Source organism: Eschrichtius robustus, chromosome 9 (genome assembly GCF_028021215.1).
Source record: "Eschrichtius robustus isolate mEscRob2 chromosome 9, mEscRob2.pri, whole genome shotgun sequence".
Lineage (NCBI taxonomy): Eukaryota > Metazoa > Chordata > Mammalia > Artiodactyla > Eschrichtiidae > Eschrichtius > Eschrichtius robustus.
Genome location: NC_090832.1, coordinates 40618252 through 40690340, shown reverse-complemented (window position 1 = coordinate 40690340; position 72089 = coordinate 40618252). Strand labels below are relative to the sequence as shown.

At 36.9% G+C, this 72089-nt stretch overlaps 1 protein-coding gene and 1 non-coding gene across 2 annotated transcripts; one reads left to right on the top strand and one right to left on the bottom strand.

Annotated features, from left to right (window-relative positions):
- Positions 1 to 15218: 15218 nt before the first annotated feature.
- Positions 15219 to 15325, bottom strand: LOC137769738 (U6 spliceosomal RNA). The gene has a single exon (XR_011075055.1). It is a non-coding gene; the product is annotated as a U6 spliceosomal RNA (small nuclear RNA).
- A 12437-nt stretch (positions 15326 to 27762) lies between these two features.
- GJA1 (gap junction protein alpha 1) lies at positions 27763 to 40707 on the top strand. Its single transcript, XM_068551123.1, has 2 exons — positions 27763 to 27966; positions 37801 to 40707. Exon 2 carries the CDS (start codon positions 37817 to 37819, stop codon positions 38963 to 38965), a length of 1149 nt encoding a protein of 382 aa, XP_068407224.1. The 5' UTR covers positions 27763 to 27966; positions 37801 to 37816; the 3' UTR covers positions 38966 to 40707.
- The last annotated feature ends 31382 nt before the right edge of the window (positions 40708 to 72089 follow it).

Sequence of the window (72089 nt, the reverse complement as noted above, 5' to 3'; positions counted from 1 at the left end):
TTATGTCTAAGAGCGTTCTTCCTATGTTTTCCTCTAAGAGTTTTATAGTGTCCGGCCTTACATTTAGGTCTTTAACACATTTCGAGTTTATTTTTGTGTATGGTGTTAGGAAGTGTTCTAATTTCATTCTTTTACATGTAGCTGTCCAGTTTTCCCAGCACCATTATTGAAGAGACTGTCTTTTCTCCACTGTATATCCTTGCCTCCTTTGTCATAGATTAGTTGACCATAGGTGCATGGGTTTATCTCAGGGCTTTCTATCCTGTTCCATTGATCTATATTTCTGTTTTTGTGCCAGTACCATATTGTCTTGATTACTGTAGCTTTGTAGTATACTCTGAAGTCAGCGAGCCTGTTTCCTCCAGCTCTGTTTTTTTCCCTCAAGACTGCTTTGGCTATTCAGGGTCTTTTGTGTCTCCATACAAATTTTAAGATCTTTTCTTCTAGTTCTGTAAAAAATGCCATTGGTAATTTGATAGGGATTGCATTGAATCTGTAGATTACTTTGGATAGTACAGTCATTTTCACAATATTGAGTCTTCCAATCCAAGAACATGGTATATCTCTCCATCTGTTGTGTCATCTTTGATTTCTTTCATCAGTGTCTTATAGTTTTCTGAGTACAGGTCTTTTACCTCCTTAGGTGGGTTTATTCCAAGGTACTTTATTCTTTTTTGTTGCAATGGTAAATAGGATTGTTTCCTTAATTTCTCTTTCTGATCTTTCATTGTTAGTGTATAGGAATGCAAGAGATTTCTGTTCATTAATTTTGTATCCTGCAACTTTACCAAATTCATTGCTTAGCTCTAGTAGTTTTCTGGTGGCATCTTTAGTATTCTCTATGTATAGTATCAGGTCTTCAGCAGACAGTGACAGTTTTACTTCTTCTTTTCCAATTTGTGTTCCTTTTATTTCTTTTTCTTCTTTGACTGCCATGGCTAGGACTTCCAAAACTATGTTGAATAATAGTGGTGAACATCCTTGTCTTGTTCCTGATCTTAGAGGAAATGCTTTCAGTTTTTCAACATTGAGAATGATGTTTGCTGTGGGTTTGTTGTATATGGCCTTTATTATGTTGAGGTAGGTTCCCTTTATTCCCATTTTGTGGAGAGTTTTAATCAAACATTGGTGTTGAATATTGTCAGAAGCTTTTTCTAGATCTATTGAGATGATCATATGGTTTTTATTCTTCAATTTGTTAATATGGTGTATCACATTGATTGATTTGCATATACTGAAGAATTCTTGCATCCCTGGGGTAAATCCCACTTGATCATGGTGTGTGATGCTTTTAATGTGTTGCTGGATTCTGTTTGCTAGTATTTTGCTGAGGAAATTTGCATCTATATTCATCAGTGATATTGGTCTGTAATTTTCTTTATTTGTAGTATCTTTGTCTGGTTTTGGTATCAGGGTGATGGTGGCCTCATAGAATGAGTTTGGGAGTGTTCCTCCCTCTGTTATATTTTGGAAGAGTTTGAGAAGGATGGGTGTTAGCTCTTCTCTAAATGTTTGATAGAATTCGCCTGTGAAGCCCTCTGGTCCTGGACTTTTGTTTGTTGGGAGATATTTAATTACAGTTTCAATTTCATTACTTGTGATTGGTCTGTTCATATTTTCTATTTCTTCCTGGCTCAGTCTTGGAAGGTTTTACCTTTCTAAGAATTTGTCTGTTTCTTCCAGGTTGTCCATTTTATTGGCATAGAGTTGCTTGTAGTAGTCTCTGATGATACTTTGTATTTCTGTCGTGTCTGTCGTAACTTCTGCATTTTCATTTCTAATTTTATTAATATGAGTCCTCTCCATCTTTTTCTTGATGAATCTGGCTCAAGGTTTATCAATTTTGTTTATCTTCTCAAAGAACAAGCTTTTAGTTTTATTGATCTTTGCTATTGTTTTCTTTCTTTCTATTTCATTTATTTCTGCTCTGGTCTTTATGTTTTCTTTCCTTCTACTAACTTTGGGTTTTGTTTGTTCTTCTTTCTCTAGTTCCTTTAGTTGTAAGGTTAGATTGTTTATTTGAGATTTTTCTTGTTTCTTGAGGTAGGATTGTATTGCTATAAACTTCCCTGTTAGAACTGCTTTTGCTGCATCCCATAGGTTTTGGATTGTCGTGGTTTTGTTGTCATTTGCCTTTAGGTATTTTTTGATTTCCTCTTTGACTTCTTCAGTGATCTCTTGGTTATTTAGTAATGTGTTGTTTAGCCTCTATGTGTTTGTGTTTTTAACATTTTTTCCCTGGGAATTGATTTCTGATCTCATAGCGTGTGGTTGGAGAGGATGCTTAATAAGATTTCAATTTTCTTAAATTTATCAAGGCTTGATTTGTGACCCAGGATGTGATCTCCCCTGGAGAATGTTCAGTGTGCACTTCAGAAGAAAGTGTAATCTGCCAGTTTTGGAGGGAAAGTCCTATAAATATCAAGTTAATCTATCTGGTCTATTGTGTCATTTAAAGCTTCTGTTTCCTTATTTATTTTCATTTTGGATGATCTGTCCATTGGTGTAAGTGAGGTGTTAAAGTCCCCCACTATTATTGTGTTACTGTCAATTATCTCTTTTATAGCTGTTAGCATTTGCCTTATGTATTGAGGTGCTCCTATTTTGGGTGTATATATATTTACAATTGTTATATCTTCTTCTTGGTTTGATCCCTTGATCATTATGTAGTGTCCTTCCTTGTCTCTTGTAACATTCTTTATTTTAAAGTCTATTTTTTCTGATATGAGTATTGCTACTTCAGTTTTCTTTTGATTTCCATTTGCATGGAATATCTTTTTCCATCCCCTCAATTTCCATCTGCATATGCCCCTAGGTCTGAAGTGGGTGTCTTGTAGACAGCATATATATGGGTCTTGTTTTTGTATCCATTCAGCGAGCCTGTGTCTTTTGGTTGGGCCATTTAATCCATTCATGTTTAAGGTAATTATCGATATGTATGTTCCTATGACCATTTTTTAGTTGTTATGGGTTTGTTTTTGTAGGTCTTTTTCTTCTCTTGTGTTTCCCACTTAGAGAAGTTCCTTTAGCATTTGTTGTAGAGCTGGTTTGGTGGTGCTGAATTCTCTTAGCCTTTGCTTGTCTGTAAACCTTCTGATTTCCCCGTTGAATCTCAACGAGATCCTTGCCGGGTAGAGTAATCTTGGTTGTAGTTTCTTCCCTTTTATCACTTTAAATATATTGCGCCACTCCCTTCTGGCTTGTAGCGTTTCTGCTCAGAAATTAGCTGTTAACCCTATGGGAGTTCCCTTGTATGTTATTTGTCGTTTTTCCCTTGTTGCTTTCATTTATTTTTCTTTGTCTTTAATTTTTGTCAATTTGATTACTATGTGTATAGGTGTGTTTCTGCTTGGGTTTATCCTGTATGGGACCCGCTGTGCTTCCTGGACTTGTGTGGCTGTTTCCTTTCCCATGTTAGGCAAGTTTTCGACTATAATCTCTTCAAATATTTTCTCGGGTGCTTTCTCTCTCTCTTCTCCTTCTGGGACTCCTATAATGCAAATGTTGTTGTGTTTAATGTTGTCCCAGAGGTCTCTTAGGCTGTCTTCTTTTCTTTTCATTCCCTTTTCTTTATTCTGTTCTGCAGCAGTGAATTCCACCATTCTGTCTTCCAGGTCACTTATCCGTTTTTCTGCCTCATTTATTCTGCTATTGATTCCTTCTAGTGTAGTTTTCATTTCAGTTATTGTATTGTTCATCTCTGTTTGTTTGTTCTTTAATTCTTCTAGTGCTTTGTTAAACATTTCTTGCATCTTCTCGGTCTTTGCCTCCTTTCTTTTTCCGAGGTCCTGGAACATCTTCACTATCATTATTCTGAATTCTTTTTCTGGAAGGTTGCCTATCTCCACTTCATTTAGTTGCTTTTCTGGGGTTTTATCTTGTTCCTTCATCTGGTACAAAGTCCTCTGCCTTTTTGTTTTGTCTGGGGTTTTTCTGCGAATGTGGTTTTCGTTCCACAGGCTGCAGAATTGTAGTTCTTCTTCCTTCTGCTGTCTGCCCTCTGTGGATGAGGCTATCTAAGACACTTGTGCAAGCTTCCTGATGGAGGGACTGGGGATGGGTAGAGCTGGGTGTTGCTCTGGTGGGCAGAGCTCAGTAAAATTTTAATCCACTTGTCTGTTGACGGGTGGGGCTGGTTTCCCTCCCTCTTGGTTGTTTAGACTGAGGAGACCCTGCCCTGGAGTCTGCAGGCTCTTTGGTGGGGCTAATGGCAGACGCTGGGAGCGGTCACACCAAGGAGTACTTTCCAGAACTTCTGCTACCAGTGTCCTTGTCCCCACAGTGAGCCACAGCCACTCCCTGCCTCTTCAGGAGACCCTCCAACACTTGCCGGTAGGTCTGGTTCAGTCTCCTATGGTGTCACTGCTCTTTCCCCTGTGTCCCGATGTGCACACTACTTTGTGTGTGCCCTCCAAGAATGGTGTCTCTGTTTCCCCCAGCCCTGTTGAAGTCCTGCAATCAAATCCCACCAGCCTCCAAAGTCTGATTCTCTAGGAATTCTTCCTCCTGTTGCCGGACCCCCAGGTTGGGAAGGCTGATGTGGGGCTCAGAACCTTCACTCCAGTGGGTGGACTTCTGTGGTATAAGTGTTCTCCAGTTTGTGAGTCACCCACCCAGCACTTATGGGATTTGATTTTATTGTGATTGTGCCCCTCCTACCATCTCATTACGGCTTCTCCTTTGTCTTTGAATGTGGGGTATCCTTTTTGGTGAGTTCCAGTGTTTTCCGGTTGATAATTGTTCATCAGTTAGTTGTGATTCCGGTGCTCTCACAAGAGGGAGTGAGGGCATGTCCTTCTACTCCGCCATCTTGAACTAATCTGCTTCTTTTTTTTTTTTATACATTTGTTTTTAAATTTATTTATTTATTTTTGGCTGCACTGGATGTTTGTTGCTGCACACAGGCTTTCTCTAGTTGTGGTGAATGGGGGCTACTCTTTGTTGTAGTGCGCAGGCTTCTCATTGTGGTGGCTTCTTTTGTTGCAGAGCATGGGGTCTAGGCACGCGGGCTTCAGTAGTTGTGTCTTGCGGGTTCTAGAGCACAGGCTCTGTAGTTGTGGCACATGGGCTTAGTTGCTCCGCGGCATGTGGGACCTTCCTGGACCAGGGCTCGAACCCACATTACCTGCATTGGCAGGCAGATTCTTAACCACTGTGCCACGAGGGAAGTCCAGGCTTTGCTTCTTGAGCCTGATAACTCCTTCTTGCCTAACATCATTCCTATCATCCCTTTGGGTTCAGTTCTTATTTTTTCTCCCTAATTGCAAAATTTCAACCTGTTTCTTGCTTCCTTAGCCACTTTCACTAGTGTTACAATATGTGTTGTTCTGTACCCATGCTTCATTTATGCACTGGGACTAACCTCATTTTTCCATGCATAGCATTGAATTGAGGAATTCCCCAGTCACCAGGGAGAGGAAATATTTTATATATCCTGGGGCTTCAAGTCTTCAGGAGATTTTGGATCTCTGAGACAGTGGTTCTCAATCAGGGGCAATTTTGCCCCTGGAGAGACATGTGGCAATGTCTGCAGGTATTTTTGATTTTCACAGTTGGAAAGAGAGTGCCACTGGTGCCTAGTAGGTAGAGGCCAGGGATGCTGCTAAGCCTCTTATGGTGCACAGGACAACCCCCAGGAACAAAGAATTAACTGGTCTAAAATGTCAATAGTGCTAAAGATCAAATCTAGTATACTAAGTATATTAGCGTCTCTCACTTCAAGCCTACACAACTTGGCTCTTCTCTTTACTGGGGTTGCAAAATCATCTCTTCCAGGTAACAAGAAGACATCTGTCTTTACTAACAAAGGGCTCCCCAGTTTCTGCTCAGACTACTTGCAGCTGCCAATGAATGAATTGACCAAGGAGTTCCTTAGTGGACTTGCTGCTCCTCTCCATGGTCTGATCCCTCCCTCTAGTGGTAAGCATTGCAAATGCAGCTGGAAGGACTGAATTCCCCATGCGCTGGCACCAATACAAGCAGGGTGGTATTGGGAATTGGATTATAATATTTAACAGGCTATCCCCCATGCCCGAAACTTCCAAGAACAAAGATATTTTAAAAGATGTGTTCTTTTTTCTTAAAAGAAAAAAAACACATCAGGTAAGCTTGAAAGAAATTTCATTTATTCAGTTTCAGTGTAAAAATTATGCATATTTTATGAAGATAAAAATGGGGGCTTCCCTGGTGGCGCGGTGGTTGAGAATCTGCCTGTCAATGCAGGGGACACGGGTTCGAGCCCTGGTCTGGGAAGATCCCACATGCCGCGGAGCAACTAGGCCCGTGAGCCACAATTACTGAGCCTGCGCGTCTGGAGCCTGTGCTCCGCAACAAGAGAGGCCGCGATAGTGAGAGGCCCGCGCACTGCGATGAAGAATGGCCCCCGCTCGCCGCAACTAGAGAAAGCCCTCGCACAGAAACGAAGACCCAACACAGCCATAAATAAATAAATTAATTAAAAAAAAAAATGGAAACCTACCACTATCAAGTATAACTCGTCTGTTTCCTTTCAGCATTTTAGAAACCAACCCTGGGATTCAGAGCATGAATTTGAGCTCAGGCATTTACTAACTGTGTGATCTTGGTCAAGTAACTTTTCAAAGCCTCATTTCCTTCATTTGTTAAAAAAAAGAAAAAAAGCTCCTTTATCTGTTTAATAGTACCCATCCTATAGGGTTTAGTGAGGAGTAAGTGAACTGTTGTGTGTGAATCACTAAGAATTAAGTTATCTGGACACGCTAAGCTCTGCGTTTAGACGGGCAGCATTTGTCACCTTCTTGCTTTGCGTTAGGTGGGGAAAATAATAAGCATGCAGTGCCTCTCCTCTGTCCTGCTCAAAAACTACCCCAGGTCATTGCAGCACAAAGCTGCCTGCTTTGTGACACTCTATAAAAACGTTCTCTCACAGTTACTATTGACAACCCCATCAGAGGTTTCAACCTGGAAACCTCTGCCTACATCTCTTTCTTGTGAGAGTTTGCTGCAGCAGTCTCCTTGGAGGTTTGGATGCACTGCCTCCCCAAATAATGTCCTCTCATGATCTGAAATTTCAGGGTGTGGCAGCCACAAACTCCCACCAGAAGATCCTTTGGTCAGAAAACTTTGTAACCTTTTATCCCGCTTGAGCCAGCAGATGGAATGAAAATTATTCATAAATAAATGTGTAGAAAATAAACTCTGAATATATTTAATGTGTATGTGTATATATATATATATACATACACATTAACTATATATTTAAACAATAATAGGAATTACAATAATTCCAAAATCTTGCAGAAAGACCATTTACATAATAAATGATTTTTATGATTGCAATCGAATGCTACTATACATGAATATAATCTCTTCACACACAATGGCTTTGACATAATTGCTGACATTCATGTAACTCTTCACTTACTTAAAGCAAAGAATAATTAACATATTCTAATCATAGCAAAAACCTGTTCACTGACCTATGATAATTTAAAAGCTTTCTTACCTTTCCAATTTTAGGAAATTTCTTTAGGGGTTATTTTTTAATCCCTTCAACAATTCATAGGTGGTGATTGGATGAATGAACAAATGAATCACTCTGTCAATCAACAGGTTTTATTTATGGCTCCTATAGAAGAAAAATACTCTCGTGAAGCAAATAGAGCTGACAACTGATTTCATAAGGGACACATTGAATGAGACAGTGTACCTGAAAGCACCTTAGAATGATGTTTGGAACATAGTAAGGATTTAAGTAAAGTTGTTAGAATTTCAGTCTAAATGTAAAGCACCTCTCAGTTGCTTATTGTAACATAGGTAAAAATATGGAAATTATAGAGACAACAATATTCTGAATAAAAATTCCTGCCATAAAATAAGCATTCTAAAAATATTTTTATGAATAAGTGAATTCCAACAGTTTTTAGAACTAATTATTATTTTAATAGGTTTTTCCTCATTTTTTCTGCACATTTTTTATAGAGGTGAGATCATACTCTATAAATTATCTCATATTCTGCTATTATGGCTTTCTATTTTAAAATGTTCTTTCCTCGTAAGCACTAAAAACCATTTGAAAATATTATTTTAATGACTCCCTAAAATACTTTATATTCCTTAATTTACAATTTCCCTGTTGTTGGACAATAAGATTGTTTACGCTTTCTTGTTTTCTGTTTTTTAGCATTAAAACTAAAGCTGTAATAAACACTGATGTAAATCTGCATCTATTATTTCTTAACATTGATTCATAGGAGTGTTATTAAAGGGTGAAATTATGTAGTAAGTATCTATTGATTTTTCCTGACTGGCCTTTTTTCCCCTTCTTTTGGTGGCAGCACCTCACTTTGTATCCCAAGATGTTTGAGTAAAGTCATCTCCATCCCTCCTGGCTGCAGTTACTCATTCAGGACTGAATGGGAGACCCAACACAGGCACCGAGATTCAGCCCTGGTTTTTCTAAGAACTACTGTGGAAGAGTCATTCCCTTTCATTAGGGATTGCTAATGTGATCTGATACAAGCCCAATTTTCTAGTGACACCGGAGAGAGCCTGCCTTGGTATGAAGCTAACACAGAAGAAAGGCAGAAGCTAGAGATTTAAAAAGACAGATTCCTAATAACAGAATTTCAGTAACAGATTCCATCCTAAAACTAGGATATAATAATTTCTTTTTTGACATAAGCAGGTGTAAGGTGAGAGTTTCTACAACTTGCAATCCTTAGAGACCAGACTAGTTAAAAGAGTGTAGCATGTTTAAGATTGATGCTTTATTGCTACTTTCAAGAAATTGTAATTTATATACACAGTACCATTTAATGAGGGTATCATCATATCTTATCAGTGTTTCATATTGCTATTTTTAAATCTCTACTAATTTTATAGGGGAAATGCTATTTTATTTTAATCTATATTTCTTAAACTAGTGGTGGTAATTTTTTAAATGTGTTAACCATTTTGATTTGTTTGTTAATCTACTTTTCCCATTTATATATGATGATTATTGATGGGGTTTTATGCAACCTCTATTAGTTTTATACAAAGTTTTCTAGCTTTTCTTTTCCATATGTGTTACATTTTAAAAAATCTATTGCTTAACTTTTAGATATGTGATATCTATTTTTTCCCCTAGTGAAATTTCTCCAATTCAAACTTGAGAAAGAGAGAGATTGGGTCAAGATTGCAGAGTAGAAGGACATGCACACATTCCCTCTTGCAAGAGCACCAGATTCACAACTAACTGCTGAAGAATCATCGACAGGGAGACACTGGAACTCACCAAAAAAGATACCCCACATCCAAAGACAAAGGAGAAGCTGCAATGAGATGTTAAGGGGGGCTCAATCACAGTAAAATCAAATCCCATAACTGCTGGGTGGGTGACTCATAAAGTGGGGAACACTTATACGACAGAGGTCCACCCACTGGAGTGAAGGTTCTGAGCCCCACGACAGGCTCCCCAACCTAGGGGTCTGTCAATGGGAGGAGGAATTCCCAGATAATCAGACTTTGAAGGCTAGTGGGATTGACTGCAGGACTTTGACAGCACTGGGGGAAAAAGAAACTCCAATTTTGAAGGGCACACACAGGGTACTGTGCGCATTGGGATCTGGGGGAAGGAGCAGTGACCCCATAGGAGACTGAACCAGACCTACCTGCTAGTGTTGGAGGGTCTCCTGCAGAGGTGGGGGTGGCTGTGGCTCACCACAGGGACAAGGACATTGGCAGTAGAAGTTCTGAGAAGTACTCCTTGGTGTGACCGCTCCCAGAGTCCACCATTAGCCCCACCAAAGAGACTGCAGGCTCCAGTGCTGGGTCGCCTCACAGACAACCAACAGGGAGGGAACTCAGCCCCACCCATCAGCAGACAAGAGGATTAAAATTTTACTGAGCTCTGCCCACCAGAGCAATACCCAGCTCTACCCACCACCAGTCCCTCCCATCAGGAAACCTGCACAAGCCTCTTAGATAGCCTCATCCACCAGAGGGCAGACATCAGAAGCAAGAAGAATTACAATCCTGCAGCCTGTGGAACAAAAACCACATTCACAGAAAGATAGACAAGATGAAAAGGCAGAGGGCTATGTACCAGATGAAGCAACAAGATAAAACCCCAGAAAAGCAACTAAATGAAGTGGAGATAGGCAACCTTCCAGAAAAAGAATTCAGAATAATGATAATGAAGATGATCCAGGACCTTGGAAAAAGAAAGGAGGCAAAGACCGAGAAGATGCAAGAAATGTTTAACAAAGCTCTAGAAGAATTAAAGAACAAACAAACAGAGATGAACAATACAATAACTGAAATGAAAACTACACTAGAAGGAATCAATAGCAGAATAAATGAGGCAGAAAAACGGATAAGTGACCTGGAAGACAGAATGGTGGAATTCACTGCTGCAGAACAGAATAAAGAAAAGGGAATGAAAAGAAAAGAAGACAGCCTAAGAGACCTCTGGGACAACATTAAACGCAACAACATTCATTATTATAGGGGTCCCAGAAGGAGAAGAGAGAGAAAAAAGACCAGAGAAAATATTTGAAGAGATGATAGTTGAAAACTTCCCTAACATGGGAAAGGAAATAGCCACCAGAGTCCAGGAACCACAGAGAGTCCCAGGCAGGATAAACCCAAGGAGCACCACGCCGAGACACATAGTAATCAAATTGACAAAAATTAAAGACAAAGAAAAATTATTGAAAACAACAAGGGAAAAACAGCAAATAACATACAGGGGAACGCCCATAAGGTTAACAGCTAATTTCTGAGCAGAAACTACAGGCCAGAAGGGAGTGCTGTGAATTTACCCATTTAAAGTGATGAAAAGGAAGAACCTATAGCCAAGATTACTCTGCCAGGCAAGGATCTCATTCAGATTCGATGGAGAAATCAAAAGCTTTACAGACAAGCAAAAGCTAAGAGAATTCAGCACCACCAAACCAGCTCTACAACAAATGCTAAAGAAACTTCTCTAAGTGGGAAACACAAGAGAAGGAAAGGACCTACAAAAACAAACCCAAAACAGTTAAGAAAATGGTCATAGGAACATACATATCGATAATTACCTAAAAAGTGAATGTATTAAAGGCTCCAACCAAAAGACACAGGCTCACTGAATGGATACAAAAACAAGACCCATATATATGCTGTCTACAAGACACCCACTTCAGACCTAGGGACACATACAGACTGAAAGTGAGGGGATGGAAAAAGATATTCCATGAAAATTGAAATCAAAAGAAAGCTGGAGTAGCAATACTCATATCAGATAAAATAGACGTTAAAATAAAGAATGTTACAAGAGACAAGGAAGGACACTACATAATGATCAAGACATCAATCCAAGAAGAAGCTATAACAATTATAAATATATACGCACGCAACATAGGAGCACCTCAATACATAAGGCAACTGCTAACAGCTGTAAAAGAGGAAATTGACAGTAACACAATAATAGTGGGGGACTTTAACACCTCACTTACACCAATGGAAGGTCATCCAAAATGGAAATAAATAAGAAAACAGAAGCATTAAATGACACAATAGACCAGATAGATTTAATTGATATTTATAGGACATTCCATCCAAAAACAGCAGATTACACTTTCTTCTCAAGTGCGCACGGAACATTCTCCAGGATAGATCACATCTTGGGTCACAAATCAAGCCTCAGTAAATTTAAGAAAATTGAAATCATATCAAGCATCTTTTCTGACCACAACGCTATGAGATTAGAAATGAATTACAGAGGAAAAAACGTAAAAAACACAAACACATGGAAGGTAAACACTACGTTACTAAATAACCAAGAGATCACTGAAGAAATTAAAGAAGAAATCAAAAAATACCTGGAGAAAAATGACAATGAAAACACGACAATCCAAAACCTACGGGATACAGCAAAAGCAGTTCTAAGAGGGAAGTTTATAGCTATACAAGCCTACCTCAAGAAACAAGAAAAATCTCAAATAAACAATCTAACCTTACACCTAAAGGAACTAGAGAAAGAAGAACAAACAAAACCCAAAGTTAGCAGAAGGAAAGAAATCATAAAGATCAGAGCAGAAATAACTGAAATAGAAACAAAGAAAACAATAGCAAAGATCAATAAAACTAAATGCTGGTTCTTTCAGAAGATAAGCAAAATTGATAAACCATTAGCCAGACTCATCAAGAAAAATAGGGAGAGAACTCAAATCAATAAAATTAGAAATGAAAAAGGAGAAGTTACAACAGACACCTCAGAAATACAAAGCATCCTAAGAGACTACTACAAGCAACTCTATGCCAATAAAATGGACAACCTGGAAGAAACGGACAAATTCTTAGAAAGGTATAACCTTCCAAGACTGAACCAGGAAGAAATACAAAATATGAACAGACCAATCACAAGTAATGAAATTGAAACTGTGATTAAAAATCTTCCAACAAATAAAAGTCCAGGACCAGATGGCTTCACAGGTGAATTCTGTCAAACATTTAGAGAAGAGCTAACAGCCATTCTTCCCAAACTCTTCCAAAATTTGCAGAGGAAGGAATACTCCCAAACTCATTCTATGAGGCCACCATCGCCCTGATACCAAAACCAGACAAAGATACTACAAATAAAGAAAATTACAGACCAATATCACTGATGAATATAGATGCAAAAATCTTCAACAAAATACTAGCAAACAGAATCCAACAACACATTAAAAGGATCACACACCATGACCAAGCAGGATTTATCCCAGGGATGCAAGAGTTCTTCAATATATGCAAATCAATCAATGTGATACACCATATTAACAAATTGAAGAATAAAAACCATATGATCATCTCAATCGATGCAGAAAAAGCTTTTGACAAAATTCAACACCCATTTATGATAAAAACTCTCCAGAAAGTGGGCATAGAGGGAACCTACCTCAACATAATAAAAGCCATATACAACAAACCCACAGCAAGCATCATTCTCAATGGTGAAAAACTGAAAGCATTTCCTCTAAGATCAGGAACAAGACAAGGATGTCCACTCTCACCACTATTGTTCAACATAGTTCTGGAAGTCCTAGCCACGGCAATCAGAGAAGAAAAAGAAATAAAAGGAATACAAATTGGAAAAGAAGAAGTAAAACTCTCACTGTTTGCAGATGACATGATACTATACATAGAGAATCCTAAAGATGCCACCAGAAAACGACTATAGCTAATCAATGAATTTGGTAAAGTTGCAGGATACAAAATTAATGCACAGAAATCTCTTGCATTCCTCTACACTAATGATGAAAAATCTGAAAGAGAAATTAAGCAAACAATCCCATTTACCACTGCAACAAAAAGAATAAAATACCTAGGAATAAACCTACCTAGGGAGACAAAAGACCTGTATGCAGAAAACTATAAGACACTGATGAAAGAAATTAAAGATGATACCAACAGATGGAGAGATATACCATGTTCTTGGATTGGAAGAATCAATATTGTGAAAATGACTATACTACCCAAAGCATTCTACAGATTCAATGCAATCCCTATCAAATTACCAATGGCATTTTTTACAGAACTAGAACAAAAAATCTTAAAATTTGTATGGAGACACAAAAGACCCCGAATAGCCAAAGCAGTCTTGAGGGAAAAAAATGGAGCTGGAGGGATCAGGCTTCCTGACTTCAGCCTATACTACAAAGCTACAGTAATCAAGACAATATGGTACTGGCACAAAAACAGAAACATAGATCAATGGAACAAGATAGAAATCCCAGAGATAAACCCATGCACCTATGGTCAACTAATCTATGACAACGGAGGCAAGGATATACAATGGAGAAAAGACAATCTCTTCAATAAGTGGTGCTGGGAAAACTGGACAGCTACATGTAAAAGAATGAAATTAGAACACTCCCTAACACCATACACAAAAATAAACTCAAAATGGATTAGAGACCTAAATGTAAGACCGGACACTATAAAACTCTTAGAGGAAAACATAGGAACAACACTCTTTGACATAAATCACAGCAAGATCTTTTTTGATCCACCTCCTAGAGTAATGGAAATAAAAACAAAAATAAACAACTGGGACCTAATGAAACTTAAAAGCTTTTGCACAGCAAAGGAAACCATAAACAAGATGAAAAGACAACCCTCAGAATGGGAGAAAATATTTGCAAACGAATCAACGGACAAAGGATTAATCTCCAAAATATATAAACAGCTCATGCAGCTCAATATTAAAAAAACAAACAACCCAATCCAAAAATGGGCAGAAGACCTAAATAGACATTTCTCCAAAGAAGACATACAGATGGCCAAGAAGTACATGAAAAGCTGCTCATCATACTAATTATTAGAGAAATGCAAATCAAAACTACAGTGAGGTATCACCTCACACTAGTTAGAATGGGCATCATCAGATAATCTGCAAACAACAAATGCCGGAGAGGGTGTGGAGTAAAGGGAACCCTGTTGCACTGTTTGTGGGAATGTAAATTGATACAGCCACTATGGAGAACAGTATGGAGGTTCCTTAAAAAACTAAAAATAGAACTACCATATGATGCAGCAATCCCACTACTGGGCATATACCCAGAGAAAACCACACTTCAATAAGACACATGCATCCCAATGTTCATTGCAGCACTATTTACAATAGCCAGGTCATGGAAGCTACCTAAATGCCCATCGATGGATAAATGGATAAAGAAGATGTGGCACATATATACAATGGAATATTACTCTGCCATACAAAGGAATGAAATTGGGTCATTTGTTGAGACGTGGTTGGATCTAGAGACTGTCATACAGAGTGAAGTAAGTCAGAAAGAGAAAAACAAATATCGTATATTAACGCATATATGTTGAACCTAGAAAAATGGTACAGATGATCCAGTTTGCAGGGCAGAAATTGAGACACATATGTAGAGAACAAACGTATGGACACCAAGGGCGGAATGCTGCAGGGGGATGGTGGTGGTGGTGCGATGAATTGGGAGATTGGGATTGACATGTACACACTGATGTGTATAAAATTGATGACTAATAAGAACCTGCTGTATAAAAAAAAATGTGATAAAATGTATTCTATTGGAAAGAAGCAAAAATAGACCATGTTTACTGTCTAAATTATATAATAATTTAATGATATTTAGCATCTGTTGCAGATGTATTTATTATTACAGATTGTATTTGCTTTATCAATGTCTTTGCTTTGGTAATCAAAATAAAATAAAATATAATAAAATAAAGTAAAATCTGGGAAAAAGAAAATGGAATGCTTCATGAATTTGTGTGTCATCCTTGTGCAGGGGCCATACTAATCTTCTCTGTATCATTCCAATTTTAATATATGTGCTGCCGAAGTGAGCACTAGACTTGGTTTTATCATTTAGTACTGTGACTTCCGGCAAGATACTTAACTTCCCAGAATATCTGTTTGATCGTCTGTTAAATAGATATATAATGCTTACCTAATTTAAGTAGTATGAGGATTAAATGAGATAGCATATTGACATGGTAAAAAGGAAGAAGGGATTATTTTCCTGTGTTACATAGCAATCTTTCTTTCTAGATTTCATTGACATCTACTTGTCATTGTTCAATAATGCCAGGACTGTAGTGAGAGAGTCAAACACATTACCAAACCAGTCAGTTATAACTAGCAGTCAACTGATGAAGCTTTTTGGGGGGTGAGAGGAAAATTTTATTTATTTTTTTCGGTAAAAATAATTTTTCTGACCATCCTGGTCTTAAAAAAAAATGGATTCATGATTATTCTTCAGAGGAGCCTCTCCTTTAAATGCTCTGGTTCTAAACATTCCATTAGCTCAAGATTGGTAATAGATTTTGTGTGCCAAGCAAATTAAAATGCAGCTTTTTTTTTTTTTTTTTTTTTAGTTTTAAGACACCTTTTATAGAAAAAGGCAATATTTTAAAAATCTTATGGGAGCAGTTCCACTTCTAATGATGATGGAATAAGATCAAACCATACTGAATCCTCCACAGAAAACAACCATAAAATCTGGACCTAATACAAATAGCAGCTATGTGTAGCACTGGAAAGTAAACAGAAAAAGATCGACTATAGTGGATTATACTGGTCTAGAAAAGTGGAGTTCCCATTTTTTGAAACTTTCAGCCTGAGACCAAGTGCGAATGGTGCTGAAGGCAGTGGGGACATGATGGAAAATGGCCTGGTAAACCAGAATACTGAAGCCAGAAAACTGTGAGAATAGGTAAACTCTGGAAGAAAAAAATCACAAAGAGGGTTATCAAATTCTTCCTACCCATATCTTTGACTGACCCATTAACCACACATGCATGAAACATAGAAAGCATCTTGGCCAGTAGTAATCGAACTGAATGGAGACTAAAGCTGCCACCCAAGAAACAAAGTTTGCATTTTCAATTTTGCATAGATTGATAATTGAAAGGATTTATCTGACTCCACAGAGCACACAGTTGGCCCTCTCTATCTGTGGGCTCCACATCTGTGGAATCAACCAGTCATGGATTGAAAATATTCAGAAAAAAAGAAATTCCAGCAAGTTCCAAAGAGCAAAACTTGAATTTTTCTTGTACAGGCAACTAGTTGCATAGCATTTACATTGTATTTATAACTATTTACATAGCATTTGCATTGTATCAGGTATTAGAAGTAAATGTACAGATGATTTAAAGTATACCAGAGGATATGGGTAGGTTATATGCAAATACTATGTCATTTTATATAAGGTACTTGAGTATCAGTGAATTTTGGTATCTGCTGGGTGTCCTGGAACCAATCCCCCGTGCACACCGAGGGATGACGGTACTCATGTAAGACTTTTATTAAAGGCAGAGGATATGGTACGGCAAGAGGAAAAAAAGTTTAAAAAAAAAGCACTGAGGGTGCTTGAAACCTCCAGGCACGGCTCCCCAGGGTCTGTTATGTTCACAAAATGAATATGTATTTCACCTTGGGATTGAATTGCCAATATTTCTCTGATAAATCTTGGTTTCAGGAGAGCTGCCCAAAAGTTTCCAGCAGGCTCTTTTATGCTCTTCTGGGTATAAAAGCCAAGCCCAAAAGTTTAAACGGTCATGCCAGGTGTAATTCATCAATAAACAAGCTGATCTTGGGTGCCTCCAGGGAAGTTTTGAACTTAAAACAGGATATTATAAATCATTAGTTAGCTGACTGATCTTTTCTTGGCCAGGATAAGGTGCCAAACTTCCAGATGTCCCTGGAGATAAACATAGAGCTGTTCTAGTCCAGATCTAAAATAATTTTATCCTACACAAATTCCAATAAGAAAATTGCCTGCTAAAACAAAAGAAATGACACACATCAGGGGAAAATAATAGAATCCAGAATCTCAACAACTTAACGTTTATAATTCCTAGGGTATAATGAAAAATTGCCTGACATATGAGAAACCAGATAAATGGAACATATTGCCAATAGAAAAGAAAACCAATTAAGAGCAACTCTGAGATGACACAAGTGTCGGTACTAGAAATTAAAGGTTTTAAAGTGGCTATTTTAACTTACCTCAATGAAGTAAAACAAAATGTATTCACAATTGAATAAAAAGGTAGGAAATCTCAGCAGAGAAATAAAATAGTAAAAGAAAAACCAAATGGAAATTTTAGAACCAAAAAATATAATATGTTAAAAAAAAATCACCAATGGTTGGACTTAGAGGAATGGAGATGACAGTAGAATGAATTTGAAGATAGATCAAAAGAAATTAGCCAATATGAAGAGGAAAAAAAATAGAGAGCCTCAGATATCTGTCAGATGATAGCAAATGGTTCTATATGCGTAATGGTTCAAAAAGGATATGAGAATGAAACTATAATAGAAAAAAAATTAATTGAAGATATAATGGCCAAAATTTCCCAAATTTGATGAAAGACAGAAATTTTCAGTTACAGTACTTGCACTATTGAAAATGAAAGATAAAGAGCAAATTGTGGAGAAGCAAGAGAAAAATGACATTTTACATATAAGAGAATAATAATCCAATTAATCAGCTCACTTCTCATAAATTATGAGGCCAGAAAAGAATGGAACATTATGCATGAAAATACTTAAAGAAAAAACTGTCAACCCCAGATTCTATAACCAGTAAAAATATCCTTGAAGATAAAGGCAAAATAAAGAATAAAAATCTGTAGAACCATCTTAATGCCATCTCAGTCAAAATCCCAACAGTTCAATTTTCTTGTTTATCTTTTAAATACCTTGTGTGTATGTGAAAACTGAGAAGATGATTTTAAAAAATCATATGGAAATGCAGAGCCAAGTACAGCCAAGACAATCTTGAAGAAGAACAAAGCTAGAGTACTTATACTATCATATCAGGAACTATCATAAAAGTATAGTAATTAAGGGAACATGTTATTGGTGCAAAGATAAACAAACTGACCAATGGAACAAAATACAGAGTTCAGAAGTAGACCCAGACATGTATGGTCACCTGATTCATAACCAAGATAATACTGGGAAAAGGATGATCTTTTTAATAAATGATGCTGAGTAGACTGAATTTCTATAGCAACAAAAATGTATTCTGACCCCTAATTTATACCATACACAAAATCAATTTCACAGGTATTGTAGATCTAAATGTGAAAGATAAAACAGTAAAACTTTTAGAAGGAAACATGAGAGAATATCTTTTTTTTAAAAATATTTATTTATTTATTTGGCTGTGCCAGGTCTTAGTTGTGGCACAGGGGATCTTCGTTGCCTTGTGCAGGATCTTTAGCTGTGGCATGTGGGATCTAGTTCCCTGGCCAGGGATGGAACCCAGGCCCCCTGCACTGGGAGTGCAGAGTCACTGGACCACCAGGGGAGTTCCGAGAGCATATCTTCTTGATTTTAGTTGGAGGAGGCAAACATTTCTTTAAAAGATTCTAAAAAGTACTAACTGTAGAGAGAAAATTTGATAATTTAGACTATATTACATCTACAATTCTTTTTTTAATCAAAAGAAACCATTAAGCAAGTAAAAAGGCAGCCCAGAGAAAGAAAAGCTATTCACAATACACTTACCTGACAAAGGACTCATAGACAGAATAAATAAAGAACTCCTACAAGATGACAGACAACTCAAAAGACCTGTACTAGAATGTTCAGAGGATTTTTATTTATAAAATCCTCAAATTGGAAATTACCCAAAAGCCCATTAACAGTAGAAAAGTTAAATAAATTGTGATATAGTCATACAAGGGGATATTACACATCAATAATAATGAATGCTCTATGACGGCCTGCAAGAATATGAATGAAAATGAAAGAAGCCAGACACACAAATAAGTTAACACACTAGCATTATTTTAATAATCATAATAAAGTTTTTAATAATCAAAAAAAAAAAAAAGCCAGACACACAAAATAGTACATTCTTTAAGATTCAACTTAATTATTAAAGAGAAAGGGAAAAATAGGAAAGAATTAATAGTGATTATGCTTATGGAGGAAGTATTAATGAGAGGAAGGGCCTTCACAGAAAGCTACAGGGATGCTACTGATGTAATTTCCACTTCTTGATATGACTGCGGGTTAAACAGGTGTATCTGATTTGCAAAAGTACTCCAAACTTTACATTCAGGATGTGTTCCCTCTTCTTTTAAGTATGTTATACATCAAAAAGTTCGTATGAAACAAAAGAGAGGCAGAGGGAATTAACCAAAGCAAAATTAACTAGCAAGTCAGTGGCAAAAGAGGAGTTCTAACTTCCAGCCTGGAATGCAGAACCTTTCACTCAGAGGCTGGGGACAGAGCAGGGGCTGGACAAAAAGGCCATTATCAGAAAGACCATTTGGCCTGGGCCTCCTATTCAGGAAGGGCCCCCAATGTGAAGTTTTTACATCACTTCCAAATAAGATTATACATATAGCTAGGAGATAAACTGACATTTTGAAGAGCATGTTCATCAAACATCTTTAAACATTACCAGCTCACCCTACCTTATGATAAACTATTAAGCAACTGTATACTGTTTTAGTAGATCCTGTAATTTATGATATGAATAGCAAAGCTATACATCTTTATGGGGGCTTATATTAAAGTTATTAATTAGTTAATTTAAATTTCAAAGTATATCAAGCATTTTATAATATGGCTTTGGCATGTCTTCTTTTTTTTTAAATACATTTATTTATTTTTATTGATTGATTGATTGATTGATTGCTGCGTTGGGTCCTCGTTGCTGCCTGCGGGCTTTCTCCAGTTGCGGAGAGCGGGAGCTACTCTTTGCTGCGGTGCACTGCGGTGCACTTCTTTTTGTTGCGGAGCACGGGCTCTAGGCGCACGCTTCAGTAGTTGTGGCTCTCGGGCTCTAGAGGGCAGGCTCAGTAGCTGTGGCTCACGGGCTTAGTTGCTCTGTGGCATGTGGGATCTTCCCAGACCAGGGCTCGAACCCGTGTCGCCTGCATTGGCAGGCCGACTCCCAACCACTGCGCCACCAGGGAAGTCCCATGTCGTCATTTTTAAGGATATCGGAAGCCCCTCCAAATGAATCTGACTTATTAGAATTGCCTGTACGTAAAACCACAAAAATATTAAAGAAATAATAGGGTTTCCATAAATGTTTCTTGAATCTGAATCCAAAATTGCAGTTTTCATTGCCTAATTAAGGTCTAAAGTAAGATTGATTCTATGTCCTATCTGGTTTAGTGGTCAATTAATTACAAATTTCTGTTAAAGCTGGCTATATTTTAGAATTTGGTCTAAACACACAATATGCTATCTTTTTATGGATGAGTGTAATCGAAAAGTCTGATTCACAAACCTGTAGTCTTTTCCCCCAATGGATAAACTGTTTCATAAAAAGCCAAGAAAGTTACTGAAACTCTTTATATAGAAATCCATAAAAGGACAATCATATCACTGAGCTATATCCATTGCCTCTATTAATGCTTTGGAATTTAAAACAAAAACGAAGAAAAACTTCTATTATCTATAATAATCAAAGCTTGATTTCTTTCACTTGCCACATGTTAATATTTTGAACTTTAATATTTAAAATCCATTCATACTTTATTCAGGAATGAAAATAAAAGAACTACTAAAATTATTGAGGGGAAATCAGTTATTGGAATGAATCCCATCCAATAGATTTAAAAAGTCACCTGAATCTTCCAAACACATCAAGTTTGCTGTTTTGACTGGAAATTTTATAAAACAGGATTGCCAGGAGAATACTGAACACCAACTGTTGCTGATGCTTGCAAGATCAGAAGTTAGGTGATAACAACCTCCTATCGGTATTTCAACATGAGTGGCCCAAGGCCAGGAAAATGACAGGGGTGCAGGGGTGGGCTGAAGAGGGTCAGCATGAAACATAAAGGAAAGCCCACTGAATATGAATCAATCTGAACTTCACATGATGTAGGATTCAAGTTACTTATGAAGCAAATATTTAGAAAGCATTGTGAAGCATTAAGAACACATATTAACTTCAAACAAAAAGCATTTAAAATAGCCATGCTATTTTTAGGGGTAGATATATAACGTCTTGAGATGGGGCCATTCAAATATAAAATTGTTAAAATATCCCTATATGTTCTTAAGATGCTCCAATTCTTCTGGTATCTCCTTTCAACTCATGGCTTTTGCTTCCATCTCTTAACACCAGGAAGCCAGGAGCTAATTCCATTTTCCAGTGTACTAAGTTGCACTATATAAGCAATACACAGTTTCCCTGTTTTATGATGTCTGTAATTTACTTTTAAAAACTTCAGCAAAGATGCAGTACTATAAACGTGTGTGTTGGTTGGTTGCATACAGAGTTAGTTACATGTAGAGTATGGGTACTTAATCAAGAATTCATGGCTTGGCATGGGTGGCAAACATACATCAAAAAGGCCACCTCAGAGAGGACTACAAGTGCTTCCGTATTCATGTCTTTGAAACACACCAGATATTTGCTAATTAGCATCCTGAATGTCAGATATGGATTTTTACTGATGAAATTAGTGATTTGTTAATTAGCATAATGAACGGTAGAAACAGGCTCTCCTTGGTAAAATGAGTGGTATTCAATTTACATAGATTGGCTATAATCTAGAGATCTTTGTGTGAACAGAATTTAAGAAACTATTTACTTGACCCCCAAATGGTCATGTATCCAGTCATTGGTTGGGAGGATATCTGGTGGCTGAGTCTTTCTATTACGATCAGGTGCTGTTTCTGGAATATTGTCACTTCTGCTTTAAAAGAACTTTTCGGGCTTCCCTGGTAGTGCAGTGGTTAAGAATCCGCCTGCCAATGCAGAGGACACGGGTTCGATCCCTGGTCTGGGAAAATCCCACATGCCACGGAGCAACTAAGCCTGTGAACCACAACTACTGAGCCCACGTGCCACAACTACTGAAGACCGGGCGCCTAGAGCCCGTGCTCTGCAACAAGAGAAGCCACCACAATGAGAAGCCCGCGCACTGCAACAAGTAGCCCCCACTCGCCGCAACCAGAGAAAGCCCACACGCAGCAACGAAGACCCAATGCAGCCAAAAATAAATAAATAAATAAATAAATAAATGTATTTTAAAAAAAAAGAACTTTTCATGCAAGGTGGTAGTCTCAGCACCTAAAAAGAACAGAGAGTTGGGACTTTCTAGAGAATACAAAGCAAGTTGTATGAAATGTTTAGAGTCTGCTTACTAATAGGTGTTTATTAAATAAGTATCTAAACCTGAAGCCAAACTTGGTCTAAGGCTTGTTTTATTTTGAGCCAGTACTGGTGTCATGAGGGAGTAGCTTTAATATACCTCAGTCTTTTGTGATGTGCACTAATAGGTGCCAAAAAGAACTAAAGGTCAGTTCTATCAAATTTAGGTGAGTTCACAGGCCCCTTGATTCATTTCTGCTCATTCCCATAAGAATTTATATCCTCAGTCTTTTCAAACTGTCTTTGTTAAGTCACAATGATAAACTAATTTTTGTTAATTTTTCTTTTACCCTTTCCAAGAATATACTTTCATCTCCATTTTCACCTTCTTAAAAACTCAAGTGTCTTAATCCAAAGGTGGAACTTAATGATGGAAAACCTAGCCTCTACAGGGAACAAGTAGGTTGATGGTTTCGGTCTGAAAGAGCTTTGCATGTCCTTAAGGTGTACTTCACTGGGTGATAATATTCTGACTTTATATTGAGCTGACCTTGGCCTCTAGAGTTTTGTTGTAGGTGACAACATGAATCTCCAAGAATTTAAAAAGTCACCTAAAACTTCCAACAGATTGGACCTTGTTTTTATATCAGTAACTACTTTCCTGCATAACTAACAAACCCTCACTAGCATAGTTCCTGAGACATAAATATTTGCTAAATGAATTAATGTAAACATTCACAAATGATCCAAAAAATTAACCATGCTTAATAAAAAAGGTGAAAATATTTAAAGTTAAAGTATTAAATAAATGGTTTACCAGTTACTTCTTCTGATGCTGATTTTCACTCTGTACAGAAGGTGGAGCCAAAGACATATTTATCTACTGCCTGGGAGTCTCCCATTAAACAAAACAAAACAAAAAATTCTTCCCTTGACAAATACTTTGTGTGTAGCGTCACAGAAAAATTCACTTGGAAATAGGTGTAGGCCAGAGAATAAGTTCAGATTTTACCCAGGTTGAGACAACCTTTTATCCTCAAACCCCTCTCAAGGATGACAGAATGATAATAAATGGCAAGCAAGTTTCAGTTAAGTGAATACTCTAGAGTTCCAAAGTAAATTGTCAGACCCCAGAAATATATCTATTGAAAAAGGATTCTAGCACAAGTGGGTAATATGTTGGGAAATCTACACTATTCCAAAGGAAATATGATTGATCAACAGTCACTTTAAGAACCCATTTCCTGGCTGGTTTTACCAGTTTGGGTAGAGTATTTCTGAATTTGCATACTTTTGGGGTTGCAAATTAACTTTTTCTCCTTCCTTACAGTCCAATAAACATTAGATAAAATGGAAATTTGGTACCTGGTTAGAATTATTCTGATGTTAATGAAAGGAAATCCATAAGACAATGCCATCTTAATCCAATACAAAATCATCCTAGACCCTCCCAGTCTTTGATAATCCTTTTATTCTTCTACAGCTGCCTTTGGATTCCCACAGAGGTATTGCAAACTTCAACTCTGATCAACTTGTTCTAATCTGAGAGTCAGCTGATAACCTCATCTTTATTTGAGAAGTTACTTTTAAACCCTAGCTTTCTAAAGCACATACTCTCTACTTTAAAGCATATTTTTTCCTTTATGGTCTTCATTCACTCTTGTTTGAAAGGAGTAACTGCCCTTTTTTCCAAAGTTAAGACTCCCCCAAGTACCAGGGTGATATTTTCCTTACAAATAAACCCACTTTCCTTTACCTGATTCTACCTTGCCTCTTTCTTCATTCTTTTTCTTTGCCTGTATTAAATAAGGAAATCCACTGAGGCTGTGTGAGTGCTGTCTTTTTGGCACACTACCTACATACTATCTCAGTTATATTACCTGTACCTGTGGTTTCAAATAGCAATTCTATGAGTAAAACCCCAAATCTTATAGCAATTTTAAACTGAACTCCACAGCCCATGTTTGAAACTGCCAGCCAGATATCTTCACCAAGATGTTTCAGTTCTTCATACCAAACTTTCCAAGTTGAAATCATTAAATATCTTTCAGCAAATCAGTTCCTCCTCCGGACTTCCTTTTTGTGTGTGTGTGTTAGTAACATTTTCCCAATCAAAACTCCAAAATCAGTTTCCGCACTCCTCTCTTGTCCTCCCCATTCAATCTGTCATCAAGTTCTGGTAAATCTACCTTCTTGTCCTTTCTTACTCCTAGTACCCTAGTTCAGGTTCTTATAACTAACTCACTCCTCTACCATTACAATATTCTCCTTACTAATCTTCAATCTTTATCCATCAATTATTTTTTAACATCCATGCTACGCATTGAAGTGGGAGTAATCCATCAGAGTTTGTGTGAGATAAGCACTCAAAATCCTTAAAAATTAATCCATTCATCTCTTAAAATTTCAAAAATTGCTATTTTGAAACAAAGGTAAAAATCAAAAAATACAGTTGGTTTTCATATTAAGAAATACTTCGCACGATTCTGAAAAATAGTCTACTCTTCACTGTGCCAAATAATGTGTGTTTCTCAATACACAGAGCGACATGGATAAAACGGAGTCCAAGGCCTGGCTCATGGTGGCACCTAAAGAAATTCTGCAGAGGACAGAACTCTAAGGGACTGTCCCTCATCTCTCAAAGAGCAGTGTTGCCTAGCACATCAGGCCGCATCCATTTCTTCTGCATAGACAGGGCCTGGCAGTCAGAGAATATACAGTTCTGAAAAGTCAGTGCTTATATTAATGAAATGGCATTGGCATTTTTGAGAATATGAGAAAAACATTTAAAAAAACCTATCCCACAATTTTTGCAAAAGATTCCAATGGAGATAAGCTTCTAAGGTCAGATAAATGGGATGCTTTAAAAAAATGTATATTATTGGTCAAAATACAAATCACCAGCACTGCTACAGTATGAAGTATAATAGGAGTTGCTGCTAGACATTTGGAGAAGCTTCGAGGGGTCCATGAAAGGTAACTGTTGTCAATGTTCCAACAAGGAAGCCATTCAGCGGCCCAGCTCTTCTTGAGCACTCTTACTCATAGGATCAAATCTTGGTGACATTATTCCAAAGGAAGAGAAGATCACATAGAATGTCTTCATCTTTTATGAAAGATTTTTTCGCAATCACTTTAGAAATAAAAGATATAGTACAGTCCATGTTAGGAGAACTTATTATTTAATTGCTGGCTAATGCTATGACTAATCTCTTTGGCTTAGAAAATGGTTTAAGCAATTTCCATGAGTAACTTATTTTGGTATAAAGAAGTTCTTTCTTTCTCTTTCCAGTTGGTCACATAAGCAATAGACTAAAAAGAAAAGGTTCCAGAATACTTAGATAACAATTTCATTTTATACACCTAACAAAACAGAATTGGAAATAAACACAATTTTTCATTAAAAAAAAACCCCTGTTATAGAATAGCCAATTGCAACTTTTTTTTCATGTAACTAATTCTGAATTAGCATTTTAGGAAATTTTAAAAAATAAAATGGATGATTTCAGTAATAATTGTACTTGATAAATCCTTTTACAAAAGTAAACCAAATATTTACATAAATTAAATGAAGCATAGACTTCTTTTTTTTTTTTAAGGGGGAGGGAAAGCAGATTTTCTTAAAATAAAAAGAATAAATTATATTTTCGTGAATGTGTTCTGAATCACGGGAAGTAATTTTTAGTTAGGACAAAACAATAAACTCATTTGAAGGAAAGGACAATATAAATACAAGACCAAAACAATATTTATGGATTGCTGAGCTTGAAGACTTGAAAGTCAGATTATAATTTCTATTTTTTCCCCCTTCTTTAACATAAAGAAAAATGTACCCTTAGAAATAGCATAGCCAGCAAATAAGAGAGCAAAACTGTGTCTTAACACTACAACATTTCAAAAGGTGTTTTATTAACCATTTCAATGAAATGAAATTTAGGGAGAGGTATCTATCAGAAAACATTTGCCATCCTCTTCTTTTCTGATATCTGTACTACTGAGAAGAGTAAAGAGTATTAAGGCTGGATGAGTTTGCTTTGTTTCCAGAGAATAATGGCCAAGAGATTTCCCTGCCCAACCTCAGGAGAATCACTGAAGCCAGTTTATGGGAATTGTCCTACCACAGCCCTCTAGTATGGCATCTGGAGTGTCCTCAAAGGATCTACCCACTCTAAGATTGAGGCCACATGACTCAGGCTATTATAAACACTAATGCAGAGTGCTGAAGAGGGAGGACCATTGAAGTGGTGGAAAAGCACATAAAAATTATATGCAGACCTCTGCTCTCATCAGGCAGAAAACTATCCAGTGGGTTTTAGAGACGGAGATGGTCTCAAGGAAGGTTGATAGTTTCGGGACCCACCTAATGCCAACTTAACATATGAGTATTTCATAAAAATATCTTGACATTTCACTACAAAAGATATTTCATTTTTAGAGAGTTGGCATGAATGGGGCTGAGATATAAATTTTCAGTTCCCTGGAGATCTGGCAGAGGTCAGATATCAAGATTTTCACAGTCAAAATGTATAATATATTATACAGTTGTAACTATTGTTATATGAAACTACATTGTTTTTGCTAAACTGCAGTAAGGAATAAAATTCAAAGCAGTCAAGGGGATGGAAGGTGGATTTGGGATGGGCATACCACCATAAAATGTTCATTTTTGAAATTTCTCTCTCCCATCTCCATTTCCTTTGTTCACTGTCCCTACTTAAACTAAGAGGAGAGGAATTAGCTCAAATAACTCACTCACACCCACCTTTAACTTCATCTTTAACTTCACACACCTTGGCCAACAGGAAACAAGTATGCCTTGGCTATACTCTTTTCCACCACATTAATTTACTGTAATATTACAGTAAGTAAAATTTTAGAAAAGGTAGTAATATTCTAAAATACACTGCTTTTTATCATCCCTGGACTTTTGGTGAAAAAAGCACTAACTAAAACCCATAATTGTTGTTGTAAGGAGCAACCACAAGTAGTGGAACTCACGTCTCTAATGCTATTTCATTTCTCTCGTCAGCAGATTTAGAGCACAGCTTTATCCGGGCTGGCTACTCCTCTTTGCCTCTTCTCCCTCACCCGTCCACATTCGCCGGCTTCCTCTCCACTCTCCTGCCCGCCTTTCCTCTTCCCCGCCCCTTTCTTCTAGGCCCTCCTCCTTGTTGAGTCAGTGGCTTGAAACTTTTAAAAGCTCTGTGCTCCAAGTAAGAAAAAAGCTTTTATGAGGTATCAGCACTTTTCGTTCATTAGGGGGAAGGAGCGAGGAAAGTACCAAATAGCTGAAGACTTTTAAACTTTAAATAGACAGGTCTGAGGGCCTGGACTTGCTTTTGCATTTGACTTCATCCTCTGAGGAGTTCAATCACTTGGCGTGTCTACTTCACTTCTTTCAAGAGAAAGAGTAAGTTTTTTAAAAGACCTTTACCTATTCCTTTCTTTTTCTACAAGAAAAACTTTTCTAAAGTTTTAAAATTTGTTACATGTAGCTTTCATATGATATTGTAAAGGGAATGATGAACTTGAAAGTGTCTATAGTTTTAAACTTAAAATTGAACTTACGGTATTTAGTTTTTGACTGTTAAAAAGTTTTCTTTTAAAAATGCAACAGGTAAATAAGATTCAGATCTTTCTGATTAGGATTAGAATATTAGAATAAAGTTACTGGATATTTGGTTCTCCATTTTAGAGGATAATTTTACTTTTTTGGGTAATCAGTAATAGTCTAGGTGCTTTGTAACTTTGAGGGGGGCGGGGTTAGGGGGCCTAGGTTGGGGGTTTGAATGACAACAGCAGAAAAATCAAAGTGCAAATTTGCTTAGCGTGCTTGCTATAGAATTCTACTTTTTGTACTTTTTCATATGGAAATCTTGATTGATGTTCTATAGCCTTGCAAAGCAAACTTCTTAACAAAGTGCTTTGTTAAGACCTTGCTGCTTGACTTCCACGTGGTCCCTTCCTAGAATTTTACCCGGTAAACAAAAAGGTATAAAAATCAGAGCTGTAATATTGAGGTTCTTAAAGCAACAGTAAAGGGTTACTTTGTATTAGCAACCACTATGCAAAAATCTTGAGAACCTCAGGAGAGCCACCACTGAGTCGACCACGCTGGCAGTTCAGGAGGTGAAATCCCTTGAATGGGTGGTGGTTACTTAACAAAGCATTAACAGAGAGAGAACGGACGTTTAGAAGAGAGTATATGCCAGGGTGCATTTCCAAAACGGTCTCCTAAGACAGGGGCTCCTAGAAAGAATAGGAAACGAAATTTCTTAAATCGGAGCCTTAGAGGGAGCTACCTCCCCCCAGCCCCACGGCCCCGCAGCCTTCCGCTTGTCGGAACCTGTAGCAGACTTCAGAACTCTTGGGCAACTTTTTTGAGTTTGAGCCGCAGGGTGCGGTGCTGCCAGTAGGCAAAGATAACACTGATTTGTTATTTAAAAGGGCTCAATTTCTTACATGTTCTTATGGGTAACACACATTCTGTTAGCCAGAAATGCAACCGTGCGTTTTCGTGTCCGGTAGGGATTTTGTCTGTTCTAACTCCACAGACTAATTAGTTTAAATTCTTGGTGTGACCCTGCAGTTTGAAGTATTTGCACCAGAGAATGCTGAAAAGCAAATAAAAATGAAAGCTTTGCGGAACGAGGACGGGGGCCTGGGGCCGGGAGGGCTCGGGCCGCCTCCTGCCATTTTATCATCTGCCCGGCTCGCCCGGGGCTCCTGCACTGCCGAGCCTCCGCGCTTTGGGAACGTTTGCTGAGAAGTCTCCCTCAAATCCTCACAGTCAAACCCAGCGCAGGTCCGAGTTCCGCCACTGGAAAGGAAGGGGGAGGGGGAGAGAGGCGGGGGGGAGATGGACTGTGGCCAAATGGTAAAAGAAGAGCAAGTGATTAATTGAATTAAATGTGTCAATCTAATTTCCCTTCCAAAACCCGCACCCGCAGTGTCCTTTTTTTTTTTTTTTTGAACTTGTTGAATCCTACTGTAATCAACCATAAAGAAATCTGAGTACCTTGGGAATTACCGTGCCTAAATGGCACTTGTAACTCTTCTAAGTTCTCAAAACTTCCCAAGAATAGCGATGGGGTGGGGAGAGCAGAGGAAGCCCCATAATGAAATGAGTAAAGAGCTAATGACGTGTCCAGAGGCAGATCAGTACAGAATTCGGAAACTCAAATCTTGAGTTCCCAGCAGCGGCTCGCCCACCCTATCCTCTTGGCTGGCCATCCAGATGTTTACAGAGCATCTCTGATAAAGCTTATCAAAAGCTCTCCTTGACCAACCTCATCCTCACCCTAGGGCGTGCCTGTGTTTCTCTCCAGGAGTACGAAGTGGGGGTGGGAAGAAGAGAGCTATAAACTGTTGGAAAAATAGACGTGGCTTTATTTGGAGGTGGGTTTAATTTCTTCTGCTTCCCAAACCAAGCTGGTAATGAAAAGATGCTTAATCTCACCCTCTGGTAATTGGGCACACTTGAACTCAGTCTAAAATGCCTCAGGCAGTTTGAAGAGTAGATTATGAAAAATTTTTAAAAAGCCTAACTTATACAAGGATTGCCAAGAATAAAATCTTGCAGTAATGCAGAGACCTCATTAAATTAACTCTGTCTCAAAGAATGAAAAAAGCCAGGTAGAAAACCCTTCAGGAGAAAGGGTAATTCTTCTATGTAGGCCAGATTGCCAGAAGGTTATTCTGTCCTGGCAGTGTGTCTGTCTGGTGCTTTGTAGTTTCCAAAGTCAGTATAGTTATCACCTGTCCTTTGCCTGGAAAATGCAGTGGTAATGCTTTAATCCTACTCTCTTCACTGTTTAAATATGTTCCACATTTTTCTACTACCTTTTATAATTTATCACTGCCGCCCCATCCACTCAATTCCTGGCCCTTTACAGTGTAATTCTTACATTGCTGACCCTGGGAAACACGGTTCCAAGCAAGCGTCTGAAAGGGTGTGTTTTCAGATACTGAGAGTTGTTTTGTTACTTACATGTTTCCAATTCCTGCATAGAGAAGAATGGAAACCTCACATTACAGTGCATTCCTTCATTTCTCTGATGATATCCAGAGGGGTAGCTTGGTATGAGCCTCAGAGCCTCTACGTATGATACCGAGGGAAGGGAATGATAGGAAAGTCACCAGTGATTAATACCTTCTACTCCACCTTTCCTGTTCTGATCTGACTTCCCTTCAAGATTCTCAGTTGTTTGAATAGATTGTTGGAGCGTATTCACACACGTTAGTTAGTTCAGCTCTGGGGAGACAAGTTATTAATTATTAATTATCTAGTGTTTACCACTAATGTCAATATTCAGTATAGATAAGTCAAGTTTAAAAAATATCCCCAGAGTTTCTCCTCAACGGGAGTCCCCCCCCGCAACCTCCTTCGGGTAACTACCTAAATTCTCCACTTTGTCTCCACTTTGCCTGTCTAGATTCACCATTTGGCTATGTATGTACATACTGTCTTTTGCCAAAGTTAAAACACAAATCAGGGTGAGCCATATATATATATATATATATATATATATATATATGTAAAAATTTTTCTTTAAGAATTTCTTAACTTTCAATAACCTTCACATCCAAGTTTTCCTAGCTTTCTAGGCAGATACATTCTATAGTATATGACTTTTTCCATGATTTAGAGGAGATGCCTCCAAATAGCAACACAAAGACCCTCTTCATGGTCTTTTCTCCCTATTAATTGATAAAGGGTAAATTCCTCCTTCTCATAAATCTCTTTGAAGTTGCTAAAATAGCAATATTGTACTCATTACAGGGGCATCTAGAAAACTAATTTTGATTACCATTAGGAAAATGTTAATCACTTCTTAGTTGCTATTTTGCTAAAGAAAGGATGCCAAAGTTAGAAAATAAGTGGGCTATATCTATATCTAAAAATCATTTAAAGAGTAATAGCTAAACTTTACTGAGCTTTTATTAAGAGCTTCATGTGCATGAGTTACTCATTCAATGCTCACTAAGGAAAATAGACTGTTCTTAATCAATACACTTGTGAGGGCTCTAAGAGTGTGTTTATATGATGACAAAATAACTAGGCTGTTCAATAAAAATAGTAAATTTGGAGGTGACATTTGGGGGAAGCACCAAAATTGATAGAAATAGCGTTATTTTAAAGTCCATCCGATCACAATCTAAGAAGATGGCTTTTAGCCTGCAGCTTCTGACTTAGGCTCTTTCCTCTAGCACCCCTCAAGTGACCATTAGAAACTTCTGTTAGTAGGGGAGTTGAGTGATATCTATTGGACTAGGGAGGGGATTGTCTCTTTGGATGGAGTCCCTCACTCCTCAACTCCCATCTCATCTCAACATTCTGTGGAGGCTGATGTATGCCGACTGGGTGATGAAAAAGGGTGAGGGCCAAGGAAAGAAGGCTTGTTAGTGTGTACCCCACCCCACCTCCCTCAAAAAAGCAATGCCACACATCAGATACCTGCAGAAACGTAGCAGTATTTCAGTCTTTACAAAGGAATCTAAGGCTAATCAGGGAGCCATGAGACAGAATTTTAAATAGAACAGAGGTTTACACGGAATAGGTTTGATACATCACAGAGTTAGGCTAACTACCCAGGTATAAGGAAACAAAGGTTGTATATTACCTGATGAACTGGGAATATACATTTTCTATGGCACCTGATTCAAATCACTTAACTGCCTAACATACACTCAAACTGTATAGAGATGTTATATTAACCAGGGTTGGTATCAGCTGTTACTCTTCCCTTCAGAGCCCCAATCTTACCCCAAGATTTATCATTCTTGAAATAAACACAAGTTTTAACAGGTTATTTCTTCTATTGCAAGACACTGTGGGGTCTCTTTCAGTGACAATTGGATTGTGTAGTCCAGTCAGAATTAGAATACTGCAGAATTGGACAACACAAGTTTTCTTTTTTGGTGTTGTTGTTTTAAAATCTTAACCTGTGAAACAGCATAATAGTGAAACTGCATATATATCTATGATACCTGGTGCAGTTCTGCAAGAATCCCAAATCACTATGCCCTTGTGTAATAAATTCAAGACCTTGTTTAAGAAATTCTTTGTTAAAGAGCCTGTTCTCTTAATTCAGTCATATTGCCTGTTCAGGAATCATTTAAAGTATGCTGTTTCAGGCAGTTCTCTGTTACAGCAATTATCACTTGAAAATTTAAATGTCCGTGTAATATGAGATGCTGACAATACCACTTTTTTTGTTTTTTTTTTACTGTGGAAGTCTCTTTTTAATTAATTTGAAACCTCAGAAGTTTGGGATATGTAACTATAATTAAGAGAGTCCCAAGGAGATAGTAAACAAACAAACAAAACTGGTGAAACCTGGTACCTTTCTTTGTACAAGCCGCTTTTAATTCATTCAATAGATATTCAATATCTCTTAACTCTTTTAAGCACTGGAGATACAGCAGTGGACAAAGGAAACTCCCTAATGGAGCTCACATTCTAGCTGAGGAAAGCAGATAGTGATAAGTCCTTGTCATGGAGGCAGACAAACAATAAACAAGTAAATATATAATATATCAAGTAGAGCTAAGGGCCATTAAAAAACAAAAACAGAACAAGGGGAGTAGCAAGTGACAGGCCTAGAGTGCTGACTGATGAGGTGATACCAGAACAAGCCATGGGCATGGAACCGAGCTGATCAAGGCAGATCAGCTTGTTAGTTTTTCAAGACTGACTGAGGAGAGTAGATTGGCGAGCAGGGTAACTAGGCTCTTGTCATATAACCTGAAGAAAGGTGGCATGTAACCTGATGATGGCTGAGATCAGGCTAAGAGCAGGGGTGGTGGTGAGACCCATAGTCTGTTTTCAGGGGAAGATAAAGCCTATAGAATTTGCTGACAGATTGAATGTGGATTATGTTAATTATGTGTGGCTATGAATATTACCAAAAGCACATCTGGCTGTTGTAACTATAGAGGAATGGTCACAACTGAGCCCACTCAAAGACATTTACTGCAAGGGAGAGGGGTTCTTACAAAAATTAAAGAAAAACATTAGGAGAGTTTACAGTTTAGTTTTGGGGCTTATAGTTTTTTTTTTGTTGGCTGCACCCTAGGGCATGCCGGCTCCTAGTTCCCCAACCAGGGACTGAACCTGCGCCCCATGCAGTGGAAGCTCGGAGTCTTAACCACTGTACTGCCAGGGAAGTCCCAAGGGGCTTATAATGTTTTGGTTTAGGGTATTAGAAACACACACGGTACTTCCGCCCCCTCCCCCCCAAAAAAATCCATTAAGTGGATTTTTATCAGGAAGCAATCCTATTTACCTTTATTTTATTTTAATTCCCCACTCTCAACTCATTACAGTGTCTCTTCTTGGGAAAATCTTTAAAATTGGAAGTAAAATATATTCTAATTCTCCTAATAATTATTAGAACATTAATGACATAGCAACGTGACTGCAGCTTTGGCACAGTGATTTGTTTATATGGCTCTGGAAAAGGGGACGGTCAAAAGTAAGTTAAAATAGAAGGTTTTTTTTTCATTTTGAATAAAGCATTTGAGTCCCTGTGCTCTTGGGGAGCAGCCGATGGAGGTGGAGGGACAGGGGGCTGTACAGTAAAGGGTAAGCTCAGTTCCCAGTTGCCCAGAGACCTCTGCTTCTCATACTAACCCTGCCCACCCATCCCCTTGGCCTTTTTAGACACTCAATCCCTTTCTGCTCTCCTGACATTTCCCCACTCCTAAATATTTTGAACGAGAGACGAGACAGAGCACCAAAAAATGTCAAGAAACATTTGCCTCTTGGCCTGAAAACTTACTTCAGAATCACCTGGTGCATTTGTTTAGAAAAAGAAAAAGAAACAAAAGAATGATTCACAGCCACCCCCCACCCTCACCCCATGATATTCATTCAAACTGGTGACTGTCAGGAATGTATGTTTTTAACACATGCTGCTAAGTGATTCTGATGCCCTTCGGGAACCGCTGCAAAGGGCCCAGAGGGTCCTTGGGCAGGTCACACCTGGCGTGACTGGTTTTTGGCTTCTAGTCTAGAGGGCCATGAAGAGCAATGGAAAATGTGATCTAACGTGGTACGTAGAGGACACAAGAAGGACGGCCCAGCTACTGTCAAGCATTTACTCCTAATGAGAACTTTGTACAACTCCTTAACCTAGACCTTAATCTACATATAAATTTCCACCCTGGGAACCTAGAGGTGAAGGCATGAATATACAGGATATATGCTCAACTGCCATGATTTTATCATATATCAAATAAGGAATATACCTCTCTCATACTAGTGAATGTGAATGGGGTATATAGTCTGTAAATCAATGCTAGGGATTCTATAAACATAATTATGACCTCTTCTTATAAAAGGGCATTACTTTTTCAACTATGACTTGGAAAAATGAAAATAATGGGATGAGGGGACAACCAGTTGATAGAACTTTTAATTCACAGCAAAGTGAATGACTACCAAAAAGATAACGATTTTTGTTATCTTTTTTTTTTTTGTTAACTATTTTTGTTATAGTGCTAATAACAGGTATCTACATGTTACAAGATACTAGGTGTCCAGTTGGATAATTCATCTCATTCAGATGAAAGAGTATAACTCAGTTAATGCAAATGACAACTGGGTGGCTGCTTAAAGAAAAGACAACTTGGCTACTACCTAGAGAGCTGCCCAGTGACCCAGTTCACATACTGTGGCACTGTAGGGTATTTTTGTGGAATCTCAGAATTATATGAAAGTCAAGTTTTATTTTTCCATAGAGTGTAAAGAAACTTAGTAATTAATTGCCACAAGCATCTACATATTTTACTTTGAATAATAATGAAACACTGACTAAAATGACAACTTCTCAGTGTACCTGAAGCATGTTAAGTTTTTCTTGAGCTCGATCATTGCGTGAATGTGATGAGATGTGTGCAGTTTATCATTTTATACTTGATTGTTTTTGTCATTCGTCCCCCCCACCCCCACCCCCCCCCCCAAAATTGGAGTATTGAGCAAAAGCAGATGACACTGGCAAAATATTGTAATTCTCTACACAGAATCGGGACCAATTTACACATCATCACGTCGAAACTGTCTATTTATAGAGCTTCAAAAATTCTGTTCTATTTGTTTGACCCTCACGGACTGTGCTTCTTCATTCCCAGTGTAGTGTCTTCTGCTAAATTGTAGTTTCTTTCTTTTACATTCTCTCATATCAAACTGTCCGTCAAAGCTAAATTTCTCCCTCTCTTCAAGCTTTTCCAGCTTTTCCAGCTTTTCCAGCTTTTCCCTGGCTATTTAACTCTCTTTGTCAGTCCTACAAGCCTTTGTTCTTGTTTGACTGCTCTTTCCATACATCAATTTCACTGTCGCTTCACAATCTAAAATGGCCCTTCCTAGAGGGGAAGCTCCCTTTTTTATGACCACTGGCAGGGGGGCATTATTTCCTGTAACTTGCCCACCCACCTCCAACCTTTACCATGCACCTCCAACCTTTACCCATCACCCACCCCCCTTTCTTTGGCACCAGTCTCTGGACCAGCCCAGACTGCTAATTTAGATAGCTGATACAGTTTCAGTTTATGGATCAGCCATCTCTTCTTTGTTCCATCCAGGAAATCCCAGGCCAGGTTTCCAATTTATTTTTTTCTGGCCTCTATAGCCAGGAGGTACAGGCATTAGACAGAAATGTAATATTGCTTGGTGGGGAAGAAGATTCCCATGGACCTCATTTACTTCCCACAAGGAGAAGATGGCTTATAGTTTAATACCAGGTGAAAAATTCTTTATATCCAGACAACAAACATATTTCTAAGAAGCCTATATAATCCTACTTTTAGTTATACTATTTAAAATTCAATAAGCTCCTGAAAAGTCTTTGCTTTGCTTGTTTTTAATTATTAAATAATCTTTGACTACTTCATCCCATTCTGAACCCTCCAATTACTCTCTGCTGAAAATTAGACTATATTCTCTCTGGCTGCCACGTGCAGTGTTATTCATTTCTTACCAGATTTCAGCCCCCGCTAAGATTGTATATATTAAAGCACGGAAACATTTCTAACGTTAACCCAGCTTTTCTATAATTTTAAGACCAGTGTCGTGCATTGGGAAGCCTTGGTCTTGGGATTGAAAGTCTTTTTCTGGCTCTACGGATAGCTGAATATTTCCTATATACTTAAGACATCAATTTTCATCAGTTAAAAGGACTATTGGCATTAGAAGAATAAATTGAACTAAATAGCTTTTGGGAATCCTGTCATATCTGTAGACGAGGCTATTTCTCATCCCCAATAATGGGGAAGTCCTAGGCTTAAGATATCTAGGTATTGATAGGAAGTTAAATAGAGTACGTGGGCTGAGGGCCCAAAGGCCAGTAAAGGAACTTACTTGTACAGCAATCCAAAGATTAAAACCAATCATTTTTACTAGAGATAACACTAAAGTTGTCTTTTTATTTCTCAGGCTATAATTAGTATCGAGGTCAATGGAACTCTTACTTGAAATGTGATGTGCATTTAGTCTTGTTTTTTGAAAGTAGGTTCCTGCATCTAGTGACACAGTGTGTCAAAATGGTGTGTTTCAGTACAACGTATTTTCCTCTGGGCAGAAGACAGACTTCTGAACCACATAAGTCACTGCTTAAGAAGAAACAGAGAAGTATAAATGACTACACTGTAGAGTATGCACAAATGACACTTGAATTACCAAGGAGAAACATTTCAGGATACAATTAGGAATAAAGTACTATATGTAATAGGAATGAGGTTTGAAAACAGGTTGCATGCGTGTGCATGGCTATCGGCATTCTTACCTCAATTCTTAGGTACCCATGCTTTTTGAATACCACATATCAGCATTTTGCTTGGGTGTGCATGCAGACACAGGCCTATCAGGTAAGAACAGTCCTCTAATTGGACCGTTCAGAGGGATAAAATAAGCAGACACTTAGCGCAGACAACTTCTCAAGTCACGTGGTAAGACAGTGGTTGAGCAAGTAATACATCTTCGCAAGGTTAAGATCGCAATTTACTCTGCACATGGGCGCTGCTGTTTCTAAGATTTAGCGTATCCCAAGAAAATTTGAGAGCTCTTTTCAGGGGAGAATGGAAGAGTTTGCACTTGTGGTTTTTTTGTTTGTTTATTTGTTTGTTTTTGAAGAGTGCTAGAAAGATAGGAGACCTTTTACAGTACTTTGACTGCTGGCTGAAAGAAACTGTATATTAAACTAACAATCTGTAGTCTATGATCATTTAGTTGTCTTTTTCTTTTCAGGTGGTGCCCAGGCAACATGGGTGACTGGAGTGCCTTAGGCAAACTCCTTGACAAGGTTCAAGCCTATTCTACCGCTGGAGGGAAGGTGTGGCTGTCAGTCCTTTTCATTTTCCGAATCCTGCTACTGGGGACAGCAGTTGAGTCAGCCTGGGGTGATGAGCAGTCTGCCTTTCGCTGTAACACTCAACAACCTGGTTGTGAAAACGTCTGCTATGACAAATCTTTCCCAATCTCTCATGTGCGTTTCTGGGTCCTGCAGATCATATTTGTGTCTGTTCCCACACTCTTGTACCTGGCTCATGTGTTCTATGTGATGCGAAAGGAAGAGAAACTGAACAAGAAAGAGGAGGAACTCAAAGTTGCCCAAACTGATGGTGTCAATGTGGATATGCACTTGAAGCAGATTGAAATAAAGAAGTTCAAGTATGGCATTGAAGAGCACGGCAAGGTGAAAATGCGAGGGGGCTTGCTGCGAACCTACATCATCAGTATCCTCTTCAAGTCTGTCTTTGAGGTAGCCTTCTTGCTGATCCAGTGGTACATCTATGGATTCAGTTTGAGTGCTGTTTACACTTGCAAAAGAGATCCCTGCCCGCATCAGGTGGACTGCTTCCTTTCTCGTCCCACAGAGAAAACCATCTTCATCATCTTCATGCTGGTCGTGTCCTTGGTGTCTCTTGGCTTGAACATCATCGAACTCTTCTATGTCTTCTTCAAGGGTGTTAAGGATCGCGTGAAGGGAAAGAGCGATCCTTACCACACTACCACCAGCCCACTGAGCCCCTCCAAAGACTGTGGATCTCCAAAATATGCTTATTTCAATGGCTGCTCCTCCCCAACCGCTCCCCTCTCACCCATGTCTCCTCCCGGGTACAAGCTGGTTACCGGAGACAGAAACAATTCTTCCTGCCGCAATTACAACAAACAAGCAAGTGAGCAAAACTGGGCTAATTACAGTGCAGAACAAAATCGAATGGGGCAGGCAGGAAGCACCATCTCTAACTCCCACGCACAGCCTTTTGATTTTCCTGATGACCCCCAGAATTCTAAAAAGCTCGATGCTGGCCATGAACTACAGCCTCTAGCCATTGTGGACCAGCGGCCTTCCAGCAGAGCCAGCAGTCGTGCCAGCAGCCGACCTCGGCCTGATGACCTAGAGATCTAGGTCCAGTCTTGAGAGCATAAAGATTCCACTCAATTGTGGAGAAGAAGAAGGTGCTATAGAAAGTGCACCTTAGGTGTTCATTTTTTTCCATTGGAGGTGGTACTCAACAGCCTTGTCACGAGGCTTAGAAAACACAAAGACATTAGAATACCTGGTTCATTGGGGGTGTTAGGGATAGGCAGGTGGAGAGGGAAGGGATGAGGGAGGTACATGTTGGTATTTAATGTAGTTGATTCAAAGAACTTAAATTTTAAATAAAAGTTACATTAGGTGATCCATAGTTAAGGGTTTTTTCTTCCCCACACACCCCTAAGAATACTTCTGTGTATGTGAAAGAGTGGGTGGGTGATATTTTTAGTTAAATACTTTTTCGTTTTACCAAGAAACTGAAATAACTTTGGCCAGGAGAAAATACTTCCTGAACATCCTACTTCTTCTCTTTATCAAGAAGAAGACAAAGGATTGTCCTTATGTCCCTGCTAAAACATTCCATTGTTAAAATTTGCACTTTGAAGGTAAGCTTTCTAGGCCTGACCCTCCAGGTGTCAATGGACTTGTGCTACTATATTTTTTATTCTTGGTATCAGTTAAAAGTTCAGACACGGCCCACAGAAGAAGACTTTCCATGCATTTGCAAATCTCAGCCAGTTATACATACATTCTTTTTTACATCCACGTTATTATTACCATCACTTTGCATCATTCCTCAACTACTATTCACATTCATTTAATGATTTCTGTAGACATTTAAAAAACAGTTGGGATATCACTTAACATTTTTTGAGTTAAAGTCAGGGAAGCAAGCCATGCTCAATATTTAACAATCACTTGTATTGAATGTGTGTGGAAGAGTGTGTTTTATTTGTCATGTATTGGTACAAGCAGATGCAGTATAAACTCACAAACACAGATTTGAAAATAATGCACACATGGTGTTCAAATTTGAACCTTTCTCATGGATTTTGTGGTGTGGGCCAATATGGTGTTTACATTATATAATTCCTGCTGTGCAAGTTAAGCACATTTTTTTTTCCCCTAAAATGTTTTTTTCCCCATGTATCCTATTATGGATACTGGTTTTGTTAATTATGATTCTTTTTTTTCCTTTTTTCTTTTTTTAGAATATAGCAGTAATGCTATTGCTGAAATGAATGATTTTCTTTTTCTGAAATATAATCATTGATGCTTGAATGATAGAATTTTAGTACTGTAAACAGGCTTTAGTACTTAATGTGACAGACTTAGAAAAAATGCTTAGAGTGGACTATTAAGTGTGCCTAAATGAATTTTGCAGTAACTGGTATTCTTGGTTTTGTCCTACTTATGCACATTAATTCAGAACTTGTATTCTGTTATGAGTTTGACAGTCTTTTGGAGTAAACTTTGACGTTTGCACTAAGATTTTATTTGGAATGCAAGAGAGGTTGAAAGAAGTTTCAATAATTGTACACATGTAACTAATTTATTTGAAATCTATCCTAAAGAAATCTACCAGTTTCTTCAAATGTCTTTTTAAAATTCATCACGGATGATTAGTGAAAATGCAGAGTATCATACTTTTCTTCTTGCATGTCAACTACATAAGCAGTTTTGTACAATGAGAAATACTAATTTGTTTGACATTCCATGTTAAATTACTGTCATGTTCAGCTTCATTGCATGTAATGTAGACCTAGTCCATCTGATCATGTGTTCTGGAGAGTGTTCTTTATTCAATAAAGTTTTAATTTAGTATAAAGATAGCCTTTATATCCTGTGTGATTTTTTAAAACTTTTATTGCATCAATTCACAATTATCAAAGACATTTCCATTGGTTATGAGGATATGGGCAAATAAGAGTCACAAGATTCCAGAATCTTTAAAAGGACAGTATTTGTTATTAGCTAGATTCAGTGCAACATTGATTAACATATTTGGGTATTTATTCAACAGAGAAGATAAAGTATTAGAGTGTTGAATTTGGAATATAAAATTAATGAGATGTGTGATAGAGTCTAAAGTGAGTAATTTAGTAGATCCACACATGACAGAAGTAAGCATAAAAAGATGAGGATGCTAAAATTTTAAAGCTATAGGGCCTCCCAGATATAAAAGAATAAGAGCAGGGTTGGTTTGAGTATGGTTATGCTGTGTGACAAAAGAATGAAATAGATCTATGATTCTATTATTCCAAGACATTGTGAAAACACAGAAAATACGATTTTTAAAATTCTTAATACCCAAGGAAAATTGAACCATTCATAGGGACAAGAACAATTCTGGGCAACTGATAGTATTGCTGTAATTTAAAATATAAAATGTATTAGCACTTTTAAGTCACATTTCAACAAAGTTTTTTTTTTTTTTCCACACCATGTGGCATTTGGGATCTTAGTTCCCAGACCAGGGATCAAACCCATGCCCCCTGCAGTGGAAGCGTGGAGTCTTAACCACTGGACTGCCAGGGAAGTCCCAAAAGCTTTTTAACTTACTAAAATTGTTTACATGAACACATCGCAAAGCAAACTAGTAAATGCCTGGAACATAAAAATATTACTAGTTTAGAAATAACCTAGTTCAGTTCGGTGGCTTCTTTTTTTTTTTTTTAATTAATGAACAAATGTTACGGGATGTGCCTAAAGTCAAAGGATTGTCTACTAACCAGTTTCTGAGTCAATATAATTGGTAGTATCAACATTTCTTCAAGTATTACCATTTGCCTGGCTGAGAATCTGAAGGGAGAGGCAAGTTTTCTCTGTGCATGTATGTGTTTGCATTTACAATGGGGAATAGAGAAACGTGGTTTATTTGAATGTGTGTTCACAAACAGTTCATAGGGTACAGATGGAAAAATAATTAGACTACTGAATGTAGGTTTCTGATGTATGTGTATGGAGGTGGGAGGGCAAGTTACATCTTTAAAAAATAGTCCATCTTAAACATTTCCCAAACTTTAAAGCTTGTCACTATTAAAAAAAAAAAATCTAAGTATATTATAAATATACAGTTTTAAACTACAGTTTTAGTATACGAAATTGAAAATCAAACCTCAGGTCTCCCCATTCTCCAACAGACACATCAGAGAAGTTCTAGTTCCAGAGGAAATCACTGTTAAAAATTTGAGACACCAGCCATATATCAGACACTTTGTTAAGTAGTGTGATTATTAGAATGACCCCATAGTCCCCTGCTCCATGAAGCTTACAATGTGAAGCCTTCCAGAAGTTTTAAAAATGATGTTTCACTCTGTTTTGCTTATCTTAATTGGCTGCCTATTTTCCACAACTAAAAATTGAACTGAGCTGTGTTTTAAAATTATGAGAAAACTATGCAGTTTTATTCCACAAATATTTATTAGATACTCATTTTTGGCATAAAATTTCAGATTTAAAAAATGGAAAAATTTTGAATCTTCTAGAAGTAGTAGAACTTTCTGTTGTGGAAATGTTCTATTCTGTGCACTATGGTAGCCACTAGCTACATGTGGCTATTGAAGCACATGAAATATGGCTAGTGAGTCTGAAGAAAAGGATTATTATTTTTTTTAATTTAAGTTAATTAATTTGTTTTTTATACAGCAGGTTCTGATTAGTCAGCTATTTTATACATATCAGTGTGTACATGTCAATCCCAATCTCCCAGTTCATCACACCACCACCACCCCCTCCCCCGCTTCCCCCCTTGGTGTCCATATGTTTGTTCTCTACATCTGTGTCTCTATTTCTGCCTTGCAAACAGGTTCATCTGTACCATTTTTCTAGATTCCACATATATGGGTTAATATATGATATTTGTTTTTCTCTTTCTGACTTCACTCTGTATGACAGTCTCTAGGTCCATCCACGTCTCTACAAATGACCCAGTTTTGTTCCTTTTTATGGCTGAGTAATATTACATTGTATATATGTACCACATCTTCTTTATCCATTTGTCTGTCGATGGGCATTTAGGTTTCTTCCATGACCTGGCTGTTGTAAATAGTGCTACAGTGAACATTGGGGTACATGTGTCTTTTTGAATTATGGTTTTCTCTGGGTATATGCCCAGTAGTGGGATTGCTGGATCATATGGTAATTCTATTTTTAGTTTTTTAAGGAACCTCCATACTGTTCTCCATAGTGGCTGTATCAATTTACATTCCCACCAACAGTGCAACAGGGTTCCCTTTTCCCTACACCATCTCCAGCATTTGTTGTTTGTAGATTTTCTGATGATGCCCATTCTAACTGGTGTGAGGTGACACCTCACTGTAGTTTTGATTTGCATTTCTCTAATAATTAGTGATGTTGAGCAGCTTTTCATGTGCCTCTTGGCCATCTATATGTCTTTGGAGAAATGTCTATTTAGGCCTTCTGCCCGTTTTTTGATTGGTTTGTTTTTTTTAATATTGAGCAGCATGAGCTGTTTATATATTTTGGAGATTAATCTTTTGTCCGTTGATTCATTTGCAAATATTTTCTCCTATTCTGAGGGTTGTTTAGAAAAGGATTATTTTAATTTTAACTTAAATAGCTGTATGTGGCTAATGGCTATTGAATTGGGAGGTGCAGTTCTAGAATCTGCTGGGGAAAAATAATTAATATTGGGTGGAAATGGGGGAGAGGATGGTCATGTTAGAAACAGGAAGGAGAAACTTCAGGGTCATTTTTATAGTCTTATAATAGTGTTTCTTACTCTGTAAACAATAGGAAACTTATTTAAGCAAAGCCCCTGCTTTTACATGAAATTACCTAGTCTTGTTAGATAATCATATATTTTATATTACCATCGTTTTACTTCAGAATTTCATGCACAAACTTATGCTACCTATTATTAAAAGCGGTAGGATTGTCTAAAGTCCTTAAATATTGGGAAGAAGTCTAGTGAACTCGTTTGGTTCAGTGCATTATCATCCTAGCCCCTGTGGGTCCTAAAGAAGCTTCTAGGCCATGGGCTGTTCTTTCACCTTATTTTGAGAAACTTGCTGAACCTTTACCTGCCCAGGGTGCTAGGTCCTTGCCCACACACTGCCTCTCCTAAAAATTCCAAAGCTCAAATTCCAACATGCCAAAACATGCTTTGTACTTGGAGGGAGAGCAAAATAATGAAGTTTGGGGGCTTATTAAAGTCTTAAAGTGGGTTCTTTTTACAAACAGCACACCAAAAGTATAGAAACATGTTTATAATCTTTACTGGCTCCAAGATTCTGTTTTTACCTTTTCTTGGTTGGGCAAATATAGCTGAGCCCTTGGCATGTCAGAATTTGCAGCTGGCAATTTTCAGAACTCAAGAGCAGACGTGGAACTTTGCTTCAAGGACAGTAGAGTAACAAGAATATTACATAAAGAAGAAAGCAAATTTGGAGGAAAATTTTTGCATTTGTTTCCTGGTCTTCAAAGTGTTGAAATTTTAAGTCAGATTTTTTCTTCTGGTCTCCAGATGTTTCTCTCAAATGACCCAATGCTTATTTGGGCTGTGACGTGTAGAGTAATTTCAATGCCCACACACTTTCCTGTTGAATATAAAAACTGTCTCAAGAGGCACCCACTTTAGAAAGCCAACCCTGGTCTCAGGTCTTATTTAATGTAATGAGCCATCTATTCCTACGAGACATGGAATGAAATGGAGCCTGGGGGGGTATTTGTGCTGGAATCTCTTAGTCAGTTACTTTTTACAAAACTGTTCATCAGAATTAGTATAGACAATAAGAGAACTTTTAGTTGCTATGGTAGCAGAAACCATGAGGGTTATTTTATTTTAAAAGTAAATGGAGAGAAATGTAAGACTGCCTTCGGCTTTGAAAAGCTTGGATCAGAGTTATATATTTCATATATTCAGGTATATTTATTAATTCTGAACACAGTTAACTAATTTAGAAACCCTTCCCTGAAAAAATTTAAACTAACCTTAAGCCTGTGAGAAAACAACTTCAACTGAGGTTAACTCAAAGAACTCTGGAGGGTAAAGGGTAAAAGTTGAGATTCTTTAAAACACTACTTGAAGCCTCAACTCCACCCAGAGTCCTAGAGTATAAATTGGCCGTTGCTTTTGAAGACTTTGATGTGATTGCAGCTCACGTTCAAGTTTTTCTCAACTTAGAGCAACTGGAATTAAATTGACCTTTATAATTCACGAACATATTAATTTCTAATCATTCAAGCTACTCCCTATATAAAGACATTTTCAAAGATAGACACAACCAGAGAGCTAGTTAAAGAAAATGTTTATTCTGAGACAATTTTTCATATTTTAGCCAAGCTTGTCAATGACTGCCTTTCCTTGGGCAGGTTAATTCAAAAATATTTGGGGGAACCATGAGTTTCAAATTTCAGTGAAACTGAGTAATTTGGAAGTTAAATGTAACTATATCCAGCATCCTGTCATTTGTAATTAAAGGTAAGTATAAAACTATAATAGAGATTTTCCTGTTATATTATTTCTGTATACTTGAAATATCATATAATTTATAATTTTATAATTCATAATTTGTAAAATAAAAATGACAGCAGATGCAATAAATTATAATGTTATTGAAGTTATTTCTTTCAGTTTAGAACTTTCAATCACATTTCTTCTCCATTTTCACATTCTTTATTTCTTCAGTCTAATCTCTCACTAGAATTTTCTGACTTTTGATAGCTTAAAATATAATATATACATTCTATTCCTCTCAGGTTTTGTTCATAGCTGGAGTTTCAATTATGGAATTTGTTTCCCACCATGAATCTACAGTAGAAGTTAAAACAATTTCAGTGATATAAAGCTTCCATCAAATTCCTTTCTTTCTTTTTCTTACACACATTTAGAACAATTTTGTTGTTGGGTTTTGTTTGTTGATTTTTTGTATCAAATACTTCCTTTTGCCATATATACCTTATACCTTGTTCCCTTAAATATTTACCTTTTAATAAACTAGTGCAAGTTAAACATTTAGATAGTAACTCTGGAATAATCTAGCAGAAGTTTAACATTTGTAATTAAAGAGTATCATCGGAAACCATCAAAAAATTTGTTTAATTTTCATTTTTACTCTCGTCCTCACTTGTCTGGAGGACTTGCAACACTTTATGATTAAAGAGTGTAAGAGCTGTAGGTGATGCTTATCCAAAATTCCAAATGTGGCAAATGTGGGAACCAGGCTACCATTTGGCATTTGACCAGTCTTTTTAGTCAGCATTATAGCCAAACTCTGCCTCTAAACTGATGATTCTACATGATAAATAGCTATTATGTGTGAGAGAAAAAGAGCTAAAGAAGCTATAATGTGTTATAAGTAACATCAAATTAGAGAAAGATTTTTGTGTGGGCACATGTTCATATAAAAGTATTCTAATCTTGTAAGATAAAGAAGAGTAGTTCTAAGAGAAAAAAAGTGTAGTTAGCTAGTTAACTAAGGAATTTACCGCTTTTTTGTTTGTTTACAGCAGCATTTTAGCTTTGGAAATAAATTATTAAAACAAAATTTCACTCTTTAAATTTGTTATAAATCAGTCTACCATAGTGTTAACCCCATAGTTTGTGATGACAAAAATAATCTGATTGGTTCAGGTATTTAGACAGGGTTTTGTTTTTCATTCAAAAAATATTTCGAACAATCCTCTCAATTTGTGGTTAGATGCAAGATGACCTTTAAAAAGCAGGCACTGTTGTTAAAAGCCACATTACATTAAAGCTGCAAATGTCTTCAAGAATTATAAACATGAATGTCTTAAGATTTCCCAAAATTCCCAGGGCTTCTGGGGAATTTCCAATATTTGTGAGACATAAACTCTGTTGTCTCTTAAAAAGTATTCACAAAACTTGGATAATCAATAAAAATGTGCTCTGTGGTGAAATGATATGTCAAGCAAAAATGATGTAAGTGGAACTAGATGAGAAATTTATAAGAAAAGGGTGTCTGAAAAAATTCTTGCCACATTAAATAAGATTTGGTCTTGTGTTCATACTTGCACGCTACACATTTTTAAAAGATGCTGCTTTAAACAAGACTTCTGCCCTTTCTTGTTATTTTTAGTATCTCCTCAAACCATAAATACAACCATGTGTCAGGGCAAAGCTGTATTGATGGTTTGGACGTGGAGTACTCACTTTTATTCTTACCATTCAGTTCCATTTATAGCAAGTAATGTGTATTTTTCATCAATGATCAGATTTTGCATATTTTTAGGTGTTTGTGGGCCAGAGGTTTGAGGAGTAGAATACTCTTCCTCTCACCTTCTTCAGTGCCTATAATTTCAGACATGAATTTTTTGAGAGTCTATCTAGGAATACATTTTTTAAAAAATTTACATTTATGGTTCTAGGAACTTTTGAAGTTGGCAGAAGCACAGGTAAACTGAAACTGCCTATTTGGGGAAGTGTTTGTCATTTATTTACCCTGTGACCTTGAACAAGATATATAACCTCTGAGCCTCAGTCCCCCAACTCTAAAGAAAATAGAAATTCATTCCTGCAACATTATTGTGATGATTAAATGAGATGTGAGTGACGTGTATAGGACAGTCCTTGATAAATGGGTGGCATTAACTAATGGCTACAATTTCTTTCAAAGGAAATGAACAAAAGGAAAAGTAGTATGGCTAGGGAAAAAAAAATCCAGTGTGGTCAAATTCTGAGTGTCAAAATGTTACCTCTGTGTTTTCTACTTCTGTAAAAAACTGTAATAAGTAAAACACTGATAGGACAATTTGTGTAATCAGAAAGCCATTGAAAAACAAACCTTAGTGTCTGACACCACATTTGGTGATATACATGAGATCTAGAAAATTAAGACCACTACAAATATGAAAAGAACACAAGGTGAGAATACTTTAAATAAATTCAGTTCTTACAGTAGATAGGGACACATAGTCACTTTCAGAACTCTGAGAATTTGATGAATAAATATTAACCTTACAAAGAATAAGGGTCAGAATGTGTCCCCACCATAAGACAGCTAAAAGGAGTATTATTAACATAAAGGAAAAGAATGGAGAAGGGAGACAGCATGAATTTCCAGTTTAGAAATCTTTAATGACTCGTTTTGTCTTTGCGGAAATAATGACTGCAATCCTTCAGTCTGCCTCTAAGCAGACTGGATCTGCTGGATCTGACTTTTTTGCAGTCTCATTGCTCTTCATAGCCCTCTGTCACAGCTGTTCTCGACTTTTCCTAGTACCTCCAAATCTCTCAGTTTCTTCCCACCTGTGGTCCTTGCACAAACGGTTCCTTCTGCCTGAGTCACACTCCTCCTCCTCTTTGTTTACCTAAAACAAATAGACTGCCAGTTATTTCTCCAGCAAAAATGGGTTTATTTGGGATCAGCAGAGAATTGCAATTCGGGGTCTGCAACCACAGTGAGCCACAGGAAAGGCCCACACAGCAAGGGAAGGAGGATGCTTTTATAGAGGGGAAAAGGAAGTTGGGAGGGCTGTAGTAAACGAAATGTCCATGGCTTTTCCTTGGCTGAGTTGTTGTCAGGAAAGAAGAGGAGCCTTTCTTCTTCCTGTTGGGCTCTGCTATTGGAGCTGGGTGTGAGAGTCTTCTGACTTTATTTAATTGAGGTTTCTGTTTATTAATTTCTTACATCTTTCACTTAGCTAACTCCTACTCACCCTTCAATTCTCAGCTGAAATGTTGCTTCCTCCTGGGACCTTTCTCTGATTTCCTGGGGCTGCCCATTTTACAGTCCCATGGCACCTTGCTCTCTTCTTTACAATGTGGGCTGAATGGTTTAGTGTTTGACTTCCCTAATACAGATCTTCCTTGGCTTAAGATGGGGTTACGTCTTGATAAGCTCATTGTAAGTAAAAGTGTATTTAATATACTTAACCTACTGAAAATCATAGCTTAACCTAGCCAAACTTAAACATGCTCAGAACAACCTAGCCTGACTTAGACATGCTCAGAACACTTACGTTAGCCTAGAGTTGGGCAAAGTCATCTTTACACAAAGCCAATTAAAGATAAAGTGTTGAATACCTCACATAATTTATTGAATACTGTAATGAAAGTGAAAAACAGAATGTCTGTATGTATGGGTACAGAATTGCTGTAAATGTATTGGTTGTTTACTCTCGTGATTGCATGGCTGACTGCAGCTGCCCAGCATCATGAAGGAGCATTGTACTGCTATCGCTCACTTGGAAAAGATCAAAATTCAAAATCTGACGTCTGGTTTCTACTGAATGCGTATCACGAAGTAAAAAAATCATAACTCCAACCATAGTAAGTCAGGGACTCACTATGAAAACAGGAGCCTTTTTTTTTTTCTTTTTCTCCGCAGTATTGTTAGTGCCTAGTGTTTTGTCTGGCAAAGTAATAATATATTGACTGCTAATTAATGAATGCAACTGTAGCAGATACAATTCTCTGGCTCTAAGTCAGGTATACCTCCATTAGGGAAATAGACATATAGTTTGAAACTAGCCATCCACATCAAATTCTTCCCCCATTTTCTATGCTCATCAAACTACCTCCTCTGTATATTCATATACCCTTTTCTGCACAACAAACCTGAGAGATAATTATTATCTTCTTTTTACAGATGTGTAAACTGAGGTTAAGAAACTTGACCAAAGTCAGTAGCAGTAAGTGGCCCAGTTAAGTTCTACAACCATATCTGCACCTTTGCCCACTCTGCTCTCCCAAATGTCCTTGTTGGTGAGGGGATGAGGTTGATCAGAGAATGTGAGGCTCTGGGTCAATATTTACATTTATTTCTAATAATAAATGTATGCAGCGGTTTCCTAGTTTTTACATCTGCCTCATATTTGGAAAAAAACATCAGGCCTCAATTTCAGAAATAGATCAGCTCTTGGTAAACTGATATTTGAGCTATAAAAATTTAGAACCATATGGTGGCCTACAGTGATTTCACTAAGACATTGCTGTTGTGTGACACCCTCTGTGGATAGTCAAGACCAACTCTAGAGAATGGCTCTATATCCATCTGGTGGCGTCAGTTGCAAATTCTCCTTCCTTTTTTCCTTTCTTCTTTTCTTCCTTCTTTCCTTCCTTCCTTGCTCTGTTGCTGCTCCTGTTACTGTTCGTTCTTCCTCCTCCTCTTCCTCTTCCTCCTCTTCTTCTCCCTCTCCTTCTTCTTTAGTTATAAAAGCAACATCTTCTCATCCCAAAAATGCAAAGGCAGAAGGATGTAAAAAAATGAAGGCCCCTTCCAACCCACGCCCTAAAGAGAATCAAATTATACACAGATATACATATAGCTTGTCAATTATTTTATTTATTCTTTACAAGAAACTTCCATGTCAAAGTATGTGGACCTACCTCATTTTTAATGGTTATATAATATTCCACAAGGATGAATAGTCAGTACTGTATTTAATTATGCCTCTGTTGTTGGGCATTTCAGTTTTTTCCCAATTTGCCATTATTACAGATAATACTGCAATACTTGTATGCATATTTTAGCCATGTTTTTAAAATTAAAAGAAGAAACTTTAGTAGGCAGAATGCTCTTTTCCCCCTAAATAACATATCTCAAATATTTCACTATGTTCCATGATCAGCATGCGGTTATTAACATTATTGACATTGTGTTAGGCTCATGATAGAAAATGTCTTGATCATCATGGCAATTTTTGGTTCAGTATAATATGAGGCATTACCTTTCGGAATCTCCAAGAATTTTGCTAAGGGAAGATCAGTAGCTCTGCCAGAGACCTTTATTTCATCTTCACCCAGCCATTCCTTTTCACTTTCTGCCTAGCTAGCTGCTTGATACAAAGATCTATAACTAAGGGAAAAGATAAATTTCAATATGACATACTATAACTCTATGAAGATCAAGGAACAGCTCAGACTGCCAAACTTCTATGTCATTCTTTCCTAATAAACACACAGTGTAAAGTTGTTTACACTGCAAGTAGAGCACACACTTTTTCCAGATTATATTTAACAAAATCATAAAAGTAGTGAGTATTTATTAGAGGAAATTTGAGAGAAATGTAAAAGTTAACAAAAAACAGGGAAGAACAAAATCATTTAATCTCAACATCCAAAGGAAAGAATGACTAAATCAATTTTATTTTGAATCTATGAAAAAGTTAGCCTTTAATTTGAAAATATTAGTGACCATTTTTATATTAAAATCTACATCCTTTAATTTTTTTAGACTTAACCTTAAAACGTAAACATTTTTGCATTAACAGAATCTTTTAAAATGTTATTAAGCATTTGAATCATTATTTATCTAATCATCTCCTACTGTTGAACATTTGACTTGTTTTCACCTTTTTACTGTGATAAGCAACATTTAATGAACAATTTATTTTTTTAATAAGATTTGTTTCTTTAGGATAAATTCTAAGAATTAGAGTCAAAGATTTGAATATGTTAAAGACATTTTTGAACTGAGTGAGAACTATATTTGATACATTTTTATTGCTGTTTTGGTAGGTAAAAACTCTCATTTACCTTACAATTACATTAATTAATAGTGACAAGAATAATATAGATATTTATATAGATATGCCTATGGTATTTTTCTCATATGAAATGACTATTTATGACCTTAGCCTTTTGCTCTTCTGTGATCTTAGTATGTTTAAGAGCTTTTTTTAATAATAAAATGTTTGACCACTTGTCTTTTTTTGTTATGGCTCTTTTTCTAGCTTATTATGTGATTTTAACCCTTAAACCATTTGTATGTTTTGGGGATGAAATTTTTTAGACTTTGTATAGTAAAAATTTTGATTTTTACTTTCAAGATTAGAAAACCCTATCTTTTACCTACGTATGTTTTACCTTGATATTTAACCACAATTTTATTTTAGCTGTTCATTTTATGCTTTTTATTTTACATTTGACTTTTCACTACTCTTGTATTTTTGGAGTAGAACCTGTGTTAAGGCATCTATTGATTTTTTGTCTGAGTAGTTGACCTATTGCCTCTACACCATTTTCTTTTTAAAAAGCATCCTTTATTAAGATGAAAACTGTGGTTAGTCCCATGATAAAATATTCTGCATATAAGGACAACAAATCAAAAGATGAATAACATATTTACCAAATTCTCAGGCACCAAGAGCAAGGGAAGGGGTGAAGTCAGAGTGTATACAGGGAGATCCCTACCTGGGCAGGTGAAGAGGGGTTTGTGCAGGAAGGTGAGTACTCCTATAAAAAGATCAGCTATGGGATGGGAAGAGTCAACTCGGACACCGTGGTGCTTGGAGAGAGCTCTGCTGTCTATCAGCTGAGGGAATTGAACCAGATGCTGCTGTTCTCACACCATGTTCCACAGAGACATTTCAGGGACTCTCCTGGGAAAGGGTCAAGAGCTAGGAGTTTGTAGCTCTCTTCTCTCTCTTCCTTCAGCAAAACACTCTGCTTTGTTTCAATGTGAGATTTATTTGAAGAAATGATTCCAGTGTTTTTTTAGAAAATCTTTTTTACAGAAATTTTCAAAACAACTTGAAAGTAGCAAAAATCGTGTAATGAATCCCCATACTTTCCCAATGATTATTTCGTCTTTCTTATTTCATTTCTCCTTCACTCTTTTTTTCTTTTTTAATCTTGAATATTTTAAAACAAATCCCAGGTATCTGGTCATTTCACCTGTAAATAATCGAGTATGCTTTTCTACCTGAGAAAGACACCTCCTTTTTTCAAAATATAATTACCATGCCTTTATCACATGTAACAAAATTTAAAATAATTTCTTAATATTGACTAGTACCCAGTCCATAGCTCATGGTTGTCTTTTTACAATTGATTTCTTTGCATTTGAGACAAAACAAAGTCCACATGTTGCATTCTGTTGTGTCTCTTCAGTCTCTAACCATCTCTTCCCAACTTTCTATGACATTGAATATTTTGGCCAACACAGTTTTTTAAACTGCCCATCTGTTTCTAATTGATTTGATGCTTCCCATATTATATTATAATTTACATATAATAGAGTCAGTTTTGGTCCATCAAATCTGTTTTATTGAACTGTGTCTAGTGTTGTGTTATAATGGCATTATAAAAGTTATTTTAATTTCAAAATAGGTTTTATTATCTAGGATCTTTTAGGGCTCAGTCTACTATTTCACAATCTATTTTTATTAAATGTTCTTACCTACTTATTCTTCTAGATGTTACCTTAGATCCTTAAACTTTCTGAAAACAAAAAAGGTGTTTTTAAATCCAAAGGTTTGGGGCAGAGGCTCTTAACAGACATAAAAGACTTGACATAAATGAATAAATTCTGGAGTTATCTATTATTTTCAACTTTTCTCCACATAAATATTTTCTGGAACCAAATCTAGAAACCACATCTACTCAATACCTTTATTTAGTTCAAAGGGTAATGTTGAGGAAAGAAATTATTTCCTAGTAAACCAACTGAACTTAATGCAAAAGAAAAGAAATACCATGAAGGAGAATTGGGGTTGCTGTGGTTTAAGCAACAGATGAAGACACTTTTCTCTGCTGGATTGAATCCAGGGGAAAAGTGAGATGGGAAGCTAGAGATAATAATGTTTATGAAATCAAGGTAAGAGTTTTAAAAAATTTTATGGATTTAATAATCTCGATCAAGAAGGAGCAGAATAGGAATGAAAGGCAAGGAGTTAAGCATAAGCATTTTCACTCATGCTTTAAAAAATTATCTTCTTTGAGATCCAGCCCCCCATTGCAGAGAGAAATTTAGATGACCAATTATTTTCATTTTATCCTCTGTCTTGGCATGCTAAGTCCACAATTTATTGCTACGTTTACATACTGTGAGGATGAAATCTCAAGCTTTTGCAACTTGTTTAACTTGTTTGTAGGATGAGATCTGATTGATTTTGACATCTATGGTTGCTTAGGGATGACTGGCTGATTTCTCAACTTAAGGTAGGACACTGTATTAAGGTGAAAAGGCAATTAAAGATAAATTAGCTAGATTTTCTGAGGATACCAAAATGCGGGACCCCAAAGTATGGGCCTCAAAAACACAACTGACCCTCTTCTTCCTGGCACACGTCCTGCATGTTAGGCCAGCAGAATGACCAAGACTAACACGGGACATCAGATAATTTCTGCAGTTGTTTTTGCAGCAAAGAATGAGAATTCACTGGATTGGGTCATATTAGGAAAGCTAGCACCTGTCATTTTAGTCAGTTGCTGACAAAAGCTTGTGTTTTCTCATATTTTAATTTGACAGGTATTGGCATCTCTCACAAATCACAAATCTGTTAGTACAAATTTCTTCTTGGCATGATGGATTGAATACCATCTCCCCATTCTACTTATTGGCCCAGAACCAACAAAATACCTGGAATATGGTACCTCCTGACATTTTGTGGGGGAAGGAAGTTAGGTTTTATCTCTTTTCTTCTCCTTATTTTACCTTTCACATTCTCTTTTTAACAATGTCATTGAGTTTTACTCAGACACGATTCCATCTTGCACTTTAACTATTAATCCTCAGTTTAAGAAAAGTCCCTGGATGTCTGGTGGATTGAGGTGCAGGCCCAGACAGAGGTCATGTTGTAAAATGAAGCAAGGAGGCTTCTGGAAAAGAAATTATCCTGAGTGCCAGCACAACCCTGAAAATGTCAGGCTCTCTTCCAACTCCCTGTTTCTGCATATGTGATTCACATTGTCTGCAGCGTATTTCCTCACCTAACTAACCCTTTCCCATCTTTCACAACCTATCTTGGTCATCATATCTTTTCTCATTAGCCCTTCCAGTCTAGGTTAAGTACTTTTACCCTGTGCTTCTATAGTCATATACTCCTCTCTGTCATAGCATTTATTATACTATGTTGTAATTGTCTATTTTTTTCCCCTACCTTTTCTACGAGAATGTCAACTTATTGATGGCAGGAGCTGGGTTTATATTCACTGTTGTTCACCAGTCTTCCCCATCGTGTGCTGCAGGCATAATAACTTCTCAGAATAAATGAATAGAGTTCTATTTAAGGATATTATCTCAGGAAGAGAAAAAAGGGACAGTGATTCTGAGTGAAGGAATGTGTCTGTCATTGAGATAATCTTTTGGCCCAGTTTCCATGGATTCATTACTTTGTCCTGAGAGAAGTGTTGGGGAATAAAAACTGAGAGGAGTGTTTTATTAAAGATCCTGTAAGATGCAAGGAGCTCATGGCAGCATTGCTTTAAGATACATGTAACTGAATATAATACATTCTTTTCACTCTCCTGATCACCAGTAGGAGCAGGGACAGCATCTAAGTATCAGAATCCTTAGCATCTGGTGACCAAAGTGATCCAAATAGAAAAGGTGGCAAATCTTCCACCACCATAGTACCAGATAGTTCTGTTTCTGAGCACATGGGAGACAAATTGGTAACTTTCTATTCATCGCCCTTGTTCTTTGTTTCTTTTCTGCTTCCCATTTTTCTGTCTTCTCTAGTATTAACTGAGCCTTTTATGATTCCATTTTCTCCCTTCTCTTAACATAACAATTATACTTCTTAAAAAATTTTTAGTGGTTACCCTAGAGTTTGCAATATACATTTACAACAAATCTAAGAGCATCTTCAAGTAACACTAATGCTTCATGGACAGTGCAGGTACCTTATAACAGAGTGTTCTCAAGTCGCCTCTCCCACTCTTATAACATTGATGTCATACATCTTATTTAAAAACTATAATTGCCCAATACATTGTTGCTATTATTACTTTAAAATAATTGTCTATTAGCTTGATTAAGAATAAGAAAAATAAAATATTTTTATTTTACTTTCATTTATTCCTTCTCTGACACTTCTTTTTACGTAGTGCCTGGTATTAGGTCTGTGCTGAATGATAATAACCCAAGATTATAACATAGTTTTGAAGGTAGAGAGGGAGAGGAAAGGTAAGTGGTGGTTTAAGCGCACTAATTCCCTCACTTTTCACAGCTGGGAATAAATACATAAAGAAACAGGGCTCTATGGTTTAAAGTTATAATGGGGAATTCCCTCGCAGTCCAGTGGTTAGGACTCTGCGCTCTCACTGCTGAGGCCCCAGGTTGAATCCCTGGTCGGGGAACTAAGATCCCACAAGCCAGGTGGTGTGGTCACAAAATTTTAAAAATATTAAAAAAAAGTTATAATGGAACCACTGGAAGAACTAAAAACAGAATATATGTATGATCATGACATCCACAGAATGGACTTAAGGTGTTGGAGTCTTTCTATACTCTAGGTTTTGTTGGAATACTTTTCTATGTATATATATGACAATAATAATTATACTTACTATTATTTAATAAAATGGATAGCTGCTAGAAAATTATATTCAGAAAATATTTATGCATGTGGGAAAAGATTTAGCTACAAATATGTTTCATGTCAGTGTTGGTTATTATACTGAAATATTAATAACCTGAATATGATTAGAGAATTGGTTAAATAACTCTACAATGAAATCCCACTCAGCCATTAAAATGGTATAACTATAACGATATGACAAAATAGTTACAATATACCAAGGGAAAAGAGCAGGTTAAAATATCAATTTGTCTAGTATGGCTCCTTTAAAAAATATACATGGTTTTAAAAACATAAAATGTTCATAACCTATTGGTGGGATTATTGTGTGTGTGTGTTTTTTTTAAGGAGTAACTGTACCAAGTACAGTATTTATTCATTTACTTAATATTTATGTATTTATTTATTTGGCTGCTCCTGGTCTTAGTCGCTGCACTTGGGATCTTTGTTGCTGCGTGCGGGATCTTCAGTTGCGTCATGCCAGTTTTTAGTTGCGGCATGCATGTGGGATCTAGTTCCCTGACCAGGGATCGAACCCGGGCCCCCCTGCATTGGGAGAGTGGAGTCTTAGCCACTGGACCACCATGGAAGTCCCAGGGATTGTTGTATTTTTAAATATTAGGTCTTTTTTTCTTAAACATTATTTTACAATGACAATATATTAATCCTGTAATAAGAAATATTGTTAATTTTATATTGTAACTTTTTATTTTGAAATAATTAAAACTTCAGAAAAGTTGCAAGAATAGTACAATGAATTTCAATAGCTCTCTCATCCTAATTCACCAATTGTTTAACACTTGCCATGTTTACCATTTTCTCTGTGTGTATATATACACACACAAACACATTTATATGGTGTGTTTGTGTATTTTTTCTGAACCACGTAATAGAAGATTAACATCATGCCCCCTTACCACTGAATTATCGGTTGTGCATTGCCTAAAAACAAGACTATTTCTTACATAGCAACAGTATCACATTATGTCAGGGAATATATGCTATCAGCATAATTTATCACTGATAATGTTAACCTTGAATCACTTGGTTAATATTGTGTCAACCAGGTCTCTGCACTGTAAAGTTACTATATTTCCCTTTCCATACTCTGTTGCTTGGAGGTGAGTCATTAAATGCAGCCCACACTCAAGGAGAGAGGAGATTAACCTCCATCTCCTAGAGGAGAATATCTACATATTATTTGTAATTCTTCTATGAAGGGGAATTCTTCTATTCCCTCTTTTATTTATTCATTCAATTATTTATATGTATCAGTATGAACTCCTGTAAGTTTATTTTATACTTTGGATTATGATCCAATAGTATGGTATTTATTGTGTTGCCCAAATTGTTCTAGCTTTGGTTACTGGGAGATTTTTCAGATAGGCTCCCATGTACTTTTCACATCTTCTATCCTCTTGTTTTTTGAGCATTTATTTACTTTCTTATATTAAAGGTGCTCCATGCTCATCTTGTATTTCCTCTGCCCCAGTCCTAGAAAAGCCATTTCTCTTTTTATTGAGTATGATATTAGAAACCAAGAACTGGGTGCAGGTGTCTAGGGTGCTATTGGTGTAGCCTTGCTTCTAGTGAGCAGTGCTGGGGAATATATGAATGTATATATATATATATATATATATTTTTTTTACACTATATGAATGTATATTAATCAGTGTATTCACATAGTCTATAATCATCTGTTTATTATCTATTTATCTGTAAAACTAAACATGGGTTCATATTGATGTCTGAACTCTAACCTGCTATCCCGTGGTTCATTCTAGACTTTTCCAGTTGATTGTAATTTCTTTCTCTGACAGTGAGAAAAAATCTAGCTCTCATAATCTAACATTAATTTACCTATTTGTTCATCCCTAGTATAGACCTACTTTCAGAATTGTTAAACTATACTCCAGTGAGAAACAAATTTGCGAACTAGAGTACAATGTTTATGCACAGTTCTTTTGTCTTTAGCCTTACAGTTTCTGGTCAAAATATTGTTTTCCAAAGTTATTTAGGTAGCTCCTTTTACTGTACCTAATTCAGAGAGGTTATGTCCTACATTTGTATTACAGTTAAATTCATTTGTCACAGTCTGAATTTGATAATCAAATTGTCCTGAATTTGGCCCGTGGTTCCCCTTCAAGCTGACTTCTGTGTCCTTATATATCTCTATAATTTTCTGAGCACTTCTTTACTTTCTGGCACCAAAAGGTGTTCAAGGCTCATATTTAACTCTGCCTATACCAGCCCCAGAATCAGTCATTACTTCAAGTAGTCCTGGGGATATCATTGCTTTAGACTCTTTTAGTGGATAGATTTAAGAAGGATGTGTGTATCTACTAATGTACATGGGCCATGTGTATATGTCTGTGTGTATCTAATAGTCATTTTGAATTTAAAATCATAAAGGGAGAACCACAGAAATTAGCTGTTAATGTGCTTGGAAATGTAACACCATCTCCTTCACAAACATCTTCTTTATCATTTTCTAGTTAAACATGTTTTCCCTCCAGAACTACTATTCAGCATAAACTATTATAGTTTTCTTCCCAATCCTTTTGATTATTTTTTGTTGACATTTCTGAGACAGTTTTGTTATCTACCTTTTTTTTCTTCCTTAAAAATAAGTTCTTACAACTTGTATGGAAAAATACATTCAATTATTTAAAAATCTACTTAAAAACAAAATTTTGGAGCATGTATAATTTAGGGAATTTTATACTTTATAATTATAAATTGTGATACTTTATACCTGCTGAAAATTTTAACTTGAGGGAAGAATATTACCAAGAATATATATTCAAATTTTATAACTGGGGTTTTTTAGACAATTTTGGTACCGTACGTCAAGTTCAAATGACCTCATCAATGATCTTCTTCCGAAATAGATACATTATTTGCAAATGACAAATGAAAGATTTGGGAGAGGGGAGAAAAATATTCTCACTCTCAGTTGTTATCTCACAGCCATTTGAACTAGGCAGCTGTTTATGCTGATCTTGAAAACCCAGTAAAATTCTGGAACTGTTGTCTAGGGGTAAACTTTTCCACTATCAATTTGAAAACTCAAGACATGTTTTAATATCATTACTCTATCATCTCACTGTAGAGTAAATATTTAAATCTTGCTTCTGTTTAATAACTTATATAATTAGATTTTTGTGGAAATATCATTATATTTCAACCATACCTTGTAACATGAAATGAACCACTGAAAAACTTACAGTACTTTTTTCTGTCATAAAAATTTAGGTTGGACCCTAAACATAATATAGAAACTTGTACAAGTATCCAGTGCCTCTTTAATTTCTCAGGTAATCTGAATAAGGTGAAAATTTGGGATATTAATATTGGTTTGTGATGATTAAAGATTTAATAATAGAACAACATTGCAACTGGATATACATAGACCATTTTATGAGACATGAGTTAAGAGATAAATTTTGTGTTTTTAAAATATTTAAAATATTTTTACTGTAATTATAATATATTTTATTTATATTATAAATATAAATAGAGGGGAAGATCTCTTAGGTCATTTAGAGCAGAGGTCCCCAACATTTTTTGGCACCAGGGACCAGTTTTGTGGAAGACAATTTTTCCACGGAGCTGGAGGTGTGCAGATGGTTCAGGCGGTAATGCAAGCGATGGGGAGCGGCAGATGGAGCTTTGACGGCTTTCCTGCCGCTCACCTCCTGCTGTGTGGTCCTGTCCCTAACAGGTACTAGTCCGCAGCCTGGGGGTTGGGGACCCCTGATTTAGAAATTTGCAATTGCTCTTTAAACATGTCTTTTCCTTGATAGGTAATCTTATCTAAGAACCATAACTAATTTTCTGTAAGAAACATGCATCATCTCTGACTTGTCAATCAACCAATAAGCAAAAAGTACCCTATAGGAATTAAGACAGTATATGTAAGCTGTCTATCTAAGATATATTAGGTATATCGTTTTTCTATCAAATTGTTCCATTAAGCTTAAAGAGGAATGGATCAATGGTATCCTAAGAATGTTCTCAGGTTTATCTCTTTTTGTTTCAAGCAAAGTTTGCAATTTTCACATAAATTTTTATTTTTACTTTAGGAAAAAGAAAAGATAATGAGAAAAAAGTTTGTAGATGTCTAAGTTCCTTTTATGAAGTATTGCAACAGAAACCAGCAATCACATGTACAACCATCAACTCTGAATATAATATGAATTATATGTAAGAGGTAGAATTTACCTAGATTAGTCTGCCTGTGTTTTTTAAAATTATACAATCATATTATAGAACACCGTGGCTTCTACAATTTGAGTCAATTTAGGAACACAAACTCCTGCTTCCATAATATAAGGAAATAAGAATAATTTTTCTATGTAAGTCATCTAGTATAAACAAAGTTCACAGTCTGATTTACTTTTATCAAAAGGCAAAATGATTCACTGTTATATTCGATCCTAAGTAGTTCTGAAACACAAAATAAATTTAGCATGTACTTATACTATTTGGGTTTCCCAAAACAAGATATTGATACAAAATGTGTTAAAATGGCTGAAGTTTATGGCTAAAGAAAAGGGAATTGAATAATTAAATATAAAAATTTACCAACTTTATTATTTCTAATTTTACAACAGATTCAGGTGTTGAAACCTGATTGGTTTCTTGATCCTGCCCACTATGAACATTACTCAGTCTTATATTTTAACACCCCCAGTGTCACCTTTTCTTTGGTGTTTCATTTTGCAATTTATATGATCATTGCATCCAACTGTAATTATTCTTCCGAAGGTTTCATTCCACTATCATAATGAATTATATTATCTTTAGTAAGTTGAATATATACTTATTTTGGGGACTGGGCAGATTTTTTCAGTTTTCACTTACAGTCATCAGCTTTGCCTATGATGAACCATCCTTAGCCTTTTGAAAGCTTTCAAACATAAAAATGTTATAAGCTGAGCAAGGGTTTCCATACATTGTTATCTCTCTCCCTCTCTCTTCTCTCTTTTATTAATTCTTTCTTTTTTCTTAATTTTTTATTTTATTTATTTATTTATTTATTTATTTATTTATTTATTTTTGGCCTTATTGGTCTTTGTTGCTGTGCGCGGGCTTTCTCTAGATGCAACGACAGGTGGCTACTCTTCATTGTGGTGTGCGGGCTTCTCACTGTGGTGGCTTCTCTTGTTGGGGAGCATAGGATCTAGGCGTGTGGGCTCAGTAGTTGTGGCTCTTGGGATCTAGAGGGCAGGCTCAATAGTTGTGGCACATGGGCTTAGTTGCTCTGCGGCATGAGGGATCCTCCCAGACCAGGGCTCAAACCCGTGCGCCCTTCATTGGCAGGCGGATTCTTAACCACTGAGCGACCAGGGAAGCCCCTAATGCTTTCTTTTTAAAGTTTCTGCATGATTTCTTTTTCCAAAACTATAATATGACTTGGAGTTAGCTGTTCTTGAATTCTGCTGCCTTTTACATCTTCATATACCTGAGTTCCAAACTTTAAACATAGGTAGCTGTTCCTTGGAAAATTGAAGGCATGAAGTCAAAGTCAAAGGTTTCTTTGTTTCTGTTTTTGTTTTTTTTCTGTCACTTATTCTCTTTAACTTTTTTTTTCTTCTGCTTTATTAAGATATAATTAACAGGACTTCCCTGGTGGTCCAGTGGTTAAGACTCAGTGCTCCCAATGCAGGGGGCCTGGGTTCGATCCCTGGTCAGGGAACTAGATCCCACATGCTGCAACTAAGAGTTCACATGCTGCAACTAAGAGTTCACATGCTGCAGCTAAGGATTCTGCATGCTGCAACTAAGACCCGAAGCAGCCAAATAAATAAATAAATAAATATTTTAAAAATTGACACAGCACCGTGTAAGTTTAAGGTGTTCAGCGTAATGGTTTGAACTTACGTACATCATGAAATGATGACCACAGTAAGTTCAGTGAACATCTGTCATCTCACCTCACAACATTAAAGAAACAGAAAAAAATTTTTTTCTTTGTGATGAGAACTCTTAGGATTTACTTTCTTAACATCTTTCGTATATAATATACAGCAGTGTTGATTATCAAAGGCTTCTTTGGATGACTACACAAGGTGGATGAAAATCATCTGGGTACATAGACCAAACTGACGTGTAGTCCACTTCCACAGCCAGTGCAGAGCTCTGCTCCTGACTTTTCCTGGACGCTCAGCGAGCCCCACATACCCAGAGAAGCACCATCGTGTGTGGGAATGGTGCAGAGAGCCGCCCTGACACAATGAAACAACCCCAACCATGACACCTGGAGTCCATGTGCCCCTCCTGAGTTTATCACGCTTGCTGCTTTGGTTTGGTTTGGTTTTGTCTTTTTTGTTTTTTTAAAAAAAATCCCTCTTAGAAAACATCACATGATTTTGTTTTAGATTTGGGTAATGCGTAAAATGACATCAATTTGTTTAGTCTCTGTGCAAATATTTGTAATGTTAATATTTTAAGATACAGTCTGCAGTATCTTCAGTATGTTTTCTTTAGGCTTTCATTCAGCATTCAAACATGCCCAAGTCTCTCCCATAAAGAACACAAAACAAAGAAAACAAAAAATAACCTTTCTCACCTCAGCCTCTGTCTCTTTTTTCCTCCCCTTCACAGCCAAACTTCTTAAAAGAATCTCCTCTCTACTCCATTTAAACATGTCCCATTTACTCTTCCACCCACTGAAATCCACTGCATGTTCAAGAAAAACCATTCTCATGTGATCATCGATGACATAAATTGTCATAACGAAGGAACAGTTTTCTATCCTTGCTTGGTCCTTGGGAAGCATATGTCACTATCAACATTTCCCTCCTTGGGGCTCAGAACTGTCTTCTGGAAAATACTTGGATGTCTCAAAGGAATGCAAAACACAACACATTCAGGATAGGATTAATGACATTCCCCAAAACTGTTCCTTAGTTGGAGTTCTGTAGGTCATGAATGGCACCACTATCTACTCCATGGATGGATATAATTTTAGTCAGTAATATTTACATTTTTACTACTTCACAGTATGTATATACATTGATTTGGGAGACAGAAGGATATTTTTTGGAGCAGAATGCAAAACATAGCATAATTTCATTAACTAAATAAGAAAAAATGTATACTTTTTTTTCCCAATCAAATTGAGAACTTGTTTTGCAACCAAATATAAAGTTTGTAAGTAGAACCTAGAATGTGTGCTACTCAAGCACTTGGAAATTAGGGAAGAAGATGACTTCTGAGAGTTAAACTAGTAAAATCTATAATTCTTCAGTAAGATTCGTTATCTATGAGAGCAACCAAAAGTTGCTTTAGATTTTTAACTAAAGACTTTGGAAACACCCAATATATTAACATAGCATTCTGGGTGTAATCTCACTGGAATGTTTAGTAAACTCAAATATAATCAATTGTAAAATGTATGGAAAGCTCAAACTGAAAAGATATTTAACTAGAAAACAGAAAATAAAATTGCAGCGAGTCAGACATTGACACGTATCTAGTGAAAGTCTTGAGGCAGGTATCCCCTCCATTTGGTGCAGATGTAGGCCTCAGACTCTTGGAACTTACTGACACTAGATATTTCAGTTACATAACCAATTCCCCCTTCATGTTCGACTATCTAATCATAAACTGACTTTCCATGGAGACCAGTCTACATGAAAAGAATATAGCTATGCCACACATATTTACAGGTTCCAAAATATAAATAATACAAAAATACATTAGCCCTGAAGCTATACCTCAGTCTCTTTTGAGTTAGCTAATCCAGTCATCTTTGACTTCTCAATTTTAAATTCATCCATGATTTCTAGGCTCAGACTCTAGAATATGAAGGTCTAATTAAAGTAATACAACCCCCTTGCAGGGAGACAACCTTTACAGTAGTCCCTCCTCTGCAGTTTCACTTTCCTTGGTTTCAGTTTGGGACCCTAGGTCAGTCTTGGTCCCAAAATATTAAATAAAAAATTCCAGAAGTAAACAATTCATGGGTTTTAAATTGTTCTGAGTAGCACAATGAAATCTTTCGCCCTCCTGCTCTGTCCTTCCCAGGATTCCCAGGCACCACATCATCTGCTCCTGATGTTCAACCATTGACATCGTCAAGGCTTAATGATCTGGGAATCACCTGAAGCTAATGATCCTCCTGACATATTGTCAGAAGGTCAGTATGTCCAGTGCTACATCATGATGTCTACATCATTCACCTCACCTCATTTCATCAGATAGGCATTTTACAATCTCACATCATCACAAGAAGAAGGGTTAGTACAGTACAATCAGATGTTTTGAGAGAGAGAAAGGCCATATTCACATAACTTTTATTACAGTACGGTGTTATAGTTATCTATTTTATTATAACTTGTTAATCTCTTATTGTGCCTAATTTTTTAAAATAAATTTGTTTATTTTATCTATTTATTTTTGGCTGTGTTGGGTGTCTGTTGCTGCACATGGGCTTTCTCTAGTTGCAGTGAGTGGGGGCTACTCTTCTTGGTGGTGCGCAGGCTTCTTATTGCAGTGGTTTCTTTTATTGTGGAACACGGGCTCTAGGAGCACGGGCTTCAGTAGTTGTGGCACGTGGGCTCAGTAGTTGTGGCTCGTGGGCTCAGTAGTTGTGGCTTGTGGGCTCTAGAGTGCAGGCTCAGTAGCTGTGGCGCACGGGTTTAGTTGCTCTGCGACATGTGGGATCTTCCTGGACCAGGGCTCCAACTCGTGTCCCCTGCATTGGCAGGCGGATTCTTAACCACTGTGCCACCAGGAACCCTGTGCCTAACTTATAAATTAAACTTTATCATAGATATGTATGTATAGGAAAAAAATGTAGTATATATAGGGTTTGGTACTATCCTCAGTTTCAGACATCCACTGGGGGGTCTTGGAACATATCCCCCATGGATAAGGGGAGAAGACTACTGTACTAGCGAAATCCTTATACATTTGTGTAACTGATCAAATCTTTAACCAGTGTTTTGCTGTTGAAACTCTAGAAACAAATATATACAATTAAATGTTACTTAATTGACTTCCTCCTTTGCCATTTCTACAAGAACAGCACCTTTAATGTGTAACTTCTATTAGTTTTAAACTTTACAATTTTCTTATTATATCACAGACTGGTAACTATATCACACACTTAGCATTTGTTACTCATATAGGAACTATGCCTATTCTTCCTGCCCCACCATTGTTAATTACCAAGATGATCTCATTTCATTCTACTGTTCAACATGAATTACTGGGTGAAGCTTAGTATGCTCTTTCAGAACACATCCTTTGGTCTGATTCTAATCTCTTTTTTTTTTTTTTTTGATTCTAATCTCTTGACTTCTCTGGACATTTCATATCGTATTTCTCATCATTTATTTTCCAAAGTTAGGAAACTGAGATTTTAATTTTTCTTTTTAAACATTAATGTTTAATAAGCATCATGATCAAAAACATAATATAATTGTTTTCTCTTTTATATTTCCAACTCTCAATATACCTGTCAGCTTGGATTCCTGTTTTTTTTTTTTCTTAACTATTTTCCCTCTCCTAGTAAACTATAGTTTTATTTTATTTCTTTTTTTTTTTTTTTTTGCCTTTTCTTCTGAGCCATCTCCAATATTCAACATAAAGAATGTCATTCTGGTTGCTGAAGATGCAATTTACTGTTCTTTGATACATAAAGACAGGTTAGCTCTCTATAAATTAAGGGATTTAATTGAGGATAAGGACTCTCCTTGTATCTTTGAATTTTCAGTTCTTTGCACACTATTTAAAACAAGGTGGCACCCAATGGTAAATATTTTCACTCATGAATAAAACCCTTCATTTTCTCACATCAATGTAATAAAGAAAAATTGACAAAGCTATATATTTTACTTCCTAGCCATATCTGAAATGTGTAATTATGTGGCTTGAAAGGTGTTAAAAAGTAGACAATTACATATGAATGAGCCCCACAGCTAAATATGTCTATATTTAAAATTTTTTTCTACTCTTACATTTAACAAAAAATAGTATGGGTGTATAGTCCTGTGACGACGAAGTCTATAAAACCCCATTGAAAGACTGAAAATTTTGCCATTTTATATTTCTCATTGTGTTTGTGCGTTCACCTTTGTATTCTTTTAATGCCTCATCTCAATTTTCTCTATCAAACTTAAAAAAGGTCAGAATCATCACTTGCCATTGAGGTGGTCTGAAAGACAATATTATTTCCATATAACGTAGAACATAGTGTGCTATGAAAGAGATTTTCATGGAAAAAGAATTTTTTCTCATCTGCCTTTTCCTTCTGCCATTATCTTCCCATAAACCAAAATTGTAATAGTTACTGGTAGTATTTTTTAATTTTTTGCTCTGTGCCAAGGACTGTTCTGAGAATGTGTATATATTTAATTTCAAAACAACCACAATTTTTATTCTCATTTTTTTTTCCAGAATAAAAGAGGTCAAAAAGGTTCTTTGTTAAGCATCATACAAAGGCTTTTTATTTATTTATTATTTTTTTTAAGTACTGCCCTTTGTATGCTAGAGGCTCTATACCTCCATAGCATATAAGGTGTATAGAACTTCTAGCATCCTTGTTAAATTATCCTCTTACTTGGGTTGCTCTAACCTGTTCCAACATTTTTTTTTCCTAACTTTTATTAGTTAGTATTTTTGCTATCTTTGTAAGGCATTTCTGGGCCTACTACCAGATATAAAAACACAACGTAAAGTATTGTTAACATTTACTTACTTGTTGATACACTAACCATGAAATGGCAGTGCATTGACATGGCATCTTTATTCTACTGAGATGATAAATTTTTTATTTGCTTATTATGTTTCGTCGGTGAGTGGTCAAACATATATTAAATAGAGATGAAGTAATTAAGCTTAAGTTTAGAATGCTCTTTTGTTTCTGAATAATTTTACATTACTTCCAGTAGATACCTGCATTAATGCCTTTTTAAAAATTAGTTTCAAAATAACATCATAACTAAAATTTTATCTATGCAGCTTTGTAGAGATATGGGTAATATTTAAAGTTGCTCATATAATCTATTTTAAGAACCTAATAACCTGGATATTTTGTTTTCTGCTACATTTTTAAAACTAAATAATAGGCAGAATGAGTAGAGTCACTGCCAAATCTGAATTTTTTGCAAATTTTTATCACATCTTCCTATTGTGCTCTTTCATTTCACTTTAATTCCTTTGGTTCATTTTAATTCTATGTAATTACTAAATATAACAATGGATTATTATAATTTTTTAAAGATAACAATTTAATAAACTTTAGAAGAATTTTCCTGGTCCCATGGCTAACCAATTCTCTCTCCAGGATACCATTTGTCTGGCTCATTCTTCAGTTTTTACAACAGAATAATTTAAATTTGGAAGTTAATTGTGGGAATAAGGGTAGGAATGATGTTTACCTTTTTGCAAAGCAATGACCTATGATTACAGGAACCTAGAAAAAGCTGTTGGGGGAGATAAATGCATCTATTGAGAAAGTGTTAATTGCACTCATTTACGGTTGAAGCAATCTGGTTAGTTTGCATAAAGGCAAGTTTTCATGATGAAGTAGGTACTTAATTCTTTCACAGAGATTGGGTGTATTCAGGTGTGGTCTTGTCTCTACAACCTGGAAGACAGTTTCACCTCCCTGTTTTTTAAAGTCCAGTGTGTCCGGTAGATCTACATCAACCAAAGCTCTGGTAGGAATAGCTCTTCAAGGCCATTATTGAAATTTGAGATTTGTTTATACTGTCCCCTCCCTCCATGGATTAAATGGTAATAAGCAGTTTTTTCTTTTCTTCAACTTAGATCTTTAAAGGCTATATCTGTTACTCTGAGTCAATAGAAGGAGTATGTTTGGACCAGTAGCTGTGCAAACTTTTTTTGGAGTAGATAGCAGTAGGAAAAAGTGAAGGCTTTATGCTTGTAAAAACATTTACGGTTTCCTAGCAATCTGCAGTGATGCTATGCAAGTCTGACAATAGATAAATGTTTTCTAATGTCATAAAACTTTACAGTACTACGAGAAACTTACTTAACTGTTTGCCTCAGGAGTTGATGTTCTGATTCTAGAGTTTCAGAAAGCCTTGACTATAAACTAACTTCATAGAGTCATCAATTATTAACAGTAATATATACTTAAAGCAATAGTCATTTTGTTCAACCTCTATATTTATTTCAGATGGGAAAATTGATATGTTGAAAGATTAAATAAACTTTTAAAGTCATATGATTATTTTAGGTATTGAACAGGGATTAAAATACTGTTCTCATTTAAAATCACTGCTTTTCCACTATAGATTTGTATGTCACCTAAAATGCTTAGGGCTGAGGCTGAACTGACTGGTGGGCTGGAAAAGAAAGCAATAACTGTAGAGTATCTGAAAAATAACTTGTATATTTGAGGCACGTATGATAGGATACAACAATGCATAATCAGTACAAATGTGCGCAATTCTATGAAAATTACGTGCTTCTCAGCTGGAATTTGGGCACAGTCTGGGTGCAGCTGGTAGGTATATGCAACTACACGGTTTGTAAACATAGAGAGTGGATTGGACCAGTGTCAAAAACTAATGCCTGTAGGATCCAGGGATCAGGAGTGGGCCAGGTTGTGACTGCATTGAGCTAGAGAGCAAAGGATCACCTCTAGAATGGGCAATGCATACTCAGCTCCAGCTGATCTAATGCAAAAATGTGAGCCCAATGTTGCCAAATCTTCCTATTAAAAAAGAAAAGATAACTGGATTTTTAAAAACTGTGTATTTACTAAATAAAACCAGCCTACATTTAGAGTTGTCAGGTCCAGCAAGTAAAAATACAGGACTTCCCATTAAATTTGAATTTGTTTATCTGTTTACCTGTATTTTATCTGGTACACCCAACTGAGTCACCCGCCTCTTTGCAAACTCTTGTTTAAGGAAACAGTAGGTATGTTGACGCTTGTGATGTGTATCCACTACTGAAGGTCAATGGTGTTCACTTAGTTATCACATATTATTTTCAAGATTTTTGGTTCAGAGATGGTTAAAGCCTTTCACACAACAGTAAATTGTTCAAATATTATATTTTTAAGGTAGCAAATTTCACATTAAATATGTCAGAACAAAATATCTGAGTTTTAAAAAATTACCTAAAGAATATAGCAAAAGTGAATAAAGAGACACTTTTATTGTTAGCTTCTAGGTAAGATTAATGCTTTCAATATAAGAAATAATTATGTGAAGATTTTCTGGGAAGAAAAAATTCCTATATATTATTACAAGCAAACACGATAATAATAGAGGCAGAATGCTCAGTCTCCTTGAAGCTTTGCCCTTGTCTGCTCATAAAACCAGATAGGCTGAGAACAAGCTACAACGCATCCACTAAAGTTATAATTAACATTAGCTTGAGAAAGAGTCGTGGATCCACTTCATGTCGAATTCCGTTTGATCTGAATTGAAAGGAGGCGCGGAGTTACAGGAAACAGACCCTCGCATTGAAAAGGCCATGGTAACATGTTTAGAATTTCCCAAGAAACAGAAAAAGGTCTTGAGAGCACAGACGTTTGGAAGCGGAGAAGTTAAGCCTGGAAGCGGAGAAGTTAAGCCTTTAACACCTCACAGCAGCAAAACTCATCTGTCAGGCTTTGAAGGCCTTGGCTCTGGGATTTATTTTCTTCTCATCTAAGACAGGCTTAGAAACTTAATTTTGCTTTTGAAGCGAGTAATTCTCCCCAACACTTCGTCAGTTTGTTTTTGATTACCTTCTAATGCTTAGCTACCTCTCACAGGGTACCCATCTAGGACCTTTTCTGAATAGAATAGATTTTCCAGAGAAAGTGCTAAAATAGAAACAGACTGAATAAAGCAATTTTTTAAAAAGTAATTAATTAATTAAATTACGGCTGCGTTGGGTCTTCATTGCTGCAGCCGGCTCTCTCTAGTTGAGGCGAGCGGGGGCTACTCTTCGTTGTGGTGCACAGGCTTCTCATTGCGGTGGTTTCTCTTGTTGCAGAGCACAGGCTCTAGGCCCGCGGGTTTCAGTAGTTGTGGCTTGTGGGCTCTAGAGCACAGGCTCAGTAGCTGTGGCGCACGGGCTTAGTTGCTCTGCGGCATGTGGGATCTTCCCGGACCAGGGCTCGAACAGGTGTCCCCTGCATTGGCAAAGAGATTCTTAACCACTGCGCCCCCAGGGAAGTCCCTGAATAAAGCAGTTTTAAAGACAATCAACTCATCAAATGTTTATGTTTCCCAAGCAAGAGGCATCCTTCTAGGCCTGGGTTCCTGCTTTCAAGGAACATAAAATTTGAAGGAAGAGATGGAGACACAATAAAAGACCGGAGTACAGTAGACACATAGAAAGGAACACAGGACGAACCTCTTCATTCTTTCAGAGGAGAGGGGTGATATTCACTGAAGTTGAATTTTGACTGGGTTTTTAGTGGGATCTCAGTTTCCCAACCATGGATTGAACCTGGGTTACAGCAGTGAGAGCTCCGAATCCTAACCACTAGACCACCAGGGAACTCCCCTTGACGGGGGTTTTGAATGCTGGATAGGAATTTGCTAGACCTATAAGGGAAGGAAAGTCCTTGTAGCAGAGTGACACACTTGAGCAAGAGAATAAAGTTGTGTGGTGTGCGAGGTGTGTGAGGACTAGTAAGCAGTTTTGAATCGTGCATAGACAATATTATTGAAAAGAGAGGGGAAGGGGCATGCAGTCTGGAGACAGGTGGCGAAGGTCATTTCATTTGATTGCAAGTACGTTTAGACTTTCTTCTGAGCACTGGAGAGCAAGAGATGATTAGATAGATTGTGTTTTAGAAAAAGACTTGGCCACGGAGCATAGATTAGCAGGAGAGAGGGGAGGCAGAGGGGCTGTGGTTATAAAGCAAGTTAGAAACTTAAGGTGTGAGCTGGGGCTGGGAAGTGGGAATTAAAAAGTTGGGAGCAGTGAGCTGGTGACAGAGAAGTTTCAGCATGAGAATGAGCCTGGAAATAAAAGGAGAAAGAGGAAGGGATCCTTCTAAACCAACTGCAGACTAGGGCTGGTCTATAGGCTAAATCTGCCTCAGTCAGAGGTTTATAAATTAGGAGCATTTTTTTGGAGGAGGGAGTGTGGTTCAACAAAGTGTTTTTCTTTTATTCTTCTGATTCTAGGTAACTTTTATTTAGAAAAAATATTGTACAAGGACACAGTTGTTTAAGGATACCCATACATATGCCATATTGCTGTCAATTGATAATTAACAATTATCAATTGTTAATTTTGCTACATTTATTTTTCACTTTTTTTCTTTCTCCCCCCCTTTTTTTTCCTGAGTCAACTGAAAGCAAGTTTCAAGCATCAGATCACTTCACTCCTAAATACTCATGCATATATGTCCTAAGAAAAAGGATATTCTCCTAGAAAAATCTCCATATCATTATCAAACTCCAGAAGTTTAATATGATACAATAACATTAGCTTCCCTACCATCCATATTCACATTTCCCAGTTGCCCCAACAATGTTGTATGTGTGTGTGTGTGTGTGTGTGTATGTTTTAAATCCAAGATCCATTTAGTAATCACATATTGCATTTAGTTGTCATGTCTCTTTAGTCTTCTTTTCTGTAAAACAGGGTCCCACCTTTGTTTGTCATTTGTGACATTTTGTGGCATTTATGATGAGTTCAGTTGAGTTGTTTTGGAGAGTGTCCCTTCATTTTGATTTGCCTGATTGTTTCCTCATGATTACATTCAGGTTAAAACTTTTGGGGACTGTGGTGTACAGACTTCCCACTGGATTTTAGCAGGGGCACATAAGTCAGTTTCTCTTATTGTTATTGGTGCTGTGAAGTTTGGGAACTTGCTCAAAGTGGTCAGCACTCGACTTCTCCGTTGTGAAGATGTCTTCTCCCTTTTGTAATTAGTAAGTTCTCTGTGGGGCGATGCTTTTTTAAGAAAAATATGTATTTATATATTTATTTATTTGGCTGCTTTGGGTCTTAGTTGTGGCACGTGGGATCTTTAGTTGCTGCA

What these genes read in the sequence shown, in the direction of transcription:
- GJA1 (XM_068551123.1), top strand. Translation starts at nt 37,817, where the DNA reads ATGGGTGACTGGAGTGCCTTAGGCAAACTCCTTGACAAGGTTCAAGCC.